Source organism: Ursus arctos, unplaced genomic scaffold, assembly GCF_023065955.2.
Source record: "Ursus arctos isolate Adak ecotype North America unplaced genomic scaffold, UrsArc2.0 scaffold_24, whole genome shotgun sequence".
Taxonomy (NCBI): Eukaryota; Metazoa; Chordata; class Mammalia; order Carnivora; family Ursidae; genus Ursus; species Ursus arctos.
The window spans coordinates 29,968,915-30,029,862 of NW_026622919.1; the positions used below are offsets into that span (position 1 = coordinate 29,968,915).

A 60,948-nucleotide genomic window follows, 5' to 3' on the forward strand; every position below is an offset into this window, starting at 1 on the left:
ACCCCAGGTTCTGTCGTAATCCCCGTTTTACAGAAGAGGAAACTGAGGCAGGAGAGGTGCAGAAACGTGTCCCAGATTCTATCTACCCTTCGTAAGCTCTGCTCCAAGCACATCAAAAACATCAGCCCTTCAGCAACCAAGTTTTTAAATGGGCAAAAGACTTGGACATTTCTCCAAAGAAGACCTACAAATGGCCAATAGGCACATGAACGGAGGCTCAACATTATCAGTCGTTAGGGAAATGCAGATCAGAACCACAACACGATGCTGCTTCACACCAGAAGGGCGGCTAGCATCAAAAGAAAAAAAAAAGGAAAACAAGTGTTGGCAAGGATGTGGAAACATTGGAACCTTCGCGCACTGCTGGTGAGAATGTAAAACGGCTCAGCCCCTACATAAAAGTCAGGTGGTTTCTCAAAAGTTCAAGATGGTATTACTGTATGACGCTACGACTCTACACATAGGAATATACCCTAAAGAAGGGAAAACAAACCAAAATTTGCACACGGGGGCACCTGGGTGGTTCAGTCAGTTAAAACATCTGACTCATGATCTCGAGGTCCTGGGATCAAGCCCCGCATCGGACTCCCTGCTCAGCAAGGAGTCTGCTTGTCTCCCTCTCCCTCACCCCTCCCCTGCTTGCTCTCCCTCTCCCTCTAAAATAAATAAATAAACAAACCTTTTTTTAAAAATCTTGCACATGAATGTCCATAGCAGCACTATTAACAATAGTTAAAATAGGGAAGCCACCCCAAAGTCCATCAACTGACGAATGGGCGAACAAAGTGTAGTCTATCTGTCCCATGGATATGACTCAGCCATGTCAAGGAATGAAGCATGCTACAGCATGGGTGACACTTAAAAACATGCTAAGTGAAAGAAGCCAGACACCAAGGCCCTATATTGTATCATTCAACTTACATGCAAAGTCCAGAGCAGGTAAATTCAGAGAGACAGAAAGCAGACTGGTGGTTGCCAGAGGCTGGAGAGAGAGGCAAATAAAAGTGACTCCTTCGTGGGTACAGGGTCGCAGTACAGACCCCAGGTATTTTGGATGTTCTGGAATTAGACAGCGGTGATGGTTGCACAATATTGTGAATGTACTAACTACCACTAAATTGTACGCGTTAAATTGGTTAAGACGGTGAATTTTGTGTTATGTGAATTCCATAATTTTTTTTTTAAGAATTAGCCTTTCTCAGGGCGCCTGGGTGGCTCAGTCGTTAAGCGTCTGCATTCGGCTCAGGGCGTGATCCCAGTGTTCCGGGATCGAGCCCCACATCAGGCTCCTCCGCTATGAGCCTGCTTCTTCCTCTCCCACTCCCCCTGCTTGTGTTCCCTCTCTCTCTGGCTGTCTCTTTCTGTCAAATAAATAAATAAAATCTTTAAAAAAAATAAAAAAGAATTAGCCTTTCTCTGTCTTGTTCATCTCTGGGTCTGCAGGACCTAAAATAGTGTGAGGCACACAGTAGGCACTCATACGTGTTTGTTGGAGAAATGAGTAAAGTGGACCAGACTCCAGGCATACCAGCTCTCGGTCTCAGCTTCTTTCCACAGCATCGGGAAGCTTCAGGAAGCTCCGGGAAGCTCTAATCCAACGATTCACAAGGTCCTGAGTACATCAGAATCACCTGGAGGGCCCCCTAAAACCCAGATCGCTCGCTGGGCCTCAGCCCCCAAGTTTCTGATTCAGAAGTGGAGCCTGAGAATGTGCATGTCTGATAATTTCCTGCTGGCCCTTGGGGACCACACTTTAAGAACAACTGCTCTCGGCTACCATTAAACTGCAAGAGAAGAAGAACCTTGACACAACCTGGGTAGAGGAAAGGCAGGGCTCACATTTAATTAAAAGAGAGAGAGATTTGAACCACCTGAAACCTGAGCCACACAAAAAATAAGTAGTCCATTTAATCCATTGAAAAATCTCTGAAGCAGAGACTTGTTTTCTATCAGATAGCTGAGTTTACAGGTTTGAGGAGAAGGTTAACTGGGCTGTAGGAGATTTACTGGCTACTTCCTTGGGGCCAACGCTCTCCCTCTCTCTTCAGAGATGAAGCCATCCTGGCTTTGTGGAAGCTCCTCAGACAAACTAGCTCCTTCCCCACCTCAGGACCTTTGCACTTGCTACTGCTTCTGCCTGCAGCAACAACACTCCCCACCTGCACCCTCACCTTGCCCTACCCCCACTCCATCTTTTTTTATCCAGCTAATTCCTTCACAATCAATGATGGCACCCCCTCCCAAGAAGCCTTCCCTGACGAGCCACACTAGTGCAGGAATTTAAGGATGGTTTAACATTAGGGAAATCACATTAATGTTATTACAATTAATATTTTCATTTCAATTAAAGCAAAGGAGAATTTGAATATTAAATACCCAATTATAATTTTTTTTCAAACCAGGAACGGAAGTGAACTTCCCTAACCTGATAATAGCTTTCTACCAAAAGGGTACAGCAATCATGTATATTCCCTTTAAAGACAGAAATGAGGGACACTGGGTGGCTCAGTCAGCTAGGCATCTGCCTTCGGCTCAGGTCACAGTCCCAGGGTCCTGGGATCGAGTCCCACCTCAGGAGGTCCTTGCTCCGCAGGGAGCCTACTTCTCCCTCTGCCTGCTCTGCCTGCCACTCTCCCTGCTTGTGCTGTCTCTCTCTGACAAATAAATGGATAAAATCTTTAAAAAAAAAAGTTTCAACTAAAAATTTCTTTAAAAAAATAAATAAAGACAGGGATGAGGAAAAAGACACATTATAATGACATCTGTTCAACTCTGTTCTAGAAGTCCTAGCTATAGCAATAAGACAGGAAAAGCAAGAGGTATAAGGATTGTACAAGAAGAAATAGTATTGTCATGGACAATGCTTTTTTATACAGAGACTGTGATGAAACCTATGATGTGTGAGGGACATTTACTTCATGTCTGTTCATGGTGGCAACTGCATTAGAATAACGCTGCTGGCCTCTCTTTGCTCTCTCATTCACCCCCAAAAGAGTCATTTCTTGAGTTTGAGAAGAAGCTAGACCTGCATAGCTCAGTACCTTCCTCTCCACTATCTTGGGGAACAAGCCCACCCCTAGGAAGTACTCATTCTCTGCTCCCGCCTGCCAGAATTTTTACAAGGGCAGGGCAGGGCCCACAGGAAACGCCTGCAGCTTTCCAGCCCTGTCTGTGACTGGATACATTTAATTACGGAATGGAGTATTAAAGAGCTTCTTGTAGCTATAGATCTAATTCATATTTTCCAAAGAACCTTATTGGTAATAAAGGTGATCATTCCTATTCTAATGACTCCTGCATCTACCTCTCAATTTGTTCTCAACTTGGAAGAGAAGTGAAGGTCATAGATAGTAATTCTCTCAACACTGTAAGAATTGGTTAGAGATATCGGAGACGTGGCTAGATACAATCAATGTATAAAAATCAATTTTATTCCTATACACACCAGAATAACCAACTAGAAAATGTATTTGTAAGAAAATTCTGGTTATAATTTTAAAAGTCCTGCACGGTATCTAGAGACAATGCTGACAAAAGATATGCACAGTCTTTGCAAAGAAAATTATAAAATTTTAATAGTGGACATTTAAAAATAGCCTAAATGGAGAGATAGACCATGAGTACAGGTAAGAAGATTGAATAACGTAAACAGAGCAACTCTAAGTGGAGAGGCAGCCCTTCTCTACTCTGAGTTTCCCAAACACTCTCCACCTTTTCCCTAAATAGAAAGCTAAAAATAAATAAATAAAGGGAGAGAGAGAGAGAAAGAGAGAGAGGGAGAGAGACTTTATCTTGGTTAATGAAGTAATGACAATAATCTTTTCATCTTTTTAAGCAGTAATAGCCACTTTTATGAAGTGTTCACTCAATAAAAGAATTATCACAGTAACATTTTGAAAGAAGTACTATTATTATTCCCATTTTACAGCTAAGGGAGCTGAGGCCCAGAGAGGTTAATCCACTTGCCCGAGGGCACACAGTTAGTCCGTGGTGGAGTCAGGAGTGGAATGTAGGCAGTCTGTCTCTAAGCCCATACTCTGAACCCCTGATGTCTGCTGTTGTCAAGATGGTCCTGCCATGCTGTTGCTCTCACTCACCGGCCGTCTGAAACCCTGTTGTGAGCAGGGGGAAGGTGAGCAAGCTCCCCCTAGCTTGCTGCAAGCTCATGGCAAACTACAGTGCTCTAGCCCCTGTGTCTGTGGGCTCGGGGGCGGGGGGGTGGGGGGTTCTGCATAAGCACATCCCTGTGTCAAAGGGAGGAGGTTGAAAGCCAGGCTCTACATGACAGATGAAGAATCCCCTCTGTTCATAAGCAGAGCGTTTGCCCCTGAGACATGAACCATGTCCGGGGTTTCTAGAAGCTCAAGGAGATCCCGCCTCTGCTCAGACATAAGACCTTGGCTCCCTGTGGGTCCACTGTATTTTTAATTCTGCTCCAGTCCTTCTCTCGATGCTGACCTATCAGTCTCAGCCCCTTGCATTCTGTACCACACACACATACTCAGGCCCTACTTCTTAGCACCCTGAGCGGCAGGTGGCATGGGGCACGGAGCAGGAGCGTTCTGTCCGCTGCCGTTCCGCATGCCCTGGGCAAGCCAATGTCAGAGTCCATGAAATGGGTCTGGCGCTTAATGGATGTCCCCCTACCAGGTGAGGGGTGCAATGGTGTCCCAGTAAAGACACATCCTGAGCCCTCAGGGAGCTCAGTTGAGAAAACCACTTAATCCAAGGCAGAAGGATTTCAGGTTTAGGGCAAAGGTACAGAGTGTTTGGGAGGGCCAGGGCAGTGAGGACCTTCCTAGCTTCAAATCCCAGCTGCCCCACCTGTCAGTTGTGTGAACGTGAACACATTACCTGTGGGAGGCAGAATAATGCCCACCCACCCCCACCCCTGCAAGATATACCCATCCTAATCCCTGGACCCTATAAATACATTACCTTACATGACAACGGGGAGGGAAGGCCCAGATGTAATTAAAGGTGCTAATCAACTGACCTGAAAATAGTGAGGTTGTCCTGGTTTCTCTGAAAGGGCCCAATGTCATCATGAGGGTCCTTAAGGAAGAGACACAGGAGAGACAGAATGAGATAGTGTGAGAAAGATGAAACTTGTCACTGCTGGCTTTGATGGTGGAGGAGGGGGATGAGACATGCAGGCAGCCTCGAGAAGCTGGAGAAGGTGAGGAACCGGATTCACCCTTAGATCCTCGAGAGAGCAACGCTGCCCTGCAGAGTGATATTCTGACCTCCGAATTTAAGGCAATAAATTCACGTTGTTTTAAGCCATGAAGTTTCTGGTAATTTGTTACAGCCAAGACCGAAAACAAATACACGATCAAAATTCTGTGAACTTATAAAGTGGGAATAATAACCACATCTACCCCATAAAGTAGGTGTGATGATTCAGTGAAAAGCGTAGCGTGTAAAAATCCTAGTGCAGGGTTTGGCCCTGAGACGCTCTGTGATGGCTCCCTAGACAAGCCCGCCCAGGATCCCTTGGGACAGAGAACAACACTTCCCCACCCGTAGCCCAGGCACATGGGCATCGCTCCCAATCTCTTTTTGAGGGTGCCCGATTCTCCCTAGGACCATTCAGCCACTTTCCCTTGCCCTCCCAAATTCTGCTCCTGTCAGTCTTCGACAACGCAATCTCTGATCCAGGGAGTCGTGGGCACGTGAGGGATAGAGAAGCGACAACCCACTTTCCACAAAAAAAAAAAAAAAATGTACCCTTGGCTAGAAGACCAGGGTGTGCCCCTGGTGTTCAGTGAGGGCTCTATTTCCAGAGCAGGCCTTGGGCAAGTCATCTCTTTGCCGAAAAAGATGGCCTTGTGAAAACTTGCTGGGTGTTTGTCACCCATCTCTTTAGTCAAAGAACCCTACGCTTTCTGATGCTGGATCGAGTCACAAAGATAAACGGGAAAGGAAATCTCAGCTTTTCTTCTTGGAGGGAAAAGAAAGGAGACACCACAGAAAGCAGATTGAACACAACGTTTATTAGAGCAGACAAGGAGAGGGGGAAATGGATGACCAGACAGCTCCGCAGCCCCCAGTGCAGGCCTTGCAAGACTTCCCAGAGTCCTGGGGGTCCAGCCTGCCTGTAGGCTGAGCCCGAGGTGCCCGCACACCCTTCCCAGCTGAGCTTCCCCTCCCCCATCAAACCTGGAGGAAGGCCACGCGGGGAAGAGGGTTATACTTTAAGCTAGCGGCGTTAACGAGGGACGCAGGTTAGTAAAACGAAGCAGTATATATGTATATGTTTGCCGTCAATCCCCAAGGCAGCCTTCGCCAGGCCCGCAGCTCAGCACGCCTGAACCCATCCATTCGCACAGCTGAAAAACAAATGCAAGAGGGAGCCTCATCCCGTTTTGACAGTAGCCAGGTCATTGCTTCTCCAAGGGCTTGCTGGAAAAGAACAAGAAAAGAATGATCATGGGATGATCCTGTTGATAAAAAGGGGAGGGGAGGAGGGGAAGGAGGAGGAGTGGGAGGGGAGAGCCGCCAAGCGGTCAGCTCCCAGCACTTCCCCGGATGCACGAGGCAGCCCTGTGCTCCAGCCACTGACTGTTTTAATGCTCCCAACCGACCGTGTGAGGGAGGAGCCCTTACTAGCCTCCTTCTGCTGATGAGGAAACAGAGAGAAGTTGGGCATTTTTGCCCGTGATGGGTTTTCACCATCTGATCGCTCTCTGAATCCACATTCCAAGTTGGTGTGCACCCCTCCGGCGGCTGCGTCCTCCTTTCCGTGTGAGTGCGAACTGCTGCTGGGAGGCCTCGGTGGGATCTGGGTTTTGCAGGAGCCAGCGGTCCCCACCCCGGGCTCACCAGCAGGGCCCATCCACCGAGAGGCAGAGGCCTCTCCCCCCCCCGCAGCCCCTGGAGGGTGCCACCTGCATGGGGCTCCCTCAACTCAGAAACCACCCTCTCGCCAGGCCCACACAGGGGCACCAAGTGTCTCCCTTTATGGAGGATGTCAGTCCAACCCCCGGCCTTCAAAAGCGGGATTACTGTCCCACTGCCAGCAGATGCTCCTCTCGGTTTGCTAACGCCCCTCAGAGGGACGCCACTCCCCCCCCCCCCCCACACACACACACACAGGACCGGGCAGCGCCGGCCTGCAGGCTTTGGTGTGGGCAGAAGACTGACGGACGTCCCGACCACTGCCTGGCGGGACTTAGTGGCTTAACCACGCCCAGTTAGCTCCTCCATCACGGTGGGGGGGGGGGGGCGGGGGGTGTTAAACGTGCCCTCAACCGGCACCGGGTGGGAAGAGGGTCAAATAGGCGAATTTGTGTGAGAGTGAGCACTCTGGAAATTCTAGAGTCCACCCTGGACAGAGTGTCCCTCTGTTGACTCACAGCAGCACGAAACCAACAGCAGAAGATGTAAGGTTTCTCCTGACCACGGATGATAAACGACCCAATTATAGCCTGTCCTGCTTAGTTCCTAAAAATGACGGAGGAGGACCGACATCCGCTAGGCTTGCCCTCTGAAGGGATTTGCTACTTTATCTAATAGCATCTGGAAAGGAGGAGCCAGGGAGGGAAGAAGCCAGCCGCCTGGCGTGGGGCGGGCAGGGTGCGCGGAGCCTGGGAGCGCGACAGCCCGGCTCCGGTGGCCTGAAAGAGCAAAGCCAGAGCTAGAGGGGCCCGGCACATGCCCGGGTCGGAAGACTAGGGGAAGGCAGGCACGAAGTTGCGGATCCTGGTGACAGTGGTGATGGTGATGATGGATGTCACTGGTCAAGGCCGCGGTTACCGACCCCACCCGTAAAAACCCGAATCCCCACAAGCCACACTACTCCAGCTTTGTACTCCAGAGTGAACATTTTCTGGACAGCAAATAGGGTCACATCCCTCCCCTCTTTGGGACCTCTTGGTGCGTCAGTAGGGGTCAGGCTCCCTGTGTGTCCCCAGCACCCCCTCGACCTGGCTGCCGCCTCTCCCCCCTGCATGGCTCTTGCCACCCCCTAGCCCTCAGCCCGCCGGTTAGCTGGCTCCCCTAAGCCACGGCCTTGAAGGCCTCCGAGCGCATGCACGGGCTGTCCTCCGCCAGCTCCCTAACCAGAAGGCCTGGGTGGGAGAGGAACATACCGAAGGCTGGTCCGGAGCCCCTCACACGGGATGGACCACGTTCCTGTCACAGTGGGGCTTGCAGTGAGGGTTCAGCCAGTGCTCCAGGAACTGCTCCTTGGCGCGGTGCTCCAGGCGAAGCAGATGGTGCATGTATTCCTGTCCCAGCAAACCCACACAGCAGACAGGCTTTATCCACAGGGACAGCTGAGCTGCCATCGGGCATGACAAGGCTGTGCTTCCGAGACAGGGCGCAGCCAGGCCGAGCGAGGCTGGGAGGTAGGACCAGAGGGGAGCCCGCCATGCCCGCGCCTCTGGGCAGGGACTCGCAGTCAGACAGACCCGGGCAAGGGGCAAAATGAACAACCCTAAGTGCCGAGAGGGTGTGTACCTGTGGGAACCCACACACACAGTTCATGGCGGGTATCGCGGAACCACCACTTTGAAAAACAATCGGTTATCTGCAATCCGGAAATCCCACTCCCCAATTATACCCTAAGCAGTAGCCCTCAAATGTCATCAGGCCTCAGAATCACCTGGAGGGTTTGTCAAACCACAGATGGCTGGGCCCCACCCCCAGAGTTTCTGACGCAGTCCCAGCCCGGGCGATGTGGCAGGTCACTTTGAGAGCCAGAGAAACGTATATAGGTGCTGTGTGAGAATGCTCACAGCCGCCAAACCCTTGTAGTAACAAAACACTAGCACTGGGCCAAAGAGCCGTGGAGGTATGGGTGCGTAAAGCAGGATGGATACGTAGACTGCGGTCGGGTCACACCGTGGACTATTACACCGCGGTGAAGACGAATGAGTTCCAGCTCCCTGTGTCGTCTCAACACATGAATCGCTAAATACAATATTATTTATGGCTGCATGCATTTCTGATAAAAATCATCCTTTTTATTTTTTTTATTTATTTATTTTTAAAGATTTTATTTATTTATTTGACAGAGATAGAGACAGCCAGCGAGAGAGGGAACACAAGCAGGGGGAGTGGGAGAGGAAGAAGCAGGCTCATAGCGGAGGAGCCTCATGTGGGGCTCGATCCGATAACGCCGGGATCATGCCCTGAGCCAAAGGCAGACGCTTAACCGCTGTGCCACCCAGGTGCCCCAAAATCATCCTTTTTAAAAGGCAAGGGATAACGATAAGAAAGCTGAAGTTGCTCAGTTATTATCAATCAAAAGAAACTTTAAAACCAACAAAATGTGGGGCGCCTGGGTGGCTCGGATGGCTAAGCGTCTTCTGCCTTCGGCTCAAGTCATGATCCCAGGGTCCTGGGATTGGACCCCACATCGGGCTCCCTGCTCAGCGGGGAGCCTGCTTCTTCTTCTCCCTCTACTGTCTCCCTGCTTGAGCTCTCTGGCTCTCTCTGCAAATAAATAAGTATGATGTTTTAAAAAAATAATAAAATAAAAGCAACAAAATGTTACTGGGGGGGGCAAAAAACAGGCTAGCCATTCCTTGAAATGTTAAACATAGAGTGCCCGTGTGACCTGGAGGTTGTGCTCCGAGGTACATGCCCAGGAGAAACGCAACCGCGAGCCCACACAGACCATGGGCACCGATGTTCAGGGCAGCATCAGTCGTCGTAGCCAAAAAATGGAAACAGCTCGAATATCCATCAACTGATGGATGGAGAGATACAATGTGGCAGATGCATACGGTAGAATATTATTTGGCCATAGAAAGGAACAAAGGACTGACCCGTGCTCCAACGTGGACAAACCTTGAAAACATTCTGCTACGTGGAAGGAGCCAGTTGCTAAGAACATACTATAGGATTCCTTTTCCAGGCAACGGAGCCCGCCCTATAGAGTGACGTGTTCTCGATGGAAAGCAGCTCGCTGTGCGGGCCGCCCGCCCCAGAAACAATCTACTCGGGAATGCAAAGCCAGAACATAGACTGTCATCGTCTCCCTCACCCCCAAACTCGCCATGAGGCCGAGGAGGAGGACTGAGAGTCAGGTCCTGAGAGTCCCAGAGGCACCCCCTCCATCACTGCCCCGTCTATAGGTCGAGTCCTCAGAGCTCCCCACCCAGGCTACGACAGCCTCCTCACCCCTCCACCCCTCCATTAGTGCCCCCATCACTCCCCCCCACGCCACACCTGCCCCCAGCATCTCCGCTCCACCCTGACAGTGACCTATCCAAAATCTGCCCAAAAGGGGTCACAGCTGCCCTCAGGCCTTCACCAGCACCGCCCACCTGGAAGGGGGAGCAGGTGACAAGTCACTCTGCTCTCGGTGTTGTTCTGCGGCTCTGGATAATGTCACCGTAGCCAGCAGGTATTGTCTCCCTAAAAGAAAGTAGGTGGAGATGGGAATGATTTTTAACTTGAAGGTACGCTGTTGACATTGCCCTGAATGAAGTCTGGGTGTGGTAATTATGGGATGTGAACCATCGCAAAGTATAAAACAGATCCATATAAACCCAAGACAGCAAGCCAATCATCAGAGACGTGGCATCTCACTTTGGGAGAGAGTAATCATATTCAGTACTGTCTGTACAAGATTAAATGATTTTGGTGTGTATAAATATCATAAAAATCCTAAATCCCCAACTCCCTCCTATGGCTTTGGTGAAGCTTTAAAAGAGGAATGCGGTTTAGAACTTTAAGTTTTTAAGTTTCTCTGAAACCCTCTAGGAAGTCTGCATCCTGTATTAAACATAGTTTAAAAGGAAAAAAAAACATTTTTAATGATGGTGCAAACGAATGAATTCTAAAGTGTCCAAGTTCCCTGCATTTTTTTCCCCTTTCCCACAGGACCCACGCAGTTTCAATCTGTTTTGTTTATCGTCGTTGTTTTCATCTGACTTGTCAAAAGGCACTCCTTGTCCCTGGCAGGGAGCCTCTGGGGCAGCCAGGGAGGGAGCGGATGGTGAGAGGCTCCTGTGGGATCCTACTGTGGGACGATGACTCCCCAGCGGCTTGCAGGACCCGTTTGTAAGTTTTGGGCTGAATCCTACACTGTCCTGACCCGTCTGGGGAGTGTTTGGGCAGAAGAAGAAGAACTGGGGGAGAGACAAGAAAGCAGTGTGGGTTCTTGTAAATAAAGAACAAAGACTTTCCAGCACACAGCCTTCCTTATTCTACTGTTCCAGGCAAGCAGCTCCCTGAAGGAAGCCCACATGGCCGTCTTCTTGCCCGCCTGTGTGCCAGACAGTACACGGTGGAGAGGCGTAGAGGTCCGGGTGCGAGCCCGGGTCGGGGTCTCTTTAAATCCAGACCCTGCCAATAGAACTTCACCTCTCCGGCTTCCCTGTGTCTGCCTGCAAGACAGCGATGGCTCAGGCACTTATTCCACTGGGTTATCAGGATTAAATGAAACAATACGAATTCTGTGCCACACCTTTAGTCTCCACCTACCCGGCTAAATCCATTCCTCTCCTCCTTCGCTTGGCCCTGGGCAATGAGAAGCTGGCTTAGAAGTGCAGCCCAGACTCCCTTGACCTAGGGCTTCCAGATGGGTCTGACGTAGAGGCACCGGCAGGGGTTTCGGGAGGGGAGAGGGAGGCTTCCGGAGGAGTCCCAAAGGGTCAGCAGGCTGCATCCTCTCCTAAGGGCCACAGCTCCTCAGGGGTTGTCCTCTCCTGTTCCAGGAGCCTGCCTTTCCCCTTCATGCCCAGAGGCTGTTTGTCCCAGATCCTTTGTCATCTCTTGCTGGTCGACCCTGAATCCTGCCTCGCCTTTGCAAGAAGTCTCTCCTTTAAGCTCTGCTCAATTCCTTGGGGTTACTATTAGATAAGAAAGATCTGAGCTGTCTTGCGTTTGTGGGTGGAGCCTCTCTCCCAAGAACTGAGCCAGAGGAAGCTGCCAATAATGCTTGTGGAAGGAAAGACAAAAGCAGCGGTCCTCAAAGTGGGCTCTGTGCTCCCCCTGGGGCTCCACAAGGTCAAAATTCATTTCAGAATCATCCTAAGACATTATTTGCCTTTTCACTGTGTGCCTTGGTGGACAAAACTGGTGCCTTAACCAGAGTCAAGGCAGTGACAACGACTATCACTGTCCTTGTATTTTTTTTAAGATTTTATTTATTCATTTGACACAGAGAGAGAGCACAAGCAGGGAAGCGGCAGAGGGAGAGGAAGAAACAGGCTCCCCGCTGAGCAGGGAGCCGGATGCGGGGCTCGATCCCCAGACCTGGGATCATGACCTGAGCTGAAGGCAGATGCTTCACTGTCTGAGCCACCCAGGCGCCCCTGTCCTTGTATCTTTCTCCATCATACATTCACAGTGCAAACACATAAATAAATATACAACATTTCGAAAATGCCCATTTCACTGAAGAACACCCCGTGAAGCAGAGGAAAGTGAGCCGATGGGAAGCCTGCAGGCAGCATCTCCGCTGCATGACCAGGTACAGTGGTCTTCCCTAAGAAGAGTCCTCGAGTGATTGTTGGCGTCTAGGACAGCACAGCTATGTGTCGCAGGCATCTTTTCAAAAATCAATGAAGTGAGCCTGTCACTTCAAGGAAAACAACGGCCAGTACCAGCTCCTGAACAAGAAACCTCAAGCTTTTGAAGGGAAATTAGAATTTTGGAGAACTTGTATTTATTCCCATGAGCCTGACAGCTTCCCAATACTTACAGACTTTTCGGATGAGATCAGTGGGGGGATTAACCAATGTCGCCACTGGTATACAGCATGTGCATGTCTCTTTTTTTTAAAAAAGATTTTATTTATTCATTTGAGAGAGAGCGTAGACGTGAGAGAGAGTAAGAGCAGCAGGCAGAGGGAGAGGGAGAAGCAGACTCCTGCTGAGCAGGGAGCCCACCTCGGGGACTGATCCCAGGACCCTGAAATCATGACCTGAGCCGAAGGCAGACATTTAAGTGACTGAGCCACCCAGGCGCCCCGCGTTTGCATGCCTCTTATAATTACATGCTCATTTGCATCTTTACTCATTTAATCCCTGTCCCACTCAGCCAAACCTCCAAACCCGCTTTTCAATGGCAGTGACCAAGGTATACCTCGTATATGGATTAGCGCCTGGCACAGAGTAGGACTTCAATAAAAATCACTGGAGAAAGGTACAAACGAGTGAAGGAATAGATGAAATGACTGTTCCTCTTCTGTAATCCTTCTAAATCCCCCTTGGAAGTTTCTTCGACCTCTGTGTCAATCTGCTCATTATAATGGCCCAGGCCAGACGTACGTGAAAGCATCAAGGAGTAACATGTATTTCACACTCCTGAACAGCAGCTGAAATCAGCGTTGAAGAAAAACAACCAAAACAGACACACACATAGAGAGAAAAAGAAACGAGCCCTGGTTTCCATGACATTTCCCTATTTATTTAAAATGTTAGGAAAACGGATATGCCACGAAGGCCTAGAAGCAATCATTAGTCAAAGATGAAAAGCCCAACTGCAAATCTGTTGAAAACCACAAATTCAACAATTGCATTGGCTGAGTTAGAAATGACCCAGCATTAATGATAAATTCAAATGTTCCTGGATCGAGAAAGAAGGGATAGATGGAAAATAAGTTTTAATTTTTTTTTTAGATTCCTTTCTTTTAAGGGGGAAAAAATTAAAACAGAACAAAAACCAATATCTGCATTCCATGTCCCATCCCAGCTGTAATGATTTAAGTAAATAATCTCTCAGTAATTAGAGAGGAAATTGGAAGTGGTCCTTTGTGATGGCATTGGTGTGATAATGAAATTAAATACCCGCTGGACCCTGATCTAAGCTGAGAATCATAGAGTGGACAATTAATCTATCAAGGCAGGAACTTTTTCCAAGAAGGCAAAATCATTCCTCTGACATTTGCATGAAATTAAAAGTCCGTCAACATGTGAATTAATTCTTTTGCTCATTAGTGCAAGCAAGGTAATCCTCTAGGCAGGAAGGTGGCTGGGAACTTAACTACACGGGGACGCCGGAAGGCTTAGCCCTGAACGAAGGTAGATCGGTGATGTGTGCAATTTACATCACGGTCACTCCAAACTGGCCTTTGAGATCATGGGGAACAAAAGGGTAGTAGAGTTACTACATATATTTGTCAAGGGGCTAAACATGAAAGCATATTTTAGGAAGACTACTTACAATAAAGCTAATATGATTTATATTTGCCCAACAAGAACATTCCTTAAAGGAACACAGACCAAAATGGAAAGCATATTCCCAGGGCACATGAGCACTTACAAACACATTCACAAAAGACATAATTTTAGCTGCGATGTCATCTTTCTAAAGAATTTCCATGGCTCACCCCAGCCATTGGCAGATAAATTCTTCCCTAAATTCTGGGATGATTAGGAGAAATTTAATGAATTTAAGGGAGGCCATAGAAAAGATTTCTTTGAAATAACCTCCCGGTTATAGGGTAGAATTATGTCCTACAAAATTTCTCCCCTGCAGAGAAGCGGGAAAAAAAAAAAGTAATGGAAATACACATAATGAGCGTCTAGTAAATGTCAAATACTGTGCTTGATGTTGGGGACCCAGAAGTCCAACAAAAAGTCCATCTGCTCCAGCCGTTTAGAACAGTCTGGTAGGAGAGACACATTTTTTTAAAAAGTCAGAAATAGCTATCTTGGGGTGCCTGGGTGGCTCAGTCGGTTAAGCGTCTGCCTTTGGCTTGAGTTGTGATCCCAAGGTCCAGGAATCGAGCCCCCCATCAGGCTCTCTGCTCAGCAGGGAGTCTGCTTCTCCTTCACCCTCTGCACCTGTCCCTGCTTGTGCACTCTCTCTCTCTGTCAAATAAATAAATAAAAATCTTAAGAAAGAAAGAAAGAAAGAAAGAAAGAAAGAAAGAAAGAAAGAAAGAAAGGAAAGGAGGAGAGAGAGGAAGGAAGGAAGGAAGGAAGGAAGGAAGGAAGGAAGGAAGGAAGGAAGGAAGGAAGGAAGGAAGAGCTATCTTGTGTTATGCCAGAGCAATGCTCTAATTCATGGTGGGGAGGCTAGGGGCATCAGGGAGGCCTCCCGAAAAAGACATCATTTACAGTGAATCTCTATGAATAAGAGTTAACCAGGTGGACAAGAGCAGAAGAAGGCAAGTGCTATCGGAGAGCTTCGAATTCAAACAGCATTACTGCAGGCACCTGCTTCTCCTCATTGGTTTCTAATGCCAATGAATGGCACCAAGGTATGCATACAGACCCCTGCAATCTGGGCTTCAGACCCAGCCACCTGTGGCCGCCTCTTACCACTCTCCTGTGTTGTTTTTGGAAGATGTATACATACGTGTCTTAAAACTAGAAAACTGAGTGTACTGGATTGAATGGATTCCTCCCAAAATTTATGTTCACCCGGAACGTGCACATGTGAATTTCTTTGCAAATAAAGTCTTAACTAAGCTATTTCTTAGGAAATAGGGTCTTAACTAAGCTAAAATGAGGTCATATTGGATTAAGGTGGGCCCTCAATCCAGCGACCGGTGTCCTCATGAAATGAGTGCAATTTGGGAGCAGGGATGCAGAGCACATGAGGCCGTGTGGTGATGGACACAGAGACCCGCCAAAACACACCAAAGACTACAGCAACCATCAGAAGCTGGGAGAGAAAACCAGAACAGGTTCTCCCTCAGAGCCCCCCAGAAGGACCAAGCCTGCCACCATTTTATTTTGAACTTCTGGTCTCTACATCTAGACTAGAGGACCAATGAGAGGAGGAATCAATGTCTGCTGTCAGAAGTCACCCCACGGGGGGCACTTGCTGTGGCAGCCAGAGGAAATGAATCCACTGAGGAATACCAAAAAGGGTATAAAGAGGAAAGTAAAAAATTTGCCCCAAATCTCATCACCGAGAGAATAGTGTCACTATCGTTTAGCAACGTGTCTCCATACATACGTATGGAAAGGAGAGTACATAGGTGAGGTTATCTTTTAAAACTTTGTTTCTTTCCGTGTTGGAAGTCCTGGTGAGAGTGCAGGGACCCGGGGATTCTATGCTGCTCGAGGTGGTGGGGTTGGTGCCGTTGATCAGGTAATTTGGCCGGATTTCGTTCAGTTCAAAGTGCAGAAACCCTCTGTCTCAGCAATTCCGTTTGTTACCATTGAACTCAGCCAAACACGCGTGGACAAAGATCTTCCCCACACCCTGGAAATAACTAAAAATGTCCATCATTCTGGGAAGGGCTAAGTAAGTGAAGTTGAAATATGTCGTAGCCCATTTGGGCCACTTTAACAAAACACGGCAGACTGGGTCGCTTATAAAAAAACAGCAATTTTTTCTCACCGTTTGGAGGCTGGAAGTCCGCGGTTAGGGGCCCAGCGTGGCCAGGTGAGAGCCCCCTTTCGGGTCACGGACTTCTGGCTGTCGCTTCACTTGGCAGAGAGGACTGGGGAGCTCTCTGGAGGCTAATCACACTGGGGGTTAGGAGGTCGACATATGAATTGGGGGGGGGGGACACACAAACATTCAAGACCCAGCATGATACATTTAGACTATGCTTCAATTAAAAACGAGCCAGAACAAGACATATGGTGGAATGGAAAAAAAAAAAAAAGCAATCTGCAGAACAAACCCAACCCCGCTAACCACACAGCCTTGCTTCAGCAGGGAAGGGATAGGTAAGCCTGATGCATTCGGAGCACAGTGAGGAGGCCAGAGTGCAGAGGGGAGGCCGAGGTGGGGGTGGGGGGCGGTGTTGACAGGCCTCTAGGGCCCAGTAGGCCGCTGTAGGACTATGGATTCTATTGGGCATAAGGCAGGGAGTCATTGGAAGGTTTTGAGCCAGGGAGGGACAAAATCTGTTTTACATTTTTAACATCTGACTCTGGGGGCCGTATTGAGAACAGACACACAAGGATCCGGAGAGGAGGCAGGGAGGCGGGTAACGGAGGAGGCGGTCTCCTCTAGGGTCTCCGATGGTGGCAGTGGAGGGCGAGCAGTGGTCAGAGTCTGGATCTGGGGCGCACGAAACTGGGAGGAGATGGCACCCTTTACCCCGATGTGGAAGGTGAGAGCAGGAGCTGGTGTCAGACCCAGCTTGGGGCTGTTGCGTCTGACTGTCTGGGAAATGGTGCCAGGTGAGCAGACAGTCATGTAAAAGAGTCCGGAGCTCCCGGGACAGGGAGTGCGCAGCCGTCACCACAGACATGATCTTTACACTCACAGGACTGGACAAGATGGGAAAGCAGGCCCTGGGACTCTCTGACATTTCAAGGACTAAGGATCCTGCAAAGCAGACGAAACAGCAGAAACTGCCAAGCAGGAAGAGAAGTGGGGGGCGAGGCGTCCCGGAAGACTGGAATCCAAATGAGCAGAGTGCCCAGAAGGACACCCAGAAGGCGGAGAGATCAGTTGTGTCATTCAAAACAAACACGGGCTGGCTCCGAGCCCTGGGGCGCCGGAAACAGAGGCTAAGAGCCCCCCTCGCAGTCAGCTCTGCAGGACTGAACTTCGTTTTCTCAGACCGAAGCATGCCTGGGGCCTCTGGGCCCTGGCGGAGGTGCGAGGAGGAGCCCGAGGCTCCAAGAAGCCCACCAGCCAGGGCTGGGGACCACCTTTTGAGTAGCAAGAGTTTAGACCCAAACCCTGAAAATCAACATAGGCACAATCATGGCTAAGGAAATATTCAGGGAAATCTCAAGAATATTTTTTCCACTTTCTTCCCTCTAAACATAAACCCGGTCCTTCTTTCCACGCATCAGTTTCTCCCAGGCAGATTTTTTTTTTTCCTCCCTGAGGATCTTGAGGCTTTGTGACACCAGAGTTCCTCTAACACAGTGTCTTTGTGAACTGTCCTTGGGGTCCTAATGTTGACCCCAAAGTGATTCGGCTGACACCTAATCCAGATGTGCTGTCCCCCCTCCACCAGCGAACCCCAGCCTTCTGGGGGTGCCCGTTGCATTCCTATGAGGTCCAGAACGCACTCCCCCAAATCCTTAAACATTTGGGGGCCACATTTCTCCTGAGTCAGTCTCGTGGCCTGTTTCGCCACCACTGTGGCTTCCAGATTTGAGAGATGACCGTCCTCTTTTGTCAACCACACAGCACACCGCCCACTACCTGCCACTCCCCACAAAGAACCACTAACACAACATTGCCGTGTTAGCGGACTTCTCCTAAGGTCTGGGGGCTGCAAAGGCTAATGACAGCACAGAGCACAAACCAGCTGAAATTTCACACCAGGCGCTGCTGTCCATAAAAGTGTCCACTATTTGCTATTTCTCGGGGAGGAATTTTTTTCTGAGGCCCCAACTCACCTGCTTCTCTCTCTCTTCTACCCCTCTTCCCATTCCCCCACCCCTTCCTGCCCAGCTGTCTCCCTACGGTCAACATGCCTCCTGTTTTCTTCCCCGGAGCCATGTCTCCTCTTGGTCTCTGTCCCCACCCACCCCCGGCGTTCTACCTGCTCTGTCAAGGATGCCAGCGTGATGCTTGCTTACACTCCTCTGGGGCGGAAACCAGCCCTCCCCGCAACGCAGGGCCACACCTGTCCAAGAACCGGTGTCCTTCCCGCCACATGGTCAGGAAAGAACAGTCCTTGCAGTGAATCAGCAGAATTCACGCGGTCAGAACAATCCAGCCCCTTGGATGTGCGGGCACAGCCGGTCTGAACCTGTCTCCAAAAAGCGGGTAAGTCCGCGGAAGCCAACGTCCGCCAATATTCAAGCCGCACGTCAAGATCATGGCTTAGTAAATACTCATGTAGAGGGGCTGCTGCAAATCGTCAGACCCATTTGCATTTGGAATTCTTATACTTCCCCAAAGCTCCATTCGTTCACCCCCATCACTGGCCTCTCCTCTCTCTGAACAGGTTTTCTTTTGCACAGCCCCTCAGACAGGAGAAGCGAGGTAAAATAACCCAGCCGGGCATCTCAGGGATTTCCACTCGGGGTGAGCGCGAGTCCCAAGGCTCAGCTCCCGAGGGTGCACGCGTTCCCCAGAGATCACTCCCTCTGTTCGTTTGTCCCGTCCGCCTGTCTCCTGGGTCCCATGGCAAAGGGGAGCGATAACGTGTCCAAAAGCGTCATTTCCCGTTACCCACGTGTAGTGCGGCCGAGCGCGGCTTTGAAGGGGCGTGTCCCAGCCTCCGGCTCCTGTCCACCGGCCCCAGCCTCCTGCTCCCCCGCCAAAACCCCTGGTGGCTCCCCCTGAGCGCAGAACGAAAGTCACCTCTGCTGTGACAGCCGCGGCCTTCCAGCCTGGCCCCACAGGACCTTCCGTTGCTATCGCCTGTCCTTTCATATATTCCAGGGACTCGAGTCAAGGTCAAAAGTGGAGGAGAGAGAATTGGAATCCAGACCTTCTGAAAAATTATTCTGCAAGGTCTTCTCCAAAACATACATGCACACACCCTCACATGTACACAGACACACACAGTCATACACAAACCCTACACACACCCTCACATATACACACACACACCCCCACATACACAACACACACCCTCACACACAATATACACCCTCACATACACAACACACACCCTCACATACACACACTGTTACATACACAACACACACCCTCACATATATAACACACACCCTCGCATACACAACACACACCCTCACACACAATATACACCCTCACATACACAACACACACCCTCACATACACACACTGTTACATACATAACACACACCCTCACATACACAACACACACCCTCGCATACACAACACACACCCTCACACACACAACATACATCCTCACATACACACACACCCTCACATACACAACATACACCCTCACACAGACACACCCTCACATATACAACACACACATACACACACACCCTCACATACACACACCGTTACATACACAACACACACCCTCACACACACAACATACACCCTCACATACACACACACCCTCACATACACAACACACATCCTCACACAGACACACCCTCACATATACAACACACACACATACACACACACCCTCACATACACAACACACCCTCACATACACACACACACCCTCACATACACACACACACACACCCTCACACACAACATGCATGGTATGCGTGCACTGAACACACAGGACAGTGTGCCCACTCCGCCCTTTGCCCTAGCAGATGGTTTGCACAGAGAAACAAGGAGGGTAGCAGGTGATCTTGGCAAAAGGTCAAGAGCAGGGAAGTGTGTTCCCCACAGATCAAAGGGACTTAACCCCCTGGTCGCTGTGCTGTAGGCTGCAAGCCTGTGTGGCAGTTCCACCCACCGCCCTGACCTGCCTGCGGCCAGAGGTCCCACCTTGTGGCCGACTCATGACCAGACAGACGTGGGGTCACCGTGTCCAACCCTCACTGCAACAGTGACATAGGACCAGGATCATCGTGAGTGATGTCAGCCGCTCGCCTAAAATGAGTAAATGGCTTCTTTCACATGACAGGTGACTGGTATTTTGCCCTCAGCGAATCCTTAAGAAGGAAAAGTCAACAATGAGACCCCAGGTGGGGGAAGAGGTCAAATGTAAGTGCAGGACGTTGGATCCCCGCGGCAGCAGGGCCCTAGGAGGGGAGGAGCCTCTGGTGCTCTAGAGAAACCCTCCAGGGGCCTCTAAGCAAACCCGCCTGGCTCCTCGCCTGGGGCCGTGTCCTGCTGCCCAAGGCTTTTCCTCGAGCTGCAGCCTGGCTACCAGGAAACCTGGGTCGCCCCCCGAAGTTCTATCCAGAGCCCTAAAATACAAGACCTGGAACAGACCTCTTCGCCAGATTCTCTGCAAATTCTCTGCACTTGACAGAGAAAACTGAGCTCCAGAGTAAGGAAATGGACTCAGCCTGAGCCCAAAGCCCAAAGTCCAGAGTCCATGCCTAGTTAGAGGCAGAATGCGGAAGAAAATCACCGTGGGCTGACGAATCTTCCCCACCTGGCCTCCACCCCTTGCTTGGCCTGAAAACTCCTCATCCAAGCCTCAGTCGGGTGGCCACCTCCTCTGGGAAGCCTTCCTACCGCCTCCCTCCTTCCAGTTAGAGCTAGAGACCCTCTCCCCTCAACCTCATAGAGAACCGGAATCCAGGTGGAACACTGACTCTTCATGTGTCCAGACCGTGGACATGAGCGCCCGGAACAGAGGAAGAATGTCTGGTTCATTTTCCGAACCCGGTACCCGGCCCTTGGTAAGGCCCAGCCAATGGAAAGTACAATGAAGTGCACATCTGGGTCATCAAGGAGCAATCTGCCTCTACACGTGACCTTCTCACGCTTTCTGTCTGAACTGAATCCAAACTGGGATCATTTACTCTCCACACCACTCAGTTCAACCTTTAACTCTTTCCTAAATGTTTCGTGCTCTTAGCTTTCATGGTCACGACTGGACCACGGGAGCTGGTATGACACACGGCAGGTCTCTCCCAGAAGGCCTGGCATAGTGGTTCTCAGTTTCGGCTACACGATGTTACCACCTGGAGAGCTGTGACACCCACTCAATGCCCCAGGCCACCCCCCAGGGAGCGGGACCCTGGCTTCAGATTTTTAACTTCCCCAGTTGGTTCCAGGACGCAGCCAAGGTTAAGAAACACATTCCTAGAAAAACGTGATACCAGAAATTGCTTGTTGAATCAGCTGGTTCTGAGTGTGGGTTGAACAGAATACAGCAGTGAATGATCGTGCAAAAGACACGCAGAATAAAAGAGAAAGAGGTTGCTTAGCATTGTGTAGCCAGGGTTTCTCACCCTTAGCACTGTGGATATTTCAGGCAAGATCATTCTTTGTTCTGGGAGCTGCCCTGTGCTTTGAAAGATGTCTAGCAGCATTCCTGGCCTTAACCCATCAGACGCCAATAGCAAACCCTCCCTCCACCCACCCCCACGGTTGTGACAATCAAAATGTCTCCAGACACTGCCAGATGTCCCCGGAGAGGGGGGAGAAAAATCACCCCTGGATGAGAACTACTGAGGTGGGCTGGCCACCAAATAATTTATTGTATCTTTATTTCCCATTTCCACTGTAGGTCATGTGAGCCCTTTTCCAAATCTGGCTGAGTGGCAGACGGTTCTGGACACTGGGTCAGTGTCTCGGTGAGGGACATACAGGGCTGGGCTGGACACAGGATGGATGGGAAATGGTTGGTGGGGTCAGTGGGGAGTCCTGAGCAAGAGAGAATCACACAGAAACTAGATAAGGTAGGTTCAAGGCAGTCAAGAGAAGTCATTGGTGACCGGCCTATAATGGATGATCAAAAACAGAACAAAACCAAAAAAGCCAGACATTCCATAAAATCGCAAAGTTGGAAGCAAGCCGAAGGTGGTCACAGGTGAAGGCCAGTGGTGACCAGAGGCCAGGAGGAGGGAAATGGTCAGAGAAGGGGCTCTCGGAAGTTCTGGGCTGGGAAGGACCACGCCAAGCAGTGTTTGGGGACGGAAGTCTAGAATGGCGTGGAGGCTGACACAGGAGGGGCGCCAGAAGCAGGAAGCTGATGTGCAATGGTTCGACTCCCACCTGCTACCACAGTCCAAACTCACCTGTTGCCCCATGCCTAAGGTGCCTTCAGCCCCTGTGAAGCCTGCCGTTTGCCAGCCAGAGCTCAGAGGAGCCAAGGGCAGATGCCGGCAGAGACGATGCCCGGTGGCCAACTCTACCGCAGGTTAGAGCCTGGCTCCTAGGCCCTGGAGGGGAGCAGCTTCTTAGCTTCCCCCAGCCCCCTAGGGCCCCTGAGGGATAACCTCTGGTACGGCGCCTCCAGACATCATGCCAAAAGCTAAGGAGCCAGTTAGAACCCCCAGGGACCCTGCCAGGCATCCTGCTCCCCACACTCTCTCAGTTTCCTCAGTATCACCCCACATTCCTTCTCAGCCCCTTCGAGTTCCTCCTCTTCTGCTCACCTCTGAGCGTTGGCGTCCCCAGACTTCAATCCTGGGCCTCTTCTCTTCTAACCACTTCTCCGACTGTCTGTCTAAAGCTCCGGTCTGCACTCCCCCATTTGAAAACTCCCATTGTGTTCCACTGAACACAAGGTAAGTTCAAAGTACTCCAACCCTTCCTGATCTTGCACCTGTCCCCTCCCAGTCCCCGTCCACCCTGCACCTAGATAGCCCAAGCCACACCCGACTTCAAGAAAGAAGGGAAGGAAGGAAGGAAGGAAGGAAGGAAGGAAGGAAGGAAGGAAGGAAGAAAAAAAGTAAAGAAAGAAAGACCATGTCCACTCTTGACAGCCTGAAGTCCCTGATTCATTTCTAAGCCACTCTGTGTAACAGCCATTCACTGAGTTCTCTGTCTGCTACCAACTCTGAGCAGAATTCCGGGCAACTACTGCCTACAGTCTGCACCTTGCCTGGTACTTAATACTCAAAGGAGTAGCTACTGTTTGCTGAGCATTATTATAAGTGTCTTAGTAGGTCTTATAAGTGTCTTAGTCTTTATTTTATCATTACAAAGTAGTTATTTTATGCTATTATTTAGAATAATAATATTGTAGGAATGTAAGTAATATGTGTTGTTACCCCTACTTTACGGACGAGAGTACAGAGATACAGGAACATGAGGAGAGGCGCCCAAGTCTACGCGGGGGGAAGATGGGGAGCACCCCCCACGCAGCCTGACCCTGGGCCAGCGCTCCCCTGTAATGTGCAACACTGAATCTTTTTTTTTTTTCTTTTTAATACTGCATCTGAACAAGAGACTTTTAAATGAACGAATCCTGGTAAAAATCCCAGGAGTGTAGGTGCTCCTGCCACAGGATAGGGAGACAAGCCAGGCCGGGGCCAGCAGGGTCTGAGAGCTCCCACCAAGGTCACAAAATGACGGCAGGCACGGTGTCCTGGTTCAGAAAGACAAGGCAGGTGGGCGCCACAAACCCACAGGGCAGGTCTGAGGCTGCAGACCAAAATCAGAGGCGCGAGGCGGGGGGAGAAGCCCGCAGGCAGCAGGGCAGGGAGTCTGCCCAGCCCCACCGAGCACGGTCGTCGGCTGAGGACACCGGTCCCGCGTGCTCGACGCCGGGGGTGAAGCGGGGAGGATGCAGCTGGCACCAGCAACCAGACACAGCTCGCTAGCACCCCAATCAGGGTGGCAGCCCGCGGCCCGCGGCAGATTCTGGGAGCCCGCCCGTCAACCCCACTGTACGCATGTAAATACCGTGCACAGAGCAGGCGAGCGGCGCTGGCCCCAGCCCCCCCCCCCCCCGCCTGGTTTCAGAATGCAGGAGCCTGGAAAGGACGGCACCTGCCCTTCAGGTCGCCAAGGCCGGCACTCACCCGCATGGGCTCGTCAGGGAAGCCGGCTTTGCTGGGCCTGTCCTGGCGCCGGGACCTGAGGAGCTGCTTGGCCTGCTTTTCCGTCAGAATTGGGGAGGACCCTGCAAAAGTCAGGAAGGGGCCTGAGGGGGTCTCTGCCATCAGCGCATGCTCTGGCTCGCAGTCCGAGACCAAGGATTTGCAAGTTCAATTTCGGCCACACACAGAAGTTCTTTCACAGGGACCTGTCCCAAAGGACGCGGCATTCCAGAGGGCTTCGGCAAGAGCTCTGAATTGTTTCTAACACGGGAAACCCGGAGCAACGGCACCTTGAACAGACTTACCTATAGCAACGGTGCATTTCTTTAAAAGTGGGAACTAGTTGAATGAATATGGGGTTTTTCTTTTTCTTTCTTTTTTAAATCATCTGTGTACCCAACGTGGGGCTCGACCTCATGACTCCAAGACCCAGAGTTGCACGCTCCACCAACTAAGCCAGCCAGGTGCCCCTGGATAAGTTTTTTGAAACATATGTCCTCAGTCCTCTGGTCAATGTGCTTCTTGTCCCTTAGGTTTGCTTTGATTTTTTTTTTCTTTAAATACCCAAAACACTAAATCAACTAAAAGTTGTTGGAAGATTCTCCGTGAGAACAAGGTTGTGTTAGATTTCATGATCACACTTGATCCCTCGAAGAAAATATTATGATAATAAAATCATATTGTTTTAATAATCACGATAAATGCCAAATGATATCATCATGTAAAAGTCTATCAAGTCTTGATGGCCTCATATGAACTCTGAATGATGGTATAGTTGGGGTGCCCAGGTGGCTCAGTCGGTCAAGCTTCTGCCTTCAGCTCAGGTCATGATGTCAGGGTCCTGGGATCGAGTCCTGCATCAGGCTCCCTGCTGAGACTCCCTGCTTCTCCTTCTACCCCCCAACCCCTGCTCGTGCTTTCTGTCTGGCTCTCTTCGTCCCTCTCTCAAATAAATAAATAAATAAATAAATAAAATCTTTTAAAAAAATAAAAGATGGTATAGTTAAAGATTTATCAGCATTTCTGAGAATTAATATTCAAATACATTTAAAGATTAAAAAAATAATTTATCTCTAATGATAGCAATTCTGGGAGCCTGCTCTTGGTGGGGTGAGCATTGAATTATCATATATTGCATATTCTTTGACATGAAAAAATGTTTTTAAATATAAAATAGACATTCCAGTTTATCAAGTCAGCAGAGAAATAGGCCGTTTTCAGAGTGAATGCTCACCTGCGAAGCAAGTCAGTAGGGTAAGGGAGAGAACGAGCACGAATAGCTTCTGCATCCTGCCTCGGTTCCTGTCTCAGCCTCTTGCAGAATGAATGCCCCCCGAGGGGGGCCAGCCTACTTGCAGGAAGCCACGTCCGGCCCCAGGCTTGTTTACGCTGTGACTAACTACACTTACGGTATGATGCTAAGTGCATCTGACTCTGAGTTTTTAGCATGACCACTGAACTATTTTCCTCTGAATCCCTGTCAATTTTCATCTGGAGCAAAGCAATTACCGCTCTGTGATGTGACTTTCAGAGCGTGAATCTGAGAAAGCAGCACTGACATTCGCTTCACTGACGCAGACACGGCTACGTCACACGGGAGTTTGTGTCTGTAGCTTCGGAGGATGTTCCTACTGCTTACAGCTCTTTCGTTGACCATCTCTTACATTTGCCCATCCTACGGCATTTCTCCAAAGCCCGTTCACCAATTCGATTCGACCTTCCCGAGAGTTTCAGAGGAGGCAGGGGAGTTGGCAAGGGGCATAGTAAAGGGGAACATTTTTTTTTTCAGCTGTGGTGCCAGAAAGACCAGGGTAGGTGTCCTGGCTTCACCGCTTTCTACCAACGTAACCTTCAGTAAATCCTTACCCTTCCTGAAACTCGGTTTCCTCCCTATCTGGTGGGTGTGATTAAAGATGAGGGAAGTGGCAGCAAGCACCATCTCCATTGGAAGAGTAAATACGTGAGGTTCAGAGAGACGGAACCATGGTCAAGGTCACACATTATGGATGCTGACGTCCAGCCAAACTCTTCAGTCTTTAAAGGCCACTGCTCTTCCCGTTATGCCCAAAAGGGCCTCCCGCAATATGCTGTCAGTAAGGGGGGTAAGCAGCCCCCACTCCAGACTTAAGGTTATTTTTGTAAAGACAATAAAATTCCGCAAGCCGATGTCCTTTTAAGTTCAAGACATCTGTAAATATTACATAAAGAAGTGATTAAATATATTCTAAAAATATGTGGCATTTATGGGGATAAAATCCCCAATTCAGAGAACTGATCAGCTGTTTCTGCGGTCGCTCGGCCAGCTCGATGGAAAACAATGCCCTCTCTGTAGCTGCCCCAATTCATGCTAATGTTGCGTAACTGATATTGAACCTAAGCGCTCTGCCCACTCTGTTGGTATAAAGACAGCTTGAACAGATTATAAACAAGGGGGGAAATCGTGCATTGTCAGCAAAGTCGCTCAGAGTTAGATCTGTCACTGTTAACCACCCTTCTGTTTTTATATAGTTTTCAATAACTGAAGAATTTCAGGAGCATTGTTTTAGAAATAGATATTTGTCATATTAAACGTTTTGGGGTTTTTTATGTGCATTGTCAAATTTTTCGTTGCTTTTGCTCTTTGTGGTTGGAATCAAACACTAACTGTATTGTTTTGTTATATCAAATAAATACCTTCTGGGGACCAGAAAAAGAAAACGTATACCTAGCTAGAAATTTCTAATGCGTCCAATGTAAATTTGCTAGAAACGTATTTTTTAAATTCAGTAACTTTCGTCCCTATCAGCAGTGTTCAAAAAAACCATGATGTGAGCTACAGATACAAGCCACATACATAATTTAAATTTCTCGAGTAGCCACATTTTTTAAGTAAAACACAGGTGAAATTTTTTTATATTCTATTTTATGTATCGTGAAATGTCCAAAATATTATTATGTCAATATGCAAGGAAGCTAAGCAAATTATTAATGAGATATTTCGTGAGTTGTTTTGTACCAAGTCTTCAAAATCTGGTAGGTATTTTTACACTCATGCATTTCAAGTGCTCAGTAGCCATATATGGCTGGTGGCTGCCATATTGGACAGCATGGATCTAGATCCTTCCGTCTCTATGGCCACCACCTGAGTCTAGGCTACTGTTATTCCTCACTCAGCTTCCAGCACCAGGCTCCCAACTGGTCTCCCAACTTCCCTCCCTGTTCACTTCGATCCATTTTGCATGCAGCAGCAATGATAACCTACTTAAAATAGAAAATGGACCTCATCACTTCCCTGATTAAGAATCCTTTCTTGGGGCACCTGGGTGGTGCAGTCATTAAGCGTCTGCCTTCGGCTCAGGGCCTGATCCCAGTGTTCTGGGATCGAGCCCCACATCAGGCTTCTCCGCTGAGAGCCTGCTTCTTCCTCTCCCACTCCCCCTGCTTGTGTTCCCTCTCTCGCTGGCTGTATCTCTGTCCAATAAATAAATAAAATCTTGGGGCGCCTGGGTGGCACAGTGGTTAAGCATCTGCCTTCGGCTCAGGGCGTGATCCCGGCGTTATGGGATCGAGCCCCACATCAGGCTCCTCCGCTATGAGCCTGCTTCTTCCTCTCCCACTCCCCCTGCTTGTGTTCCCTCTCTCGCAGTCTGTCTCTATCTCTGTCAAATAAATAAATAAAATCTTTAAAAAAAAAAAAATAATAAATAAATAAATAAATAAATAAAATCTTAAAAAAAAAAAAAAGAATCCTTTCTCTGGGTGCCTGGGTAGCACAGTAAGTTAAGCATCTGCCTTTGGCTCAGGTTGTGATCCCAGGGTGCTGGGATCGAGCCCCACTTCATTGTCGGGGGGGGGGTCCCTGCTCAGTGGGGAGTCTACTTCTCCTCTCCCTCTGCCCCTCCCCCTACTTGTGCTCTCTCTCTCTCTCCCTCTCTCCCTTTCTAATATATAAGTACAATCTTAAAAAAAAAAATCCTTTCTCATCTTCTCACTGGACTCAGAATAAAATCAGAATCCTTACCAAGCACCACAGGACCCTGTGGTATCCCCACCTGCTGCCCTTTCCAGCCCCACTCCGACCACTCCCCTCTAGCTCACTGCAAACTAGCCACACTCAGTTCTTTTCAACTTAACAAACTCTTTCCCACCTCAGAACCTTTCCATATGCTCTTCCTCGCTCTTTTAACGACTGGATCCTTCTCACCCTTCAGGTTTTGATTTGAAAGTTCTATTGCTCAGGCGAGCCTACCTTTACCAACCTAATAAAGGTTCCCTGCCCGCCCCCACCCGCCCCACCATTCCACTCCATTTCATAGCACTCCCCATCATGTGTAAATATTGGTTTTGTTTACTTTTTAAAATCTGCCTCTTCCACTGGACTATAAACACTAAGGAACCATCTATTACTTTTGTAATTTAAAAAAAAAGAAAAAAGGAAACTCTGGTGGACTGGAGAGGGGCTACTAGAGACCCACCCTGGGTCTCAGGGAAAGGGGCAGAGGGCTCTTCAGGTGTGATGGCTGGGCCATTCGAATGTCCCTCTGCCAATATTGTCCTAAAGGGGTAACTGTAAGAAAACTGAACGAGCAAGGTCACTTTGTAATGAGCGTCACTCGAATGAGGAGAATTCTTTTCTACCCCCTACCCCTGATTCTCAGGGAAAGCATCAGACAGATCCATTAGATGAATCCCCAGGGCTCTCAGTTGATGATGCAATTCCCAAAAATTCCACAAGGTGGCAGCCTAGAGAACACAACCGGGGACAACCAAGGTCAGGGGAAAGAAACTCAAGGCCACCAAGGTTAACTATTCTAAAAATTGCCAAGAGTACCAGGGAATCCACTGGAGATGGAGAGATGGCACTGCTGTGCCTCAGACTGTTGTCCTAGGATTTTAATTAGTCTCAAGGTCTTCATTAGATGCTAAGGCCTAGGAAAGCTGCATTACCAATTACCAACAGAAAGAATGGTACCACCGTGTTCTTGGCATCCTAACATAACTGATATTTCCATTTGTTTGGGTTCCCATCTCTTTGCAAAAGGAATTCTTGGGGTGCCTAGCTGGCTCAGTCGGTAGAGCATGCAACTCTTGATCTCGGGGTTGTGAGTTTGAGCCCCACATTGGGTGTAGAGATTATTTAAAAATCAAATTTTTAAAAAATAAAAAATAAATAAAGGGAATTCTCAAATTACACTAATGTTTAAGGATCGACGATAAACCCAACATCATCAAGCTCCTGACACCATCACACCAGGTACTTTCTTAAAAGGATAAGACAGTGAGGGGACGCCTGGGTGGCTCAGCCAGTTAAGTGTCTGCTTTCAGCTCCTGTCATACAATCCCCAGGGTCCTAGGATCTCATGATCCCAGGGTCCTAGGACTGAGCCCCGAGTCAGGCTCCCTGCTCAGTGGGGAGTCTGCTTCTCCCTCTCCTTCTTCCCCTCCCCCCATGCTCTCTTTGTCTCTCAAATAAATAAATAAAATCTTTTTTAAAAAAAGGAAAAGATAATGATTTCTTTAAGATTTATTTATTTATATAAGAGAGAGTGTGTGTGAGCAGGGGAAGGGGCAGAGGGAGAGAATATCCAAGCAGACTCCCACCAACGAGGGGCTCAATCCTATGAGCCATGAGATCAGGACCCAAGCCAAAACCAAGAGTCAGATGCCCAACCAATTGAGCCACCCAGGTGCCCCAAGACAGTGGTTTCTAATTCTGTTGGCTAAAGAAACTTCAGAGACAAGGGAAACATCTTTGAAAACAAAAACAGAAACAGAAAAACCATAGAAAGATGCTGAATCTGTCCCAAGAGAATTATTATAATGTGTCCACATTCTTCAGGCCCAGAGTCAATTAAATAACTTCTAATATTTCTTTTTGTAGTTGTTTTCATTTTTTTTTTTACTATCTACCTTCCCCACTAGACTACAAACTCTGTATTTTTACAGTATACATATAATTCTCTTATAATTTTTATCATAGTCCATAAGCTGCACGAGAAAGTACACACGTTCCTTGACAGGCACGCCGTGCCCACAGGTGGTGTTAGGTGTGGGCAGGTGTGGTGGGTGAGATTGTCCGCATCGATTCGTCACCACATATGCCCTTTGCCATGTGACTTTGCAGTCCTGCCCTTTGACCTGGGGCTCAACCACGGGGCTTGCTTCAGACGATGGGGTGGTATCGGACACAGCACAAACAAGGGTACATGCAGTGTGTTTCTGCACCTAGGTGCGCCCTCTTGTGTTTCTGCCATTGCTACAAAAAGAGCTTCCCCCAGACAGCTGCCCCCCACCTTCAAGCTGAGTCTCAGAATTAACTCAGATGGAAAGGATCTGAGCAAGGAGCTCAGCCTCTTGAGAGGTGGACCCACTCACCCCAGCCCCACTCAGCTCGCCCAGCCTCCAGCCGCCACGGCACAGAGCGCAGCCACCCATAATCTGCAGACCCTTAGGATTACATGATTGTTACTTTAAGCCACGGAGTCTGGGAGTGGCTTGTTACATAGCCTCACTCTGACAACAGCTAACCCATACGGGTGTTCTTGTGAGCTGGGTAGTGTGTCCAAGCCTGGGTGCTCTAGGGTCTGAGTTAATTATAGGGTCCTGACAGAAGCTTCACTCAAAAGTGAGTGAATAGGGCACCTGGGTGGCTGTGTTGGTTAAGTGTCTGCCTTCGGCTCAGGTCACAATCTTGGAGTCTCAGGATCGAGTCCCGTGTCAGGCTCCCTGCTCAGCAGGGTGTCTGCTTCTCCCTCAGGCCCGCCCCCCCTCTCATGGTCTCTCTTTCTCTCTCTCTCAAATAAATAAATAAAATCTTTTTTAAAAAAATCTCCAAACAAAACCCCAAACAAACAAAAAAAAAACAAACAAAAGTGAATGAGTATCTACTGTGTAGGCCATGTGGAATCATGGCCAAGATTGCGGAGCACAGAGTCATCAATGAATCCTGGCTCTGAAACTTAGTACCTGGGTTATAGTGAGGCTGTACCTGGGCAGATTTCTTAACTATCCAAATTACTGCGTTCTCAATTATAAGAATAATAATTGTAATATGACTTACCTCTCATGGTGTTTTGAGAACTTAAAGAAAATTAAAAATAATAATAGAATAATAGAAATAATAGAATAATAGATATAATAGAAATAATAATAGAAATATTATATATAATAGATATAATAGATATAATATAATAGAAATAACAATAGGGGCGCCTGGGTGGCACAGCGGTTAAGCGCCTGCCTTCGGCTCAGGGCGTGATCCCGGCGTTATGGGATCGAGCCCCACATCAGGCTCCTCCGCTGGGAGCCTGCTTCTTCCTCTCCCACTCCCCCTGCTTGTGTTCCCTCTCTCATGGGCTGTCTCTATCTCTGTCAAATAAATAAATAAAAAAATCTAAAAAAAAAAAAAAAAAAAAAGAAATAACAATAGACATAATAGAATAATAGAAAAGTGAATTTTAAAAATACATTAATAAAAAAAGAGAAAGGCTATGTAAAGTCTTTGACAGATACAGGAAGGATCCAATATTTGGAAACCCCTGTTATTATTGTTATTAGCAGCATGATGATGATTATTCCTCCTTCTTCTTGTGAAATCACCTTTGCTTCTACTTGCACACCCATCCCATTCTAGGACACGTGACAGAAAGTCTATAAAACTGTTTTCAGTGAGCAAAGGATATCAAGATTAATCAAACACATATTAAGATACATAATTCTGCATACTGTTGAAATAAAAATCCATCTTTATTAGAAAAGAAAAGATGGCCCCTTTTCGACAGCAGATTTCCCTGCTCTGTCTCCACACCCCGTGCCCTCAGCTTCCCTCTTCATATCCTCGGTACTTCTGCACAAACACACACCTTCCTGTTTTGAGCAGTAACACAATGGTAAGACGGTTTGGCCTTGGACAGGAGCCTTGCTGGCCTGCTGCTCGCTGCCACAAGTGGGCTGTAATTTCTGCCCTGGGTCCTGCACGTTGGCCCCGACTTACGTCTGCCCAACAGGTAGGGACAGCCGAGGTCGGTGTCGGATTCCCGATGGCCAGTGCCAGGCTGCCTTCCAACCTAAACAGGAATGACAGGGGCGCTGGCAAGGTGTAGGAACGTACGGTGGTACAAATAACACACTGCGGGAGTGGAGCATGGACCGAATCACGTGTGAAACCACTTCTGAGGCTGCCGTCATGCTGCGCTTCGTTCGGGAAAAGGGCTAAGCCTTCAACCGGGAGAGAAAAGCTCAGTTCTTCTGGGGAAAAGACACTGAAACCTGGGTTGTTTTTCTCTGTGGGATCTCAGTTGGGACCGTCAGCTTTGGAGAGCTGAAGAGACCCTCTGGCAGGGGTTCTCTAAACTTCAGCTGCATTAGAATCACCCCGAGGTTCAGGAGACATCTGTGAAAGCCTGGAAGATGAAGACAAAGGAAGCCAAACGGCCGTGTGAGGAGGGAAGGGGGACAACAGCATCCCATGCTATCCTCTGAGAGGCAAGAGAACGTGTCTGCGCCCATGAAACATGAACAGGGTGCCGTTAAAAAAAAAAGGAATATTCCAAAATCAAATCAACGAAAGTTCTTAGAAATTAAATAATCAATTGGGGCGCCTGGGTGGCGCAGTTGTTAAGCGTCTGCCTTCGGCTCAGGGCGTGATCCCGGCGTTATGGGATCGAGTCCCACATCAGGCTCCTCCACTATGAGCCTGCTTCTTCCTCTCCCACTCCCCCTGCTTGTGTCCCTCTCTCGCTGGCTGTCTCTCTCTCTCTGTCAAATAAATAAATAAAATCTTAAAAAAAAAAAAGAAATTAAATAATCAATAAAAAGACCCAAAGATAGAGCTATGAAAATATTTTAGGGAAAAAAAAGCAAAATTGAGAGAGAGCAAATGAGAGAGAGAAAGGTTGGAGGGGAGAGGGTTAAAAAAAAAAAGCAAGAGAGAAAAAAATATTTTTAAAGAGAGGACGTTTCTCCAAGTGAGTTGGAAACTTAGGTCCACACAAAAACCCGCACACAGATGTCTGTGGTCGCTTCATTCATCATCGCCAAATCACGGAAGCAAACAAGTTGTTCGTCGGCACACGAATAGATCGATAAACCGTGATGAACACTATTTCAGACACCGGAACAGTATTCAGCACTAAGAAGAAATGAGCTATTGGGGCGTCTGGGTGGCTCCGTCGGTTAAACATCCAACTCTTGGTTTAGGCTCAGGGTGTGATCTCGGGGTCCTGAGGTGGAGCCCCATGTTGGGCTCTGCGATCAGCGGGAGTCTGCTTGAGATTTTTTCCCCCTCCCTCTCTCTCTGCCCCTCCTCCCCCCACTCATGGGCACTCTCTCTGTCTCTCTTTTTCAAACACAGACATAAAATCTTTTAAAAAAAAAGTGTCTTCCTCAGACGTGGTAATTCCTATTAGTCTGCCCTTACACAGATAATTTCCCAGATGATTTTCACTTAGGAAAGAGAGACTATAATTGTTTAAAAAAAAACTTCCATAAGCCTTAAACTTTTCATATTCTTTACCTAAATGTGAGAATCTGCAGAGATAAACCTAAATAGGGGAATTTATATATCATAGCAAAATATTAGGGACAAAGAGCCAAAAACAGAGGTAAGTTCACAACAGTGAACTGTCTTCACAGAAAGGAATATTATGCAACTATTAAATACAAATTCATAAAAACGTGTAAAAGTTATTTTGTGAATGAAAAAAATAGCTGGACAGAGAATATATCTACCATGTAATCAAAATTACATATAAAAAAAAGTAAACCACAGTTTCCATAGAAATTAATGAAGAAAATGTGCCACGATGTGCAAACACAGGTTGTCTTGGAGGTGAGAGATGGATGATTCTTCTTCCTTTTTTCTTTTCTATATTTTCCAAATGTTCTATAATAGGAATTTTTTTAAAACCTTCAATTTTTATTTTTTTAAAGATATTCATTTATTTATTTGAAAGAGAGAGAGCATGAGAGAGGGGGGAGGGAGAAACAGACTCCCCGCTGAGCAGAGAGCCGGACATGGGACTCGATCCCAAAACCCTGGGATCATGACCTGAGCCCAAGGCCAACAGTTAATCGACTGAGCTACCCAGGCACCCCAAAAAATCCTCAATTTTTAAAAGTGTATTCTTTGTTTTGTTTTCAAATCGAAACTAAATTAAGGGCTCTGCCTCAACTAGAATCCACAAATGTGTACGGCCAGGATCAATCTTCCCCAAGCCTCACGATGCCTTGCACTGGTCCCACCTCCACCACAGCTAGCCCCCAGTCTTCACTACCCAAATGGTTAAATACTTTAGCTGACTACTCAGAGTGCGTCCTGGGAACCTTCAACATCTGACACACGCGTGTGTTAGAAATGCAGACTCTCAGGCCTCTTCCCCAAGAAAGGGAATTAGAATCTGAGTTTTAACAAGACCCCCAGGAGCAATGATCTTCGAGAAGTAACTAAATAAGAGACATACCGATGGTTTAATTTGGATTGAAGCTAACTTGGATAACCAACTTAAAGGGATCTCAGTCCCAATTGGCTTTGGGGCATCAAGCAGGTTTCTCTACTGGTTTACACCTTGGTTTTCCTCATCTGGAAAATGGGAATGATAGACTCAGCCTGGTGCCTAGCAAGTGCAGAGATGGTAGCTGAGATGCAGTAAGCCATTATTAATAGGTCTAAATAAATACTTGTCAGGCCTGTTACAACAGGCCCGGCATTCTGCGAGAGCTCGGAGTGCTTGGACCACAGTAAGCCAGCGTGTGTTTAACACTCAGGTGACATCTATCAATTTTTTACTTGGATTGTCCCATTCTTTTAGTATGTAACACTCTCAAAACTGTCAGTTTTCTCCCTTCCATCATTCAAAATTGTGCCAGCTCCCCCCTAGGCCAGACAGTGAGGGAGGTGGGGGAAGTTGAAGGTCATAGATAAGCTTACTGTAAATCATTCACACTAGAACTTCCTATGGCTACAGACCCGCACGGCTCAACCTCGTATCCTCTCTACCGCCCCTACCTTACTGTTACTCCGCCCACCGTTCCTCTCTAAGCCACGCCCACGGCCCCGCCCCTTCCACCCGGCTCCACCCTCTCCCAAGTCCCGCCCCACCAGGCCCGTCGGCCTCCGCGTCCCACCAAACACCTCCGCCCCGCCCCGTCCCGCCCCAGGGCTCGCGCCGTAGGCCCCGCCTCCACCCACGCCCGCGGCCGCGCCGCGGGCCTCGGCGTGCGTGCGGCTGCCTGGGCCCCTCGCTGGCGTCGGCGCCCCGGCAGGCTCCGGAGGCGGGCTCGTGCGCGGGGCGGCGCGAGGGCGGTTCCAGCCCTGGGTCCCGGAGCCGCGCCCCCGCCCACGCGAGGTAGGGCCGGAGAGGCGGGCGGGAACCGGTCGGGAGGCCTCGGGGGCCTGCGGGAGGCCGCGCCCGGCCCGCACGGCTGCGCCCGGGAGCGGAGTGCGGGCCCCGGGACTAACGGTCACGGACGCTGGCGGCGCCGTACGGCTCACGTGCGCCACCGCGCCAAGAGCTCCGGGCGCCCAGCTCCGCCGCCGCCTCCCCGCCGAGGGCAGCCTCTCCGTTTCTCCGGTGCCCGACGCAGGGAGGAGCGTGACCGCGCTGGGCGCCGCCCGGTCGGCGCGGCTCAGCAGGAGGCTCCGGGGTCGGGCGGCCGGGCAGACGCGGCGCGTGCGCCTCCTTGGAGATAGCGGGGCCACCTGGGCAGACGGTGCCCTCCGGGTCCCCTGAAAGGCGGAGGGCGGGCGGGGACCGCGAGCCCCGGGTGGACCCCGCCTGTTTCTCTCTCAGTTAGAAATCGGCCTTGGACAAGATGGAAGGGGAGAAGCGGCCGGCGCCCTACGAGGGCCTCTTTGCCGACGGGCACCTGGTCCTGTGGACGCTGTGCTCCGTGCTGCTGCCGGTGTTCATCACCTTCTGGTGCAGCCTCCAGCGGTCGCGCCGCCAGCTGCACCGCAGGGACATCTTCCGCAAGAGCAAGCACGGCTGGCGCGACACGGACCTGTTCAGCCAGCCCACCTACTGCTGCGTGTGCGCGCAGCACATTCTGCTGGGCGCCTTCTGCGACTGCTGCGGGCTGCGCGTGGACGAGGGCTGCCTCAAGAAGGCCGACAAGCGCTTCCCGTGCAAGGAGATCATGCTCAAGAGTGACGGCAGGGCCCTGGACGCCATGCCCCACCACTGGATCCGGGGCAACGTGCCCCTGTGCAGCTACTGTGTGGTCTGCAAGCAGCAGTGCGGCAGCCAACCCAAGCTCTGCGATTACAGGTAAGGCCTTTGTGGAGCTTCGCTGCCCCAGAGTGCGGCGTCGGAGTCAGGATTTCATGGAGTGGGCGGAGAGGCCTGCCTTGATCTCCTCAAATGGCCTAAACTGCCCACTTCAAGGAAACAAGCTCATAAACGTGCCTGGTGTTGGACAAGCAGGGCAGCTTTGCGGTAGTCATTTGCCCAGATGATACCTCCATCCCCCACTCCTCAGCCAGCATGCCCTTTTGGGTAATGAAAGTTGGCACTGAACTTGGATCCAGAGGTCTCAAAGTGCTGCAGACTTCATAGCCGCTGTGTATTATATTTTAGCTTTTGTTCCTATTGATTATCTCCATTTTACTTAAGGAGAATCGAAGTATGGACAAATGAGCTTTTCCCTAAACTCAAGAAACTGACCTTCCTCCGTGTGGTATTATGAATGGGCAGTGAAAACGAGTGTCATTCCGTGGCAGATTTGGAAGCATCTTTTTCAAATATAGATATCGCTGCTGTAGTGAAAGAGAGCACTTAGAGGGACTCTACTTTTGCCAGATGGCCTTCCAGGACATGTAACATCTCAGACAAGGGTCCTTGGTTAAGCCAAGAATATTTTAGCGGCTTCTAAATATACACACACCGGACCGCACATTAATGTTCTTAAATACTATCTGAAAATATGGGAAGACGTCCTTTGCTGTTGTTAGATATTGGTACTAAGAAGGGAGGCTGCTTTGCAAATCATCTGCTCTCATTTTACAGTTGAGAGAATTTTACGTGGTGGTAAAACAGACGTGTCTGGGATTTCTAACCCCTGGGATAGGGTTAGGGATACCGACATCCTAGCCTTGGCTCAGCCTTAGGTCTGGACATCTTCATCGTCGTGAGTTTTATTTCTGACAAGTAGAAAGGGCCCTAAATGTATTTAGGAACTAAAATAAAAAGCTGACAGTGGATGGCAAGCTACTTTTTTATCTTTATTTTTTATTTTACTTCGTCCCTTTTTTTTTTTTTAACTTACCATGAGCACTGTTAGGTCAACACCTATTTTTAAATCTTATTTTTAACAATTTTACGCATCAGCTTTAGACTTAAGAAAAATTTTCAAAAACATATTTTAAACAACTACAGAGTTTTATAACCGTTGATTTTTATTTGGTATCTTTCGAATTTAGATGTTGCCCTTTTGGCATCAGTGAGAGCTAGGTTACCAGCATCTTTAAGTAAATTTCATAATTCTCTCTATAGGTAAGCTGTAGTCTTCAGAAGCTGGGATTGGTTGGAAAGAAGACATGACTTGCATCTTATTCCTTTCCCTTCTTTGTGTCTGTGCAGAATTAGATAAAAATGGCTTCCATAAATATCTTTATTGTGCTTCACGTACTCCCTAACGAATAATCCTAGTGCTCTGATCCTCCGTCCGAATAATCTTAGAAACGTGTATCTGATCCAGTCCCTACTCTGCGTGAACCCTTTCATTTGCTCCCATCACTTACCCTGATGGTCTTTCAGTGTAAACTTCCAGTACTTACCATGGTACCCAGGGTCTTACGTGCTCTCTGGACCCCACCTGCCCTTCTAGGTTTACCCACCACCACCTGCATTGAACTTGCTGTGCCAGCAACACCGAGCTGGCTATGCCTTCCCTAAAATATCACGTTTTTTCGTTCTGCCCTTCTCTTTCTCAAGGCTTTCCTCTCCTGGCTCGCTGCTAGGCATCCTTAGAGACTCGTCTCGTGCCCTTTCCTCCAGCATCCCTTACCTGATCTACTCACCCCCAGGCTCCAGTTTTTCCTTCTCAATGATGACATAACATCCTATATTTCAGTGGCTCTCAAAGTAGGTTCCCCAGACCAGTGGCATTAGCATCATTTGGAAACTTGTTAGAAATGCAAATTCTAGTGTTGCCAGATTTAGCGAACCAAATAAGACACTTGGAATATTTGGGTCAGACTTATACCAAAAAAATTGTTTATTTATCTGAAATTGAAATTTAACCAAACATCTTTTATTTTCCTGGCAACCCTCCTTCCACCCCAGACCCACTGAGTCAGAAACTTGGCCTAGACACCAGCAATCTTTGCCCTAGCAGGCCCTGCAGGTAATTCTGAAGTTGCAGGACCACTGCTCTATTTATGTACCTTTTACAACATCAGCCTCTGTCCTTAATGTTGTGCACAGTAAATGCGATGATCTTTTCCTTGCGAGCTTATTCTTACCAGTTACTGAGCAGTCTGTTCCCAGCATGCTTGAACCCCTCACCCATGGTAGAAACCATCTCTGTATGATTTAGGAAGTGTTTATTATTCCCAGGAGAAAAGAGCATAGTGTCCTGAATGTTCTGCAGTGTTCTGATTTAGCCAATAATGTTATGCAGGATTACTGTCTGCTATGACCTTTTGTAGGAATGAGATATTTCAGAAAAATAAACAAAATAAATATCTATTTAGAACCTTTAAACACAAGCCAGACTGTCCCTCTCTGGATTTTATCCAGCCCTGGCAAGGGCTCCCGCCATGTCTGTATCACGATCTAAGTATGAGACTTAAGGGAACTATAAAGACTCAGGTAATCACGGATTTTAAAGCCTGCAGCCCAGTTAAGCTCTGCAGAACAAGTGACAAAGGCCCTTTAATTTATACTCATTCAGCCATTATTTACTTTTCACATATGAGCATCTATTTTGTGCCAGCGCTGTGCCACATTCTACTTTCCCTGTAGATTTTTTCTCTTGTGTGTGTATTCCTGCATCTGCCTCCAACCACTACAATGTGTTTCTGCACCTAGTATCTTACACCCATTCCCTGGTCTTCCTTTCCTTCTTCCCACCTCTCTTCTGACTAAAATAGGGAATTGTGTTATAAGTATTCATGACATTTTTTAAATAAACCTTTGTTCCTCATAGTATGCCATGTCTTGTTAGGAAAACTTAAGGTGCCTTTTTGCTGATAAGACCTTTACTTCATTACATCCTATTCCCCCACACACACACTGATAAATGAAACAAAGTTTCTGACTTTGAGCAGGTAATTACATTGGCCACTTTAGTCTAGGCTCTGATCTTAAACTTTATGTTTCTGTGTTCGCTTGTATATATTTATTCATTTCATTCTTTATCTGAAACACTGAAAGATACCAGATCATCTTCTAGAGCAGAGGTGGGCTTCTGTAAAGAGCCAAAACTAAATATTTCAGGCTTTGCAGACACTTACTTAACTCACTGTCCGTCATAGTACAAAACCAGCCCCAGATGTTACATAAATGAAAGGGGGTAGCTGTGCGCCAGTAAAACTTTATCCACAAAATCAGGTGGCACATGTATTTGTAGCTGGCCAACCCCTGCTGTCATGGGAACATCATACACGAACATCACAACCTCACGTGTAGTCCTGCCACCGCCTCCAGCAAACTAAAGAAGAGAGCCGTCACCAACAGATAGCTTTACAGAAAATAAGAAGCGGCGCTGCCAGTAGTTTCTTCTTTCCCCTTATGAAGCTTCTTTTAAAAAAAAAAAAAAAAAAAGGCTTCTTTTAAAAAAAAAACATACTCCTGCACAAGAATGGCACATAGGGTGATGCTCTATTGTCTTGGCAAAGGTTTTAATTACATGAAAATGTTCATTTGTCAAAACTCAGCAAATGTACCAATTTGTACATTTCATCACATGTAAATTTTACATCAAAAGAAAAAAAAAACCTATAAATAAATGATGAAATCTAGGTAATGATATGCCTGATTGGTGAGGTATTTAGGAAGTATCCTGACACCTACAGTTTACTTGAAATACACCAAAACTTAGATGGATTTATAGATGGATAGCAATGTAACAAAGCAATTACGGTAAGGCATTAATGCTGGAGTATAGGTGGTGAGCTTACTTATGTTTACTGTGGGGAAAAATTCTAGTGCAAAACATTTTAAAAAGGACATCATCCTTGTTTTCTGCAATGCTTGTTGAAGTATTGAAAGGTAAAATCTCTTAATGTCTGTAATGCTTTCAAATGATTCAGCAATATATGAGTCACGAGGAAAGAGATAAAGCAACTGTGGGGGAAAAATTAAGAATCAGAGTGAAGGGTTGGCTTAAGGTCATTTTTGCTATACTTTTGACTTCTGCGTAGGTTTAAAATTTTTCAAAGTAAAAAGATAAGCAATGAGTCAATGACATGATTGCTGAAACTAAAATGTCAAGGCATTATTAGTAATGTCTCAGTTTCCCATCAGGTTTGAAATCTAGATCATGGTAAACACTAATCACAAAAGGCACGAAGAGACCAGTCTCACTTCTGAGTATGGTATTTGTAAGGAAAAGTAAAATGTTGCATAGCTAGCAGGCGTTTTGGCTCTGCCTTTACAGAGCCAAGTCTGACAATAGCCATCATTTTAGGTGAAAGAATCTTTTGTGAAATTTATGAGAATGTAGTAAATGATAAAGGTGTCCCGAATCACTGGGGATAGAAAAGACTGTGAATCGTGCTGGGACAGGTACTCTTTGGGGGGAAAAAGTGAGATCTTCATATCACACTATATACCAAAATACACTCCTGATGGATTAAATCAGGGGCTCTTCATTCACAGGTGGATAAGATTCCAAGAAACCCAGACACTTTCATGAGATCCTCAGCGGAACCTGTAGCCCCAGAAGTACTGAGTTAAAGACAGAGAGATGACAACTGAATGGGGGGAACGGGGGAACAATAGGCGAGTGTCGGGTTTGGAAATGGTGAAGGATTTCAGAGCATAACAGCATTTAAGTAAACCACAAAGGGAAATAGAGATCTATCAAAAAATAAACTGAAGTACATTCAAAAGTAAATTTAAAAGGAAGCTGAAACAAGTTTGCACTAAATGTGACAGAAAGAGGTTAATATCCTACATCAGTAAGAAGTGCATGCAGTTATTAACAGCGAGTACAGACGAATATAGGACGTGAATCAATTCACAGAGGCAGACAGAAAAATACTCAGCTATACCTAGTGATCAAAGACCGCCAAATTATGGGGCGCCTGAGTGGCTCAGTCGTTAAGCGTCTGCCTTCAGCTCAGGGCGTGATCCCAGAGTTCTCGGGTCGAGCCCCGCATCGGGCTCCCTGCTCCACTAGGAAGCCTGCTTCTTCCTCTCCCACTCCCCCTGTTTCTGTTCTTCTTTTTTTTTTTTTAAGATTTTTATTTATTTATTTGACAGAGCGAGACAGCCAGCGAGAGAGGGAACACAAGCAGGGGGAGTGGGAGAGGAAGAAGCAGGCTCATAGCGGAGGAGCCTGATGTGGGGCTCGATCCCAGAACGCTGGGATCACGCCCTGAGCCGAAGGCAGACGCTTAACGACTGCGCCACCCAGGCGCCCCCCCTGTTTCTGTTCTGAACCTCTCTCACTGGTTGTCTCTCTCTCTGTCAAATAAATAAATAAACTCTTTAAAAAAAAAAAACCAAAGACTTCCAAATTAAAACAAAAAAAATTTTTTTCTGTCAAATTATCAAAGAAAAAATTAAAAATACTAATGTGCATGATTAGCAAGTGTTAGATATGATGGACATCTCCACTGACAAGCACGCTGGCCAGACATATCGGTCACTGTATTGTGTATTTGAAACTAATGCACAGATTATGTGTCAGCTATACTCGAAAAAATTATTAAAGAATTATTAAAGAAAAGAATCTTAGGAAAATGCATGCCTTTTGAGTCAGTAACTTGACTTCTAGGATTCCAGAGAAATGATCTCATTTATGTTTATGGTTGTTCTTCATGTTGTTTATACTTAGAAAAATAAACTGTCTAAAGGTCTTATTTTTTTTTAAGGTTAAATAAATCATGGTATATCCATATGATGTGGTACTATATACATTCTTTACAAACCATATTTTTTTAAAATATTCAGTGGCACAGGACAACGTTCATGATAACGTGGAAAGAAAAGTACTATCCAGATATATATACACATCATATCCCTCCTAAAAAATAAGCATATGTGCACAGTAAAACTAAGTACCTCAGAAAGTTAAGAGGAACTGTCACTGCATGATTTTTATTTTCTGTCTTTCTGATACACTGATATTATTTAAAATATAATTTTAAAAGTTTATACTGGGACTTAATGAATATATTCTCGTTTTTCGAAACTCAAGCAGTACAGCAATACGGAAGAATATAGAGCGAAAGGGGAGTGTTCTCATCCCTCAGTCCCACTTTGCTTCCCAGAGGACAGCAGTGTGCAATAATCGAGGGGGACCTTTCGGGTTGTTCTCAGTAACAGTACCCTGTTTGAGAGCAGCGAGCGCACGCAGTGGGTGGGGGTGGTGTACTCGGGCTGCAGGAAGCAGTCCCTTGTGGTTTCTCAGGCTTAGTTTGAAAGCGAGTACTAACAGAACACACGCAAGTTATCTCACAGTTCTCTCTCTAACAGATCCTGCAGATAACACTTCTCTCAGCAGTAAGTAGGACTCCTGAGCAAATAGCAGTGATCCTTGGCAAATCTGAACATCCACCGGAAAAAACAACCTTAAAATAGAAGTCTGAAAGGGTTGACCTTGGGCGAAAGACTTTTATCCTCTTTTTTTTTTTTAATTCATTTAATTATAACCATTATTTTCTGTCGGCCTGCTTTTGTCCATACGGTCAGCTCTGCCTTGTCTGTGAGTGGACTAAATTCTTAGCAGATTAATAATGGAAACCCAGGGCCTTTTCCAGGGCTATTCTCTGCTCGTTCCACACACACACCCAGCCAGCCAGAGAGGCAAATCTGAATGTAAATGTCTTCTGTCTGTATTTCAAATGCAAACATATAGACTAGTTTTGTATTAACTGCCAACAAGGAATTGACTATTATGCTATATTTACTAGAGTGTTCACCCATGGTCATAAGTTAGGAGGTTTTCAAACTGGACAAACTGGACCCTGAGGAACACTTCAAAGACCCAGGCCAGGGGGGCATTAAATTAAGATTCAGAGCCACTGTTCTAGACCCACTTTTATTTATGTGCGTTATGTCCACTGGCATTCACCATGTTACACATAAAAACCGAGTTGTTTATTCATTTTTTAAGTAATGTAACAAAATATTTTAATGAAAATTTAGTGAGAAGAGCTACACTGTTTTACTTTTTTGGTACACTTTTTGGTTTAGAGGCCACCTAGATTCTCATGTCTGCTTCTGCATTGGGTCTGCACACTCTTGAGAGAAGGAAGATGGAACAGCATCTTGGTATTATTATTAAAGTGATTTTTTGTGTGTGTGCCGAATGTAGGGCTTGAACTCATGACCCCAAGGTCAAGACCTGAGCTAAGATCAAGAGTCGGACACCTTGGGATGCTTGAGTGACTCAATCAGTTAAGCGTCTGCTTTTGGCTCAGGTCATGATCCCAGGGTCCTGGGATCAAGCTCCGCATTGGGCTCCTTGCTCAACAGGGAGTCTGCTTCTCCCTCTGCCTCTGTCGCTCCCCCTGCTTGTATGCGCGTGCGCGCTCCCTCGCTCTCTCTCACAAATAAATAAATAAATAAAATCTTTAAAAAAAAGAAAGTTGAACACTAAACTGACTGAGCCACCCAGGCACCCCTTATTATTAAAGTGATTTTAACCTCAGAATCATCCTGAAATGATTTTGGGGGGCCCCAGATCACACTTTAAAAACCACTATTAGATTACACTGCCAAGTATGTTAAACTTGATAGCTCATTTTCACTATTCAGAGACTTATAAATCTTTTATTTGCTAGATTTTATGTCTAATAATGATGAGATTACTATTAATTTTTTTGACAGGAATGATCGGTTTACACATCATTAAAATCATGGTTTAAAATTAATTATTGTCTTTGTTCCTTCCTTCCCTCAGGTGCATTTGGTGTCAGAAAACAGTGCATGACGAGTGCATGAAAAATAGCTTGAAGAATGAAAAATGTGATTTTGGAGAATTCAGAAACCTCATCATCCCCCCAAGTTATTTGACCTCTATTAATCAGATGCGTAAAGACAAAAAAACGGATTATGGCGTGGTAATCAGTTCATTTTTCCTGCTGTAATTGATTTTCATAAAGCCGTTTGAGTCAGAGTGTGCGACAGGTACAGGGCGCTGAGGGGAGAACCCTTAGAGCAGCCTGGAGAGCCTGCCCGGCGCTCAGGGCTGTGCCGCAGAGTCTGGCTCTGGAGTCCTTTCATGTCTAAAGGGAAATTGGAAATGTTCTCTTACTGGTTTCTCAGCCACTGCCTGCAGTTCCTGAGTGCACCTCCCTCACCAGCTCCGATGCAGTGGGCCTAGGGCAGGTCCTCGGATGACTCAGAGAGCAGGCAGCTTTGAAATTCATTATTACTATCCACGAAAAGAAGACATGGATTTTCCTTACACATTGTTCTAACAGAATTTTTCTACTTGGAACTTTATGTAGGGTGCCTAGAGATAAGTTTTCCTTGCACATGAGGTGCTCCTTACCCATAATTTGAACATTAAAGCTGTCAGTGACACTTTGCAGTGTATATGTGTTTGGGAACTGATACGAATGTATCTCTCAGTCTTTATGTAGTTCTTAAGGGGTAACTATAAAAATTTGCATTTATTTCCGACTTGAATATGCCAAAATAATTCAATTATTTTTTTAAAGATTTTATTTATTTATTTATTTATTTATTTATTTATTTATTTATTTGAGAGAGAGAACACACAAGCAGACGGAGGGGCAGAGGCCGAGGGAGAGGAAGAAGCAGACTCCCCGCTGAGCAGGGAACCTGACTCAGGGTTCAATCCCAGGACCCTGGGATCGTGACCTGAGCTGAAGGCAGACGCTTAACTGACTGAACCACCGAGGCGCCCCAATTGAACTATTTTATTTTGAAATTAAATTTTGTGTCTTTTTCCAAATTAGGATTTTATATCTTAAATGTCATCTTTGTCGGTATTCCTGCCAAAGAAAAAAGGCATTTTAAAATTTAAAAGTATTGGGGCACCTGAGTGACTTAGTCAGTTGAGTGCCTGAGTCTTGGTTTTGGCTTAGGTTGTGATCTCAGGGTCCTGAGATCGAGCCCGGGCTCCTCGCTCGGTGTGGAGTCTGCTTGTCCCTCACCCTCTGCCCTGCCCCAGCTCATGCATGCTCACTCTCTCTCTAAAATAAATAAATTAAAATCTTTAAAAAAAAGTTTAAAGCATTATGTTTAATGTTAATGATACATATTTTTTAGACATTCAGTTCCCTAATGTATCTGAATTCAATCTGAGACACTGTGGGGTGAGGATCACTGGGTAAGACTGTGGAACACCTCCATTCATGTTTACATCCACAAGGAGAAGAGGAGAAGAAGGAAATGGACAGATTAGAGGAACAAGAATTTCATTTGACTTTGGCCTTTGTGTAAATATGGATTCTTGAATCTAATTCTGAGCTACGCCATTTTTAATTTTTTTTTTTTAATTAAACAACAACAACAACTTGCAAACTAAAATACATTAGAATACATCCAGAGAAGGACAGTCAAGGTAAGAGAGCAGAGAGACTCTGTGAACAGTTGAAAGAACTTAGAGTGGATCACCTCGGAGACAAGACTGATAAAAGATCTAATGCCTCAGGTGTTTGAGCACAAGTTCTGTGGAAGAACAAATAAAATTACTTCTAGTAGCTTTAGGAGGCAAAATTAGAACAATGAAGGAGCCTTATTGAAAGACAGATTTTTAACTCTGTTCCAGTCAAAACTTGCTAACAATTTGAGTTAGTACTGGAATGGGCCACCTTGTTAGTTCCTTCCTACATGAGTATCCAGGCATCGCCAGGTGATTTATCTAGAATAATGGAGAAGAGAATGAATACAGTAGGTGCAAGTTAAATTATTCATCTCTTGTGTTCACTTTCCATTCCTAGAATTCTTTGTCTTATATATTGTATTCATTGTACTGGGATAGTTGTGCTTCTCCCAGCAAATTTACAGCACTGTTGTTACCAAGAAATGAAAATGTTATTGTTCCCCATCTTTGAGATATTAAACCCTTTTCACTCGCATTAATTTTTTTAGCTAGCCTCCAAGCTTGGAAAGCAGTGGACCCCGTTAATAATCCTGGCGAACTCTCGTAGTGGAACTAACATGGGAGAAGGGCTGCTGGGAGAATTTAGGATCCTCCTAAACCCAGTCCAGGTAACTAAAGAGAAAAGTTTCCTTCTGTATTAATCTTGTAGTGTTTAGCCTTTCATTTTCCCTAAGTTGTGGTTAATGTTTAAAATAGTCATCACTCAATTATAGAAAGAATTTAAAAAGTATCAAGCCATTCAGATATACGGAGAAAGAGGTGCTTTTGTGGTGGGGTATAAAATGATGTGGCAACTTTAGAAAACAGTGCAGCAATTTCTTGAAAAGTTAGACATAAATTCACCCTACCACCTGCCAATGCCATTTCTAGCAACTGACCCAAGGGAAATGAAAGCATGTTCCGCAAAAACTTTTATGCAAACGTTCATAGCAGCGATATTCATAATAGCCAAAAAGTGGAAACAACCCAGCTGTCCATCGGCCGGCAAATTGATAAAACCAGATTTGTCCCCACACAAGGGAATGTAACTCCGTGATAAACAGAGACGTACTGATGCATCCATGCTACCAGGGCTGAGCCTTAGAAACAATGCTGAGTGAGGGCGGCCGGGCGCACGGACCCAGGGAGGCTCTGCTTACCAGGCCTGTCCCGAAAAGGCAGGTGCAGGGACAGCGGAGGGGAGTGGCCGCATCCAAGCCCTGAGGGGTCTTCTCGGAGCAGTGCAGGTGTTCTAACCCGGATTGTGGTGGTGGTTGCACAACTCAGTAAACTTACTAAAAATCATTAAATGTTCACTTTAAATGGGTTCACTTTAAGTAAGCATTTTGTTACATGCGCATTATACCTCAATTTAAAAAACAAGAATATAAGGCTCACAGCATTGAGTTTACATGGTAGTAGTTTCTACTTCGAAAAGCGTTTATAAACCACCCATGTAATGATCAGAAATGCGGTAACGTTTTTCCTTCCAATTTGTATTTTTCCCTTCGACATCGTACAACTTAAGGAGACTACAAAAATCATAAGGAAAGAAAATCACCTGCAGTTTCCCCACACGAACACATCTGTTGTTTTCATTTGTCCGTGTTCTTTCCATGAATTATCTGTGCATCTCCATATTAACACTACAGTAACAATAAACTAGATTAAAAATTTGTATTGTTTTCATTACTCAAAGAATATCTATGGTGTGATAGAGTCTTCATAATTACACATGTAATGATGAGGATAATTAACTGAACGGATATAGCATGTTTATCCAGTCTCCTGCTGCTGGAGGTTGAGTTTGTCTCTGAGATTCTACAACTGCAAATAATGCCACACTGAATACTTTTATAAACAGGCATTTTTGGTTTTTGAAGTATTTTCCTAGATCCCTTACAGAATTATAGGTATCAAGGATCCCTGCATCTCTGTGTCACTTTACACATACTGCAAAACTGTTTCCCAGAAACGTGCACTAAATTGCACTAGTAATGAATTTGAAAAATCCAGTATAAAGCATGAAATACTGGGCAAAGATGAACTTAGCACATTCCGGTTTCTTGAGAACAGGAAGGAGGCAGTGTTGTATCACGGACACACCACAGGATCGAATTTGTATGTCAGCACGTAATTATTGGGGAATCGCGGCCAAGTTCCTTAACTGCCCTGCGCCTCAGCTTCCCGGGCAACAGAGTGAGGCTCACTCGTTGTGAGCAGGGTCGGTGTCGGGCTGCTCCGTGAGGAGCGTCAGGAGTCCGCATACCGTTCAACGCATCGTAGCCGGGACTGCTCTTCAGCCGTGTCCGCACTCGTCTGGAGGGACGGCACTGGATAAAAATAATTTTTCCTTTTCTTTCATTTCTAGGTTTTTGATGTAACGAGAACTCCCCCCATCAAGGCCTTGCAGCTTTGTACGCTTCTTCCCTATCACGCAGCCCGAGTGCTTGTCTGTGGCGGGGACGGCACCGTGGGCTGGGTCCTGGACGCGGTGGATGAGATGAAGATTAAGGTATCGGTCTTTGAGACCCACGAGCCTTTCACAGCAGCGGCTCCGAGGCCGTGATGCGGCCTTCGGGCTGTTCCGTACTCCGCCGAGGAGTGTTAGGAGACATTGCCAATTTTGAGTTCCGTGGTGAAGCAGTTCTATAACCTTCGGGAGGCCATACAGTCGTTGCGTTGGTGTCTTTTCTTTCTTGGGTCTGTGAGTTTTACCAAATACTGGGAGCCAACAAGCGGTCTGAAGAGACAAAGCTAACATGTACCTCCCGTTTTCTAGGGACAAGAAAAGTACATTCCCCAGGTTGCGGTCTTGCCCCTGGGAACAGGCAACGATCTGTCCAACACCCTGGGCTGGGGCACGGGGTACGCAGGGGAGGTCCCGGTCGCGCAGGTCTTGAGAAACGTGATGGAAGCGGACGCTATTAAACTAGACAGGTGAGTGGCACTTCCCCCACCGGTGGACTTCTGGAGCCTCGGGAATGTCGGTTGGTTTAAAAGTGAAGACTCGGGTAGCTGGCCTGCGTAGTCTGAACGTAAGACTGTGTCAGCTGCGCCCATCCGCAGGTGCTGGGCTTTTATTTTGTTGTTGTCTCTTGCGGTGTCATTGAGGGACTGGAGTCACACCGGGCTGAGGACTTACCGCAGAATTTGTGTTGTCACTTCGAAACGTGCTTATTTTTTCGAATGCTGTTTTCATAGAAGAACCTCATCTCCAGGCGTCCGGAGTTGACTGGTAATAATTATAGTTGACTGACGGTTAATTTGGTGATAATCACCTTTGTTTTTAAATTTCTGTTTTTTAGGTGGAAGGTTCAAGTAACAAACAAAGGGTACTACAATTTAAGAAAACCCAAGGTATGTGTCTAGGGCCTCCGTTGCACGCGGTTTCGGCAGCCGTGAGGGAGTGGCCCCTGTACGTGGGTGGCACGGTGCTGGGGTACAGAGACGCGGTGCTTACTGCCTCCGGGGCCGCTCGCAGAGCAGAAGAGAAACCCACACGCTCAGCCCCCACGTCAGCTGTGGGGGGAACAGACAGCAAGGGCGCTCCGTGCCTCCCCGGCAGATCGGGCAGGAGAGATTTCAGGGGAAGTGACATGTGAGGTGGTCCTTACAAGGTAAACACAATTTAGATCAACAGAGAAAGGAGCAAAAGACTCTCCAGGCAGACGAAAGAGATCCCGGAGGATGCAGATCCTGGGTAGCAACTACTGCAGAGACGGCAGCTCCGTATTTTCTAGCAGATGGAGCTGGGGATGGAGCGAAAATAGCCTGGAAACCTGCATGAGGGCAGAACAAGGGGCCTCTCAGCAGGAAGACAGTCAGAAGACGTTCTAGAGGTGGAATTGAGGGAGACCTGGCAGCTGGTCAGTATTAGGGGAGGAGAGAAGATACACATCATACCACAGTTTTGGTTGTTGCAGCTGCATGTATGGAAATGACATTAACTAAGATAAGAAAAAGTTTCAGGTTTGAGTAAGAGGAAGACGAGTTAGATTTGGGGCACATCAGTGTCGAGGCTGTGGCACGTTGGACAGGACTTGGAAATGCAGGCTTAGTGCTCAGGAGCGAGACAGCTGGAGGTGGACACGAGGGGTCCGTGCAGGGTGGGAAATAGATGAAGCGGGGACCCTGCGAGCTGCAGTGAAAATAAAAAGCACAAGTGATGGGAACACAGGCGTGGAAAGCCCGGAAGCAAAGCAGAGCCGGGCTGGACGGTAAGATCTGAGGCATAGCATACTGACCAGAACAGCAAAGTGAAATGCATATGGATTGCTACCAGCCTTTGAACTGAAGCTTTATTTCTGGAAACTTCACTGGATAGTATCAGCTTTAAGTGAAAAGTCAATGCAGAAAGTATTAAATCTTCACAGAGAACATAAAGACTAAGAGTTACATATTTAACATATGTCGCAGGCTTAGACTGAAGCCTAATCGGTTCCTCCCTCTTACCCCTTTCCACAGGAATTCACAATGAACAACTATTTTTCCGTTGGACCTGATGCTCTCATGGCTCTCAATTTTCATGCTCATCGTGAGAAGGCACCATCTCTGTTTTCTAGCAGAATTCTTAATAAGGTGTGTTGGATAAAATAACATTTCCTGCTTATCACCGAAGGTACAGTAAAAATCAATAGTTTAATTCTATCTAGCATTCTTTCAAGTAGATTCAGATAGCACTTACTTATGGAAGCATTTACCTGCTCTGTTTTGTGTAAGACTGTCAAATTAGATCCTTAAATGTAATTTTATCACAGTGTTTTATAACTCTGACCAACTTTTTATAATTCAGAGAACGTTTTACAGCACATTTTGTTTAGGTGGCAACTAAATGGAAAGATACGTGATCGCTTATCTTATTTAAATGGCAGCTAAAACTGGAAAGAAATTTTAGGCAGGAGAAAGTTTGGGTGAAGCCGTTAGAGGAAAAAGAGATTCCGTTAGCTTCAAAAAAACTCCAGAATGGCGGATGACGTAAGAGAAGGAACAATTTGTTTACCATGGCTTTTAACTACAGTCGTCACTCTGATTTCTAGTACAAGTGATTTCCTTTGGTGGAAGTTTGGTTTTGGAATTTCTTTTTTAAAGATTTTATTGACTCATTTGAGAGAGACAGAGAGCACAAGCAGAGGGAGAGGGAGAAGCAGACTCCCCACTGAGCAGGGAGCCCGATGCGGGGCTCCATCCCAGGACCTGGAGATCATGACCTGAGCCGAAGGCAGACGTTTAACCATCTGAGCCACCCAGGCGCCCCCTCTCATTTTTTTTTTCCAAGGACTTTTGGTGATTGAGCAGCAGGATGTGAAAATTAAATGCAAAACAGTTTTTCTCCTGGTTTTTTCACAGATATTTTAAATTAGGAGTCCCTTTTATTCATACAGTTCCTAAGGCAGTAAGTGTTGCTGTTTGTATGATTAGTAATTAACATCTGTGCTTCCATCAACCTTTCTGTATTCAAAAGTGATTATAAAATGTTCATTAGATCGATCTGTATTCCTTTCAGTAAGTAATCTGAAGTACTAGAAAAAGGTAGAATTTTCTTATTTGAATATAGTATTTCTTTATAAAATGCAGCTTTTTGGATAAACTGGCAGAAAACACCATTTAGGCACGAACCACTCCTGTCTCACATTCCCCCTGAGAAATGGGCTAATTCAGCTCAAAAGTAATGGTGCCCATTCTTCCCACTAGAATCCGGTCCACTAAGGAAACACGGCTGGAAGGGCATGTCAGGAAACTGTGCAACAGTGTCTTTGTCTTGCTTACAGAGCTTGTTACGTTGCTTTAATATCCCCTTTTCTGTCCATTTCTCATAGGCTGTTTATTTATTCTATGGAACCAAAGACTGTTTAGTGCAAGAATGTAAAGATTTGAATAAAAAAGTTGAGGTAAGCTTTTAAAGTTTTAGGTGATCTCTGAATTATAAACATTTTTTTAACAGAAGTACTGAATTTTCTGTTAACATATTTTGCTAACGTACATGGTGTATTCATTGTGTGCCAGGCATGTTATTAAGTGCTTTATACATATTATCCTCCTAAATTGTCACCATTATCCTGTAAGGCAGGTACTATTACATTCCCATTATGCAGAGGAGAAAATTGTGTGAAATTAAGTAATTTGCCTAAATTCACGCAGTGTCCAAATACACACATAAACCAGGATTTGAACCCAGGTTTATCCAAGTCCAGTCTGTTTAGCTGATGCTGGACAGCTTCCATTCGTACTTGATGACAAATGTGAAGCAGTCTCACACTGTGCCTGACTCGTCAGGGACTCAGTGAAGTTTAAACGCAGGATGCGATTTATATCATGGTTGTGATGTATCGATCTTTCTCGCATACTAAAGCAGAGTAAAGATGCATGAGCAGTAAAAGTAGGGTATTAACAAGTGCTTATTGCTGCTGTATCCCTAACATCACGATATGGCAAAGCCTTGTCTGTAGTCCTTGCTTGCTTCCAGAAAGAATCCGTAATGGGTGCGTGTGCCAACAAAGACATGAATACAGAGAAACCTAGAACTAGTAAAATAAGTCAGAGGGAAAGAGCCAGGCAGACAGCTTGGGAAGAGAGAGAACAAGGAGCAGGGAACACGAGGAGCCTGATGATACATAGGCCAGGGAAGGCCATGGCCGTCAGACTCACACTGAGTTCACAGACTGCAGCCGCGGGACAGGACGAACGGCAAGATTTGCCATAAAAACAGTTCCCTTCCGCTTTATCGTATTTCTTTTATCCTGGGCTCTTATAGCATTGGTAGAGTGAAGCAAACATGGTAACACTTTACTTTTGTGTATGTCTGATATTGTATTTATGCAAAATTTATTTGTGAAGCCACCTACCAAATGCCAGGCACTGTGTTAGGTGCTGGGGATACGTTGATAATCCCTGGCACTCACTAAGTTTGCGGTGTGGAGAGAAGGGAGGACATTTAAACCACGTTGCAGTACAGCATGAGGGGTGACATGATATGGAAGGTATTCGGTCTTAGGAGAATAAATAAGAGCAATGCACAGCCCAGGGGCTGGAGAAACTGTCTAGGGAAAGTGACTGAAAGCAGTGTCTGGAAGAAGTGACAAGGTGGAATCTAAAAATTCAGTAAGAAATAGCTAAGTGCAAAAGGAGGGGAAAGTTGTTTGAGGCTGGGCAACCCTTTTGGGTCCACTCCCTCTCCGGGAGCTTTTTACTCTATCATTCAATAAACTTTATCGCTCAGTAAACCTTGCTTTGCTGCCCCATCCCCAAAAAAGAAAATTGTTCTCGGCTAAGAAGAGCATGTGCAGAGACCCAGAAGAAGAACCTGGTGTGTTTGCGTGAGTTCAAGCTGGAGGACGGCTTGCGGGAGGGAAAGTGGCGAGAGCTGAGGCCAAATCTCAGAGGGTCCGTATTGGCCTGTTAAAGAACTTGGATTTCATCCCGAGCATAAGTCAAGCACTGAAGGGCTGTCATCAGGGAATGGCAGCACCCATCACACTGCTCGGAGAGGGATGAGGAGGAGGACAGAGCCCGTAGGAACACGTTAGGGAAGAGCGGGGAGGGTGTGCGGGACTGGGAGTGATGGAGACGGTAGGTACTTAGAAGTGGAGGGTAAAGGTGAAGAAGCCAAAGCTGACCCCAGCTTTCTGGCTTAGGCACCTGGGGCTGGGGTGCTCTCTCCTGGGCAGTCGATTGTCTCGGCCACAGAGAGGATGCCTCACGTGAGCTCAGTGCCGTGCATGGGAGTTTCAGGGGCCGCAGTTGGCTGGAAGTGTATTATGGGCAGTAGGTCACGCAGATCTGGCCCAGTCCTCTTCTGGACCAGCAGGCTAGCGCTGTCAGCATGAGGGAGCAGTTCACGACATGTCAGGGGCTGAGCTTTTCCTCCGGTCTGCAGCCTGAGAAGAGCGAGGAGCCTAGCACGTAGCCAGCAGGTGGCAGGAGGCAGGGCTCTCGGTAGTGACTGAGGAGGGAACCCAGGGAAGGAGAGTCCGGCCCCTGGCAGCGAAGGAAGGGAGTAGTTCGGGAAGAGTGTCGGGTGCTCCTGGAACAGCACATGAGAGAAGGCTGGGAAAAGATACTGAGACTCAACAAAAATTGTGCTATTCTACCTTGGTAAAAAATTTTTAAAATGCTCTAATTAATGTATTATAATAAGCACTGAACAGGAAGGCAGATTCCTTGGGGGGCAGTAGGTAGGCAGTAGTCTCTTACACGTGCGACTCTGACGTCCTGCGTGGATGGAAATGGATGTGAATCTTGAGTGGCTGTGTCTGGAAATAGCACGCCCCGTGGTAACGAACTGCTCGGATTTCTTTAAAGCTAGAACTGGATGGCGAGCGAGTCGAACTGCCCAACCTGGAAGGTATCATAGTTCTGAACATCGGATACTGGGGCGGTGGCTGCAGACTGTGGGAAGGGATGGGAGACGAGACTTACCCTCTGGCCAGGTGGGTACATTGGTGGTCGCATTTGGTATGTCATCTTGCCTTTAAAGCAGCTTGTCCCTTGTTCTCGGTACACTGTTCATATTTTCTCTTCTGATTTTGTTGTTTGCATACCTCATTAATATGAATGTTTAACCAGCTGAGTGTCCGCCTCTGCGAGAACGTAGTTGTCCTCACGTGGCTGATTTTCCTTCTTTGCCTCACACAGTCCGTGTTTCCCTTCTGCACCCGTAGGCATGATGACGGTTTGCTGGAGGTCGTTGGGGTGTACGGCTCTTTCCACTGTGCTCAGATCCAAGTGAAACTGGCAAACCCTTTCCGAATAGGCCAGGCGCACACCGTGCGGGTAGGTGAGCTGTTGCTCTGCGGTTCCTTCGTGCCGTGACTGCTTGTCCCAGTCCATTTCCAAGCCACTGATCTGTAGAAGATCCGCCCTCTCCAGCTTCCCTTGAACACTGCTTTTCAGCCGCACTATTGCTCGGCCTCCGCCAAAGGCTTGGGTGTGATGGGGAGGAAACGGGGTGTGGAAGAAACAAAGCTTTCAGTGGAACAGAATCCTGTAAACGATGAGTAAAGAGATATTCAGATTAATTTTCTAAGAACAAAATGCTAAGAATTGTCCCTAAGAAGGGTTAAGGGACTGCGGACGATAGCACTAAGGAAGACCTTTCTGAACTTCACGGGACTGACTTTTTTCTAATTTTTTGTTCCCTAACACCAGTTGATTTTGAAGAGCTCCATGATGCCAATGCAGGTGGATGGGGAGCCATGGGCCCAGGGGCCCTGCACCGTCACCATTACTCACAAGACACACGCACTGATGTTGTATTTCTCTGGAGAGCAGACGGATGACGACATCTCCAGTACTTCAGATCAAGAGGACGTAAAGGAGACGGAGCTGACGGACGAGGAGACGCAGGGTTAGAGGGGACCTCGCACACAAGTAGATAATGTGGTCGTCCAGAAGTGAGAAGTTGCCTGTCAGCTGTTCAGTCTGAACTTCACCTTCACCGGTAGTATAATGGGGATACATTTATGTAAATAGCATTCCAAAAACAGCCAGATTCCAGTTGTTTACAGACGCCTGTTCCTTTTTCAGCAAAACACCCCAGTCGTATTGGACTAACTTTAAAAAGTCACAGAACGTTAATTACTCGAAGGTGAGGTGTTTCTCGTGGCTTTTTGTTTGAGGGTGGGACTCACTCTGAGCCATGCGCCCTCATTCCTTATTCTTGAGTACACATTTGATGGACACGTTACACGTCCGGCAAGAAGTAGGTGGAAAAATCATTGCCATCTTAATTCTTAACATTTTAAAAATGAACCTGCTTTTTTGAAAGATGATTCGTGTCAAACCAGCCCGGGTAATGCAGGCTCTTCTCCTGCGGCTTGTCTCTGAAGACCTCCTACAGCCCAGCCCTGAGTGGATCCGGAAGGATCTATTTCCAGGAAACCTACAAGGAGAAGTGTTAAAGACAGTACTTAAAGTTTTGTTATAATTCTTATCTTGAGAGCATTTTCAGACCCCCAAATGTTGCTTGCTTAACCCTGTTAATGACCACGTTGAGCTGGAATTCAGCCCTGTGTAGCCGGAAGACAACCACGTAGGTGAATTGGTAAAGATTAACATTCAGAGCACTTTGGATTGGAAGTGAGGGTTTCCAGGCTAGACTGTTGACCAGTTTCTCCTGAGTAAAAGACAGTATCAACAATTCAGAAAAAGTACTGCGGAAAATTTATTAGCCATAGTAGTTGCTCAAAAAAAGTTCAGTAATGATTGGTAACTTCTAAAAGTTCAGTGGTCTTGTAGTATTTTGAAGAACAGTAGTCTTTTATATCCAAAGTACTTACCAGAAATCCCCTTGGGGAAGCAGGCAGAATCCTGTGCTAAAATGTGTATATCATATTTATTTTAAAATGAGAGAGATATTTTTTTATTTATTTATTTTCTTCATTGTGGTATACTTGTGTTTAGTGTTTACAATACATGGCTTTATTTAATAAGTTAAATTTATCACATAAATTCAGCTAGTCACAATCAGAAATGTAGCCTATGGACTAAGTAATTAAAACCCATAATTTAATTCTCCTGACATATATATTACCCAGATAGTCTCATTCTTCAGAAATATTAATATGTTTTTTAAAAAGGGGAATGAAAGCACTGGCAAACAACTTTTGCGTAACTGAAAGTTTCATTTCATTCTTTTATCTGACCCTCGTTTGCCAGAAACTTACTGAAGGGCTAGTCTTATGGTTTCCCATTAGAGGGCGCTCTGCTGGTGTGAACCGACCTGCTCCCTCAGGCCAGTGAGGCAGACCCATTGGGCCTCCAGCCTGGTGTTTTTCTAACAAATGGCCCGTTTTGTGGGCTTGGTGGTCTTTCATGACGTTAATCCCTGAAAGACTAGAATGTATCCCCCAAAACACCATTAGCTTCCTTTAAGGATCTGTTATGGATCTGTCATCCATGAATTGTCATAAATTTCATTCACCCTCAGGCTGAGGCCATGTTTTGAAGGAAAAACTTAGTAGTGATACAGTAGTCAGTGCATTTTATATACAAAATACTTCTTTTCTGCTTAAATTAACCTCTTCCAGATCTCAGTAAGAGATGTTAAATTCTAGTATTGAAAGATTTTTTGAGCAGATCTGTTTTCACCTTTTTCATACACCTTCATCAAGGTTGATGGGAGAGTTTTATAGATTTTCTTTTATGGGCTGATCATGTTTTGAGTATAATGAATTTTATTCCTTAACTCATGGTCACCATTGTTACAGATGTCACGTTTTATAAATACACTGTTAAATTCACTTTGCTTTAGGCTGCAATGTATGTATAATATAATTCCATAGTACTAATTGTAGAATCAAAGTAGATAGTTTGGGATATCAGAATTAAAATAACCAAAATAACTAGGGTTTTTTTGTTAAAACTATACTCTAACCATGATGTTACATTGCATTTAGAACAGGTCTATATGTAACTCCCTCGTGTATTTAAACAAATTGTTTTTTCAATTTTCATAATCCAGTGAGGTTTTTTCCCTGCTGACCCTTTGTGAAGTTTCTCTGTTGCCTTATTCAGTCATTGAGACTTATTTTCATTTAGGAAAGTTATTTCTGAATACCATAGCATAAAATACCATTTTAGCAAAGTCCATTTACTTTTTAGGCACATGTACCCAGCATTTCAAATAAATGGGTAGGCATAGGTCTTGTTTTAAATAAGGTCCGTTTACAAGGCTCATGTTTGCAAGTTACACGTTAGAGTAGCAGACGTCGACGTCAGCGGGGATTCTGTACTTTGCAAAAATAATTTGCCATAATATTTTCCTGTTTCATTTTAAATCGTCTTGACGTAATAACAAATTCTACATTCTCAGGAAGGAATATATGAAGTAGAGCATATCTCCATGTCTGTTCTCAGATTCCTCTCGTCCTTTGCTGTCCTGGTGCATTCCTAACTCTTTCAGCTTAGCGGCTCGAACACTGACTACCTGGCAGCTCTTACGGATCCCATAAGTAGATGGTGATCATTTCAGTGCTTTGTTAGGTTCAGTACAAGTCAAACTGACTTATGTTTTAAAATACAGGTTGTCTGATAGTGAGATTACACGACCTTAAATGAGTTTTAGGTTTTCTGCAACAATTCGCTGTGAACCCTTAATGTAGCCAACGTTTATAAAAATTTTATAGTCAAAATTATTTATTTTTATTTTTGTAGGGTGTGTCAAACCTGTAGTATTTGCTTTTTGAAGTATGTTTGCCTACTTAGAGTTGTAAAATATTCTGTGACTCAGAAATTGTAAAGTCCTTTTTGCGTTGTAAAAATGAATACTACCAGCATGTCAAAAGAAAAATAGTTTGCATTTGTAATATAAAGTACAATTGTATTTACTGTATATTATGGAATTTTAAATTTTCACTAACTAGAAAACTTTAAAGGTTATATTAATTTACAGATTCATGTGGATCCGAATACATAATTTTTACTTGTTCGGCCAAAAAGGTCAATTGAATAGGTGATAGTTTTGTGTGGTTTTTCCTTGAAATGACAATATTGAAGCAAGAACCAGCACTTTATAATCGGAATTTTTTTAATTCTACCTAATTTTGGACCATAGAATGTAGGTAGATTTATTTTCAAAAATACGTAGGAATTTAAAAAGAAAAAAAGAGTGTTGTTCTCTGTCCCAATAATGAAGGTGTGTTCTCTGCGACAAGATGGAAGAAGTGGTTTGGGTTTTGCTTTTAAAGTATGCCCCTGCCTTTCTCAGATTTTCCCTTTAAGGCCCATCTCCTGTTTCTCAAAATGTGATCCGCACATTGTCCGCAGTGGCGGAAGCCCCTGGGCTGCTGACGGCCTCTGATGCCGAAGCCCAGGCCCTGACTTGAGTGTCTCTGGAGATGGGACGCAGATCTCTGGTTTTATGCACAGGCGCCTGTGTGCCCGTGATGCGCGCTGACAGTCCGTACCTCTTGTGCTCACCCGGGGCTTTTGCTGGATGGATACCTGGCGGAAAAATGGAATTAGTTGGATTTTCTTAAAATTGTTTTGCCTTCACTCCACTGTGTTCTTCCCCCCGAATCATTCTTCTAGAGGAATTCTATGAATAGTTTGTTGATATCCTCTCCAAATTCATGTATCCGTCTAGACTCGATTACATAAAAATGGGTAGCCTCAGATCCTTCCGTGGAAGCAGATTTTGGACTGTGATCCATGTTGTCCCAGAGAACAAGCAGGCTGGGGGCCCGTGCGGTGGACCCCCAGGGGCTCCTGCTTTCTCACTTCACTCAGTGCAGCCCCCTGCTGGACGCTGCTTCAGGTCAGATTCCAGTAGATAAAATTCTTCCTCTTTTTGAAAAAAAAAAAGGATTCCACTTGTTTTTTAAGGGTTTGGAAGCCACTACTCTAATGATTTTTGTCACCTGGTTCATTTTCTGCTGATTTGTACATATTCAGAAACGTCATGTTTTTTGGTGAAAAATAATTAGAAGGTCTTGGTTGCTGCTTAGAATATGACCGTTTGGCTATTTCTCAAGTTTTAAAGGCATTTTGTTGAGTAGTGAAGCACTGGCTTAACCTTTGTTCCTCCCATTTCTAATTTTAGTGTAGAAATGGTCTGAGTATTTAGTTAATTTTAGTTCTGTAAATGCACACACACATACATTGACCCCCCCATGGCCCTGTCATCCGTGCATGAGGCTTGCGGTTATCAAAAAGGTACATCCCTTTTTGATGGGATCCGAAGAAAGAATCCAAAAATGTCCCTCTCTCGTACAGAAGTTCGTAAAACTTAAATGATTGACCTTAGTCACCTGCAGAAACGTCTGAAGAAAGTGAGTCACCTAGAAGCTGTAGATAGAAGTGTATTGCTGATACTAGATACTTCCTCAGTCTGTGCGGCTCACTTCTGGGCTGCCTCGCCACTCAAGGGAAGCATCCACGCAGAACACACTGACCAAGATGAACCGTAGGAAATTTCCACTGTGCGGTGCTTTCTGGTGACCGGTGTGGAAAGTTGAAAAGGAGAGCTGGGAAGTTAGGTCACTGCCCTTGTTCCCCTCATGCTGTCCAGGCAACAGGGCACCCGTCACAGGCGCAGACTGTGCGACATGTGAGAACATTCCTGCTGGAAGGGTGGCCACGCTGTAGTCGAGGCCAGTGGCTCATCAGAACATTTGATCTCATTCCTCTGGTTCGGGCTCTGGCAGCAGTCTTTCTCTGGAATTTGATCTGCTTGAATGAGCCCCCCAGACGATGGGCATTCTGATTTCTAATTCTATTTTAAGCGCCTTCAGAGCAGCCTGGATCCTTGGCCCTGATCACTCGCAGTGAGCCGGCTGAACTGGCTCTGAGCCCACAGGGTCAACCTGGATGGCAGCCAGCCGGCCTTTGCACTTTGTCCCCCTCCCCTGGCCACTGTGCCACATACCTACCACTTAAGTACCCTGCGTTACTCACTGTGTTGTGTTTGCTCTGTATTGTCGTGGTCAACGCCTACAGACAGAGAAATGTGAATTAAAGCATTTGATATGTTGGAAACGTTTGCTTGTTTTTTAATAAAATTCAAAGTGCAGCACTCCAGAAAGTATGATCCTGTGTTGTTTTTTTGACATAACAGGGAGATAAAATAAGCAGCTTTGAATTAGTTTCGCAGCTGATGGTCCTTGGTCTACAGCAGGACCAACCGTGGCAGGCTCTGGGTCCGGTGCTTGTGGACAGAAAGCAGAACAGAAGATTCCTACCGCGTGGTTTTTGTAGCCTGGGGCAGAGTATACAAACTTGAATGCACGTTCATCCTTGATATCTTTACCCAGAAGTCGGTTTTTAACAAATTCTTTGAAATAAAAATTCACTGTTCACTTGCCTACCTCTTACCCAACAGACACCGCCAAGCCCGGCGTACCTTTCCCTGCTCAGCCAGCTTCGACAGGAATTACCCCGCTCGGCAACGCCCACCGCGGTCACAGGGGAGACCCCACGAACCGAGGAACCCCGGACAGGTCCGTGTTTTGACTTCCCTGCTAGGTGCTTTTCCTTACTTTCATCTCGTTCCAATCCGCGGTGCTGCGAGTAGACCTTACCGAGTCCGTATGACAGATGGGGAGCTCGGAGCTCGAAG

The 60,948-nt window shown here is 46.5% G+C and overlaps 2 protein-coding genes across 3 annotated transcripts; one reads left to right on the forward strand and one right to left on the reverse strand.

Annotated features, from left to right (window-relative positions):
* Positions 1-6,270: 6,270 nt before the first annotated feature.
* CUNH17orf67 (chromosome unknown C17orf67 homolog) lies at positions 6,271-25,477 on the reverse strand. Its single transcript, XM_026517402.4, has 4 exons — positions 25,423-25,477; positions 24,171-24,271; positions 8,094-8,231; positions 6,271-6,405 (listed from the first exon to the last, which is right to left on the reverse strand). Exons 1-3 carry the CDS (start codon positions 25,475-25,477, stop codon positions 8,115-8,117), a joined length of 273 nt encoding a protein of 90 aa, XP_026373187.2. The 3' UTR covers positions 6,271-6,405; positions 8,094-8,114.
* A 9,902-nt stretch (positions 25,478-35,379) lies between these two features.
* DGKE (diacylglycerol kinase epsilon) lies at positions 35,380-60,414 on the forward strand. 2 transcript variants are annotated; one of them, XM_057318007.1, is made up of 12 exons: positions 35,380-35,512; positions 35,957-36,433; positions 44,241-44,400; positions 46,403-46,522; positions 48,265-48,408; positions 48,676-48,833; positions 49,202-49,253; positions 50,361-50,474; positions 51,713-51,784; positions 54,195-54,322; positions 54,554-54,669; positions 55,041-60,414. In XM_057318007.1, the coding sequence occupies exons 2-12, from the start codon at positions 35,979-35,981 to the stop codon at positions 55,169-55,171; spliced, it is 1,650 nt and encodes a 549-aa protein (XP_057173990.1). In that variant the 5' UTR covers positions 35,380-35,512; positions 35,957-35,978; the 3' UTR covers positions 55,172-60,414. The 2 variants fall into 2 exon arrangements, with proteins under 2 accessions (XP_057173990.1, XP_026373188.1); XM_026517403.4 differs by having other exon boundaries at positions 35,382-35,512; positions 54,554-54,665.
* The last annotated feature ends 534 nt before the right edge of the window (positions 60,415-60,948 follow it).

Coding starts and splice junctions, on each gene's coding strand:
- DGKE (XM_026517403.4), top strand. CDS start 35,979: ATGGAAGGGGAGAAGCGGCCGGCGCCCTACGAGGGCCTCTTTGCCGAC. Junction 46,523..48,264: donor TCCTCCTAAACCCAGTCCAG/GTAACTAAAGAG, acceptor TTTCATTTCTAG/GTTTTTGATGTAACGAGAAC. Junction 54,666..55,040: donor GCCAGGCGCACACCGTGCGG/GTAGGTGAGCTG, acceptor CCCTAACACCAG/TTGATTTTGAAGAGCTCCAT.
- CUNH17orf67 (XM_026517402.4), bottom strand. CDS start 25,477: ATGCAGAAGCTATTCGTGCTCGTTCTCTCCCTTACCCTACTGACTTGC. Junction 24,272..25,422: donor CCTACTGACTTGCTTCGCAG/GTGAGCATTCAC, acceptor TGACTTTTGCAG/GGTCCTCCCCAATTCTGACG. Junction 8,232..24,170: donor TCCCTGACGAGCCCATGCGG/GTGAGTGCCGGC, acceptor TTGCTGGGACAG/GAATACATGCACCATCTGCT.